The sequence below is a fragment of the Syngnathus scovelli genome, chromosome 4, assembly GCF_024217435.2.
Source record: "Syngnathus scovelli strain Florida chromosome 4, RoL_Ssco_1.2, whole genome shotgun sequence".
NCBI classification, from domain to species: domain Eukaryota; kingdom Metazoa; phylum Chordata; class Actinopteri; order Syngnathiformes; family Syngnathidae; genus Syngnathus; species Syngnathus scovelli.
In genome coordinates, this window is record NC_090850.1 from 9,760,413 (window position 1) to 9,832,501 (window position 72,089).

General features: G+C 41.9%; 1 protein-coding gene across 14 annotated transcripts; it reads left to right on the forward strand.

Moving 5' to 3' along the window:
• The first annotated feature begins 24,806 nt into the window (after window positions 1-24,806).
• On the forward strand, window positions 24,807-48,476 carry tle3b (TLE family member 3, transcriptional corepressor b). Of its 14 annotated transcripts, none has more exons than XM_049717709.2 (22): window positions 24,807-25,270; window positions 25,726-25,913; window positions 26,171-26,271; window positions 26,480-26,543; window positions 27,507-27,551; window positions 32,765-32,827; window positions 33,457-33,561; window positions 34,984-35,022; window positions 37,425-37,619; window positions 38,055-38,114; window positions 40,145-40,267; window positions 40,801-40,851; window positions 41,227-41,388; window positions 42,201-42,336; window positions 42,719-42,897; window positions 43,454-43,530; window positions 43,913-44,162; window positions 44,852-45,099; window positions 45,169-45,316; window positions 45,407-45,557; window positions 46,851-46,927; window positions 47,148-48,476. In XM_049717709.2, exons 2-22 carry the CDS (start codon window positions 25,890-25,892, stop codon window positions 47,253-47,255), a joined length of 2,406 nt encoding a protein of 801 aa, XP_049573666.1. In that variant the 5' UTR covers window positions 24,807-25,270; window positions 25,726-25,889; the 3' UTR covers window positions 47,256-48,476. The 14 variants fall into 14 exon arrangements, with proteins under 14 accessions (XP_049573666.1, XP_049573667.1, XP_049573669.1 ...); XM_049717710.2 differs by having other exon boundaries at window positions 37,428-37,619; XM_049717712.2 differs by having other exon boundaries at window positions 24,808-25,270; window positions 33,457-33,531.
• The last annotated feature ends 23,613 nt before the right edge of the window (window positions 48,477-72,089 follow it).

A 72,089-nucleotide genomic window follows, 5' to 3' on the forward strand; every position in this document is an offset into this window, starting at 1 on the left:
CGTCTGGATCTGCCAGATGTGGCACCCACAGAGCCAAAGCGGCAACCAAAAGAACAACAGTGGAGGAGGAACCTTATGAAGAGCAAATTGTGGGGGAGAAGGAGAAGCAATGTGAGAAAGAACAGATGAAGTGAGGCAGGGATGCTTTTTACAGACAGCCAATAAGAGAAGAGAAATATTAGAGAGGAAATTGTGTGGGAAGAGATAAGCAAGGTAATAATAGCGTAGAGAAGGGATGAGACAGGAGGCACAACTCCCTGTTGGATTGCCTTCACCCTCCTTCCCTCCAGTGCACATTGACTCCTTGCTCACCTTAATGTGGGATTTCATTAAGATGGGGCTCTGAGGAGCTTTACATTTTAATTTGCACATCTCTCTCCATACCAGAGGCAGTCTACACTCGACAGACTATCAGGACAATCTCGTTTGGGGCCATGATACAAAGTACATAGTTTAGTGTCAGTTGTACAAGTCAACTTGTTTTGTCATGAAAACTTCCTTTTGTTGCTGTCGCGATATTGTTTTTGTAGTTCGCATATCTGACTTTCATGTAGCTCACGTGAGCGTAGTTCATTGGGATCCTTTTTCTACTGCCTTCGACCTACATGACTGAACGCAACTCTACTGATGTTGACACAGAAGCAGATATTAGAAGTGACATTCACTAGGTTTGGTTGCTGCATTGGTCAAGCACATTTCTCTTTCTGTTTTTGCTGCTCTTAGTTTTCTCTTTAAAGGCAAGTCACAGCTCACCTGTTTTCTTGGTCAGCTGACAAATTGCTGACCTCTTAGAATTAGAGTTTCGTATGTTATTGAGTTACTTGGTTTGAATGTAATGCAGTGCTGACATCTTGCACTCAACAAGGCCAAAGTGTGTGGATGTTTCTCAGACGTTTTGGTTACCTTAGCAGATGTGCGCTAAAATTAGTTCAACTTGTTAATATGTCCCTTTTGTACTGTGTATTACTTTAGCTGAAACGTAGGGGGAAAGTCAAGTTAATGCATGACTTTTTAGTTGACAATTCTGTAAGATTTCGTTATGGCTTGGCCCTGTATGTCCCCTCTCCATCCTCTGCAATTCTTATCCCTCATCTCAATGTAGGTCGTTTGCCCATTTTTCAATCTGTATAATTTAACTGCTTACTTACATTTTCAACTTCTTTCATCACATCAATGCAGTTGTCACAGGCTGCAAAACCAGACAGGCAGACTATTTAAAGGTGACTTTTTTTCTCTCTTTCTCTCTATGTGTCACTGTCTGACACCCGAGTGGTGGCTCACACAACCTAAATATGTTGCTGACAAGGAAACTGAACCGTTACATCTCATGCGAAAGCCCACAAACCTCCAAACCACAAGCGGAACCCAGCACTCTCCCCCTTTGTGCACTAAAACTGTTAAAGCTTTGAACACGGACCCAAAAGAATAATAAGTCTGCACTTTGCACCATCTTCTTAACATTTTATTGCAGCTTTGATGAAGGTGTTAAATCAAGTGTTTTATCTACGTTTTTTTTTTTTCTGCGTTAAGGAGAGTTTAGTTCCGGATGTCTGACGCAACAACTCTCAACACCACGCTTATGTGCTTGTGGGTTATTGTACACTCCATTGGCTCACAACAAGACAGGATGTCGCGGCTGAGCTGCTCGACAGTGCTGTTGTGGTGAAATGCGTCCATTGTTTCCATGCATTTAGGTAGTGTATGCTTGTGTGAATGTGTCTCTGTGAGAGTGTAAACAAGATTTGGTTTTGGCCTCAAATTGTGGCCAAGATGTCGTGAGCGTAATAGGAGCACACACTTTCCCGCAGGTTACTAGGTTAAGTGGTGTTCTCATGGTAACTCTACTCTCTTTTCCTGTTTATTCACAAAAGATGAAGAAGCACAAATCAAATCTGCATAAAAAATGAACATGTTATTTTGTGGCCCTGTATCCCCAAAGTGTAGTGAAAAACTGTTTCAATAATAATAATAGTACTCTTTTGTGGTGTAAAGTGTAATGAAAAACGGTTTCAACAATACTCTTATTTTTTTTGTTAAATGTAGTTAATAAAAAAAAAAAAACTCACCCTTTGTGTGGTCATAACCAAAGCTGTCAGCAAGGCAGGCATTTTGATGACAATGTCACTAAAACAGACATTAGTTGCTGGCAGAAATTTGTAAATCACATTGCCTGAAATGGGCGGCTCGGTGGCGCACTGGGTAGCACGTCCGCCTCACAGTTAGGAGGGTGCGGGTTCGATTCCACCTCCGGCCCTCCTTGTGCCGAGTTTGCATGTTCTCCCCGAGCCCGCGTGGGTTTTCTCCGGGCACTCCGGTTTCCTCCCACATCCCAAAAACATGCTTGGTAGGCCGATTGATCACTCCAAATTGTCCCTAGGTGTGAGTGCGAGTGCGAGTGTGAATGGTTGTTTGTCTCTGTGTGCCCTGCGATTGGCTGGCAACCGGTTCAGGGTGTCCCCCGCCTACTGCCCGATGACGGCTGGGATAGGCTCCAGCACGCCCGCGACCCCCGTGGGGACTAAGCGGTTCAGAAAATGGATGGATGGATGGACATTGCCTGAAATAGTGAGTCTTAAGTTTTTTTCCATGTTGACTTCACTGCTTAGCAAAAAGGCTGCCTATCTTAAACAATCTTGACATTGGATGTCCATGGATTTCTTTCACGTATGCTTTATTGGTGCACATGTGCTTGTGTCAGTGTCGAAGCGAGTGAGCAAATTGAGCATTAAATGTAAACATCAGAAGACAAAATTGCAAATTGCAGTGCAGACAAGACCACCCGTGAACATTTTGGCTGACTGTAAGTGAACTGAATTAGATGCTGTCTCAAAAACTTTACCACAGATTTCCGAGACGCTACACAAGAAACAGATATGAACATCATGTGGCCTTGTGATTTGATCAAGGTCTTACCACTTGCGGAAGGATGTTCTGTTCCACTTCAGATTTCAGGAAAAACATTACTGAAATGAAAGGGCATGAATTGAATTGTACTGTATCGTAAGTTTGATTATATGTGTGACACATGGGAATAGATTCTGAGGTGGAAAATTGTGATTGGCACTTGGAGACAGTTATGGGCTTGCACTGCCAAACTGAGCCTGTTTCTTCTGGAAAGTGAGCTGCCAAAAATTTAAAACTCACAAGAGAAAAAATAAAGACTTGTCTCTTGTTTCTAGGACATTTTTCTTTTAACCTCAGAAGAAAAATTATCTCGATAAGCATTTTGCATCAGAAAACAAATCTTATTATAAGCATAAATGTAAAAGGTTTTCTGAGTAAGATTTTACAGTTAATATTAAATTGGAGTAGTAACCGGTTACAAGCTAAAATATATTTGAATAGTTACATGAGGTCCCAGCCAAATAACAAGACCCCCCCCCCCATTTTAAAAGCAAATTAATTGCATTACTTCTCAATTCAATTAATATTTGCAACCACATTTTTTATTGACAAGGAAGGAAATCTAATCCACGCAACAACAACAAAAGATTTCAACAATACTTACTGGTACGAGGCAAAAAAGCCTTGCTAATTCCCATAATGCTTTTGAAGATGCTTTTGAATGGGTTTTGATTTTAGGTTGCATGACAAATAAAGTCGTATTTAAAATGACGAATTTCCATAGGCACTGTACGACAATTTTATTAAATGTTTAACACGCGAGAAAATGATTATGGACCGATTGTTCTTCACTTGTTTGTAAGGAATAGGCTACACACATAACGAAATGTGAAGGCTCATTCTTTTCTTGTAGCGTGTGTTTCACATGATTCTTAAATCCGATTTCCATGAATAGACTGAAAGAGAAGGCTACAAAACTACAGGGCTCTGAATTGTGGGCAAGCAGCAGGAGCGAGGCTCGTGACACCATTATTGGTTTTAATGGATGTGGTCAGTGCAATTGTTGTCCTGCTTGGACTATTTTTATGAGTGGCCATAAAGTAACAGTGGCCTGGATGATTTCCATGTATTGCAATCAGAATTTACAGTACGCATTGCCCCATTACCCAGCTTTCCACTGGTTACTCTTGCAACATTAGCAATTATTTTCACATGGGTTGCCTTCATAAAACCAATAATCTAGTGATTTAAAGCCTTGGCGAGGCTGTAGGAGAGAGGCTTTCCCCTTTTTTAGATTTTAGGCTGCGATTAGATTATCTTTCCAAGAACAAATTACATCTGGGTTTGGCCAAAGAAAACAATGGCGGGGCTATCCCAGCAGCTGAAGCAATTGAAACTGCAGAAGCATGCGTCTCGCGTAGAAACAGTTTTATGTAGCTATTTGTGTGTTTTGTGTAGATGGTGTAAATGGTGGGAGTAGAGTTCAGGAAGATGCAGTTGTCAACCTATTATTGCTGCAACATGCCTAGGAGAATAAATGGGCAGAAAAAGCATAAAATTGCAACAACTGATGTGATCAGTTGGAGGAAATTGTAAAAAAAATGGACTCTCACCGAAGGACAACAGAGAGGGTATCAGGTATGAGCAAGAATGTGAGAAAATGGCTGAAATAGGACACTATAGATTTGGCTTACCATTTTCCTATACTGACGGGTGATCTTTTGTTGTTGTTTTTTTGTCTCTCAAACGGTTGAAGTCCAGTGACGCTCGTTGAACTACAAAAAAGGGCCACTCACTCGCACAGTCCTCAAGACAGTTGAGTCTTTTTCTGGTTCATAAAAGACATGGGTCAGTGCTCGTGTTTGACTTCTATTTTCGAAACCTGGGGTCCATCTGAAAGAGTCTGGCTGTGTTTTAGTTGTGGGGACCTTTTTTTTTCGTCGTAATTTGGCTTTTAATGTGGTGAGCTTGCCGAAACCAAAACACACATATGTTCACATTAAACATATAATCTGAGGGAACAGATGCACGCAGAGAAATTAAGACTCACCCAAGCAACTACGAGTACACTAACTCACAGACAAAAATGGCTGACGCACACAGTGTGGTCCAACATTTGGCTCTCAAGTCTGTCATGAAGCTTTAGTGAAGGTCTACCGAGGAGGCCTGAGCAGTCAGCCAAGACGGCCTGCGGTCTCATTCAGACAACCACCTATCCTAAGTGGCTTGGCCGCTTCAGTGCTCATTCAGTGGGTGGGATTCTCCGGTGAGCTAATCTGGCACAGCAGAGGGTGGAGGTTTGAAAAAGTCCTGGTCAGATGTGGTGCTTGTGGGACACCATGAAGGCCCGTCATTTATTTGCCGCCACTAAAGGGCAAAGGCGGCTTCTTGAGTCTTCTAGCCTCATCTTCACCTTCCGGCTTGATGAGCGCTCAAAGCCCACATCAATGAGAAACACATCATAAAGTCATCTGTCCTGTGTTTATACACCTCTTCCACAATAACAAACACACAGGCGCTATTTCAGAATGAAACTCAAGGCTATGAAAAGATCGCACTTTCCACTGGCACACCACAAAGACTAACACGTACACAAAGACATAGATTCACTGAACTACAACATGGAAGCTTCCTTCATAAATACAATATGAATGCCTCCAAGACCAGGTCAGTCAGCTTCGGCTGCTCTCTATAATGATGTAGGATGTGTGCAGGCTACTAAGTGATTTGACGACTTCCGACATCGTATCAGAGACCGAACGTGGCCAGCTGCGATCAGAGAGTAAACTGGCCTTTCACACCCGAACTTCATGCTGCTTTATGTTGCCGTTGCTTTTTTTCACCCCACATGTCCAACTCTGTTAATAAAGCAACATACATCGATTCTGTGAACTGGGGTTATTATAGCTTTTGATTTTTCCTTATTCCATTCCAATTGGAATTTTTTTAAATTCAGTTTGAGCGGTTTTGTTAATGTTATTTTTTTGCCTCGCTTTAATTTTTATTATTTTTTGTATATCTGTCAAGTGCAAGATTAAGTTCACTGAATCTTGTGCAATGACTTAAATTACAATTTCCTACTGGGTGTTTGATCATACTTCTTCTTTACAGCCACACAACTTTTGCAAATGCAGACAATCATGATTGGTCCATCACTTATTGGTTGTGGGGAACAAGGAAGGTTGCAATTAACGTACTTGAGATGAGCCCTAAGAATGTCAAAGTACTGCATTGATAATTGGATGTTCTTCAGCAGCATATATTTTCTCGTCCTCATTAGGGTCACAGGAGCCCAGATGACATTTGGTGACAAGCGGGGTACACATTGACTGGTTGAGCAGCATTTACAAAATGTACCTCCTATGTGCATTATGTGATTTATCGTTTCAAGTTGCCCGTGTAACTGGCATGTCTGTGCCTGACTTCCCACTCAATTGCTCCACCGTACCAGACGAGATGACATTTTGGTCCAGCTCGCATTGGCAATTACGCCCGTCACACAGTAAATGGTTACCAAGGCAATTTCCTCTCGCCATTTCTCACTTTCCTGAAATGGCTTTGTCTGTTTTTTGATGCTGATGCTTTTCTGCCCTCCTTTTGTCCTCTTCTGTTCTTGCTGATGGCTAAAATGGTACGGCTGTCGTTTTTATGAGACAGTAATTGTATAGTTCAAAATGACTTGAAGCAGACACAGACAAAGATGAAGAGCAAGGATAAGGGGGAGAGCAGATGAGGGAGGAGGTCGTGTCCCCAGAGTTGCCTGTGTGTTTCCAGTGGAATTGATGACAACCTCAAGTGAAGTCTGAAACCTTGGAGCGCTTGTCAACATTTCATGCAAGTTGGACAGCATGAGCTCACTTCTATTGGAATTATATTTTCCTGTTCTGTGGTCTTGAGGCACGTCTGTTTTGCCCATGTAGTCATCTGCAGGAGGCTAATTTAAAGACGCCATTTCCCATCGTCAACACCGCATTTGCAACCCACGTTTGCTGTCTTACTGATCTCAGTGCCAGTCAACATAAATACTATTCACCGCTTGCGCAAGAAGATTTCTTAAGAAAGAAGATTGTCAACCAGTGGTCCACGGCCCTTGAGTGGTCTGTAACGGTATTGCAGGTGGTCCACGAAATTGCAAATGGAAAATAATTGTAACATTTTAAAAATAAAATTGATTCATTATTTAGACTTGATTTATTTTTCATTTAATTTTTTTAACAATCAACTGACTTTTTCTGTGTCTTCCTGGGGATGTTTTCACCAAGTGTAGCATATTTGAACAGGCTCGCCCTCCCCAAGCAAAGTTAGTAAGTGATAGACTTCAACCTTGAAGGTGACGGATTCAATCCTCAAGTCAATTTAGACTAGATTTATTTTCCAGCTAATTTTGTGAATCATTTACCCATCCAAATGATGTGAAATATAGCTGAGCTTCCCAAGTTAGACGTACAATTGCAAATAAATAGCCTGTATAGGTCTATCCTTCTTTGGTGCAAAATAAAATAATATTCCGCCAAAGTTGCGTCTTGGTTATAATGGTGGTCCCTTGGACCCAACCAGTTGAAAACCCCTGCTTTAGAAAGCAGCAGGTACTTGTGAATTAAAGCATCCAAGAATGAAACAACAAATGATGCCTGTTATGGAAGAACGGTTAGGGAAAGAAAAAAAGTTTTGTTGGAGCGACTGCTGTCTAATTCACTCTCTGGAGTCTGGCAAGAGTAGCACCATGTTAAGTGGCTCCGTGAGTTTATCCAGTGAGGTCAGAGAGAAAATAAAAACATCACGCAAGGCCTACAATTACAGCCCTCGAACATGACAACCGTCTGTTTTTGTGCTTTTGACTGAGGGCCCGCTTTTAATGGTCGGTTCAGCTGCAAGACAAACAAACAGTCATCGGGTTAGCGTAACCTCTGTCTAGGCCCTGCCAGTGAAGACAGCCAGGGAAGCTTTGCTCTGCTGCAGAAGTAGCTGTGGTTTTGGTGGAAGGCTAAATTACAGCACACAGCAAAGTTGTGGTTAGTGTGCAACCTACTCACACACTCACTCTAGTGTCTTTTCTCAAACACACAGTCAAGCGCCTGTAGACAGAACTGCTTTGTGAGAATTTGGGAAAACATGTTAACATTCTACCGATAACATTTGATGTACAGAACAGTCAAGAATATTACAGTAATCTTATAAAATGAGAAGTCAATGACATGGAAGAGACAACAACTGTTAGCTTGTCTCCAAATGTGGCCTGATACTTGCAGTTTTTGGGTTACAGCTTAAGAGGTAACTGACTATAGAAATGGTATCAAATAAAGTTTCAAACAAAACAATTTGCCTTGCATCTTTTTGTAGTCTGTGCACTTGAGTGTCAAATATGTGATAGTCAAAAAAATGTAGAGGTATTATTTCTCCTGATTTAACATCAGTTTGCACTTTTGTATTTGAGTATGTGGTAGTCTGCCTTTACAATTAAATGATTCCGGCTCCATCCAGTTCTCAAACTAAATGCCTTGCTGTGGGTGCGCATCAAGGGCAACAATGACCGACCACGGCAACACCACAAACCTGCCGGGACGGTCTTCTTCAGGACTATTTGTATTTTAAGACCAGTTCTAAACCAAATGGGAACTTGTAAACTTTTGGGCTCTCATTACAGTAAAACCTCAACTTCCAATCGCCTATATTTGCGAACATTTCGAGATAAGAACTGGAGCCTCACTTATGAACCAAATTCGACATGAGCGACTCTGTCAAAGCATGTCAGGTGACGATATGACGTGTGTGTGTGTGTGTGTGTGTGTGTGTGTGTGTGTGTGTGTGTGTGTGTGTGTGTGTGTGTGTGTGTGTGTGTGTGTGTGTGTGTGTGTCTCTACCCTCTGCTTGGCCACGTCCTGTGTTCGTACCGTTAGCATCATATCGACAAGTTCATTCATAGTTTGTCTTCAGTTTTTGTAGTTAGTCATGTCTCCCAAGAAAGCTAGTGCAGAAAACAGTAAGGTTACTCAGAAGAGGGCGTAGCAAATGTAGAAATTAAGCACGGTACATGATTCTCCCACCCCCTGTCTCTCAAGCGCTTGTTGCATCAGTTTGTGTTTCCTAGCATTCAGGCCCGAGGGACTAATCAGATTATCCTAGACAAATTTCCATTCAGAGACGCCTTGTTTGCAACTACCTGCTGGATGATCGGTTAAAGTCGTTTTAGCTCACGGTGTTCGTTGATACTTTAAATGGCTACAGAGTGAAATGAGCTACAGTGTGTCTGCTTCTATGTGCCGAGTGATTAGACATTGTGGAATTTTGGTGCTATTGAACCCAAGTTTTTCCCATGTCAGACTGCTTTTGTTCTGTCGAAATACGCACGACACAGAATATCCAATTACAGACTGGAAGAAACACACGGATACGACACACCTGCTGCTCATCGTTCACCACAGCCACAGCGTTAATGGATGGGAGTCTAATTACCACTCTCACACAGACGACTTTCTCCACACTTGTCTCACAGGACACGAGCGTATGTGTGTGCCTGCCAATGGTGGGGTTAGCTACTGTCAACTCCAACACACTTCTCATTAGACCAACTCTCCTGTCATTCGTACACAGACAAGTTAGAACGCCGTTGAACAGAGCGCAGTATTCAACTCAAAAGGCATAGCAGGAGCGTCTCTGCAAGGTTCGTTTTTTTTGTTGAGACAATCTTTACGTCCGAGATATATTTTTCATGTTGCAAAAAAGCCCCGATTGGAAGCCAGAGAATGTTGAATGAAATATAAAACTGCATGACACGTCCTTTAAGTGTAAAAATAGCAATGCGAGAAAGCTTCTTGTATTGAAATTTTCGTACACCCCACTGTTCGTGAATGACCTTTTATGTTTTGACTCTGTTGATCGGGACAGACTCTTCTGTAAAAAAACAAAAATGACCTCAAGCAAGACTTCCCGTGTGTACTGTCTCTATACCAACAAAGAGCAGCAGGCAGGTCTACAGAGGAAAAGTAGCTCAACAAAGCAAAACAAAAGGCCACCTGGCTTCAAGCGGCATGACGGACACCGACGCTCCTTGGTGACTGTCCAGGTCTTTGCCAAAAACAAAGTCCTTACCCTTGAGGCCTAATTAGCCTTTCAGCGAATGTGTTGCTAATCGTTTATAAATGTGCCTACTCTAATTTATCTGACCCACGGTGTCACTATGTTTTAATACAGGGGGGAGTAGTGATCCATTTACTTGTCCCAACTAATGTTGCATTAAAACAGCGTTAATGATGAGCTTTTAATGATGCAATCATTACAAGCTCTCCTCGTAATGAGTTACAATCAATGACTATATTTAAATCTTTTTATCATGATGGACTCATTATACATAGCCGGTGACCAGGTTTTCAAAATGACAATTTCTATAATTGCGTGTCAAAGGGACAGTCGTTTTGTGCTATCGGGGAAAATAATATGAATTTAGCTTTAGCGGGTTTCAATAGATATCACTGTGAAAAGTAAACACAAAGACATTTTTTAGAATGATCTTTTGTATTTCCCTATCTATCCGTGTCTATTACTGCTTTTCGGATTTTGTCAGCGGCTGCAGTGACTCCCAACTGCCTGGATGATTGTGAAGAGGCCATTCAGTGTGACCTGATCATTTGACGTATACCACGAGACTAATGTGTGTATAGCATCACAAGATAAATATCTTGTGTGGGTTCATTAAAATGTTTCATTAATAATCACTTCAAATGTTGTATCATGGGACAATGTGTCCGCACTTGCGGTTTGCCTTCATTGTTTTGTAGGTGACATGTTGTCGAGTCTGTTTTTTGAGTCAGGGTGGAAAAACCGGCGTGTCATTAACTCATCTTTCTTGTTTGCGAAGAGATCATCGCTTCAGTGTCTTGTTTCCGATTTCAAATGATTGAAATAAGAAGCATGGTTGTGTTAAAAAAAAAAAAAAAAAAAAACTGCACCTGTTTAATGTTGTGAAGTCATAATGCTTGCCTGAGCTTGTTTCCAGCTGAAACACGGTGTCAGACTGAGCAACCTTTGGCTGACAGACTTAACGGTTCACTGGACCGTGTGTGCATGTGGAGCAGAGTCTTTGACTGCATGGTCTTGCTTTTGTGCAATAGCGTGTGTCAATATGGGTGGATGCCTGCATGTGTGACTCCATACGCATGTCCTTTGTGTGTCTGTGTGTGTTTGTTTGCAAATCTCCCAGGGTTGCGATTCATCCTGACAGTCTGTGTAGCCCCATCACGTCACTGCCACTCCGCCGTTTCACTCGGACGAGCGATGGAAGGAGTCCGGGGGGCAGATGACAAAGAGACTGACGGATCACATCGGACTCAACAGGAAAAAGTGCTGTGACGCACACTCAATAATAGCTGAGCGTGCCATTCAAGGAGGAACAAAATAAACAGGAATCAACTCCCCACGCATCTCTGATGGAAAACTTCCACTCTGTGCTTTGATTGGCAATGTCAAAAGGGTATTATCCAAAAAGAGAAGTGATGAAGATATTTTTCTACTATTTTAAAAAGCTACACTACATATGACTTATTTAGTGGGTAACTTTAAAGTGTTCTGGTAATGAGTGAGCACAAAGTATGAACGACATACTGGTGCTGTTGGCCAAACTCCAGCTCCTGGGGAATTGGCCCACACTGCGCACATCGCTATGCCGTTTGGGGAATGGAACACACATTGTTAAAAAAAAAAAAAAAAAAAACACAGAACCACAGCTTCCTCCATTGAGCTTTCATTTTCCTTAAAAAGAAAAATTGTTTTAGAAACCACAGACTGTGTTGTTATTGGGTATAAGATTCAGAATGCCGTGGCTCCTGTCTGCGACAAGATTTTCCTCGATTTGTTTTTATTTAGTTTTATTTATTTATTTATTTAATTTTTGGTTATAATGGCAAGAGAAATAAAAAACAAGAGAAGATTCATAATATTGCAAGTGAATTTGTATTTCAGTAAGCATAGACATTTATCGTGACAACTAAGACTGGGCAAAAAAAAAACTTCATTTCCCTTCTGATTGGAAGACGATGTTTTAAGTCATTTAAAAAAAAATTCCAAGGAAAATTTCAACACCTGATTCAAATGTTTCGGCTTCAAAATGTTAAGTTTAAAACTGCTTTGGCTGTTTAGATACACAACCAAAGCAGTTTTAAACTACATTTTCGTGTGTGCGTGCGTGTGTGTTTCCCTGTAACTCTAAGATCTCATTAAGTCAATTCAAATTTACATAAGATGTTCTATTTGCAGCTGCAGTTCACACAAAAAGCAGTACTCCTTCATAAAGTCAAATATTGGTGCTGGAATTACAGTTCCCTGCATTGTCTTTTATGTTTGTGCCTCTCAAACAAATCCCTTCAAACGTGTCCAGTTGGGACAATGTTCACTCAGCTTCGGTTCCTTTTGGAGGAAGCCAAAGTAAATCGTCAATGTTTTCTTGAATCAGCAGTTCTTTCTTGTCTCAAAAATTCTTCTGACGTTTTTTCTCTTCATCGATTGTGCTTGGCTGTCAATTTGACTAAAAATCCAGGAAATGTCATCATTGTTGTTTTGAAAAGCAGGGCTGTAAGAATCCTGGACTGGAGAGAGGTTTGACTTGCTTGAAGATGCTGCCTCTAACCAAATAATCTTCTGATTATGGCCCAAATATCAGCAGAACCGCATCCAATGATTTTGTTTTGGTTTCTTCAGATGTACAAAACCTCTTTCACACTCAAATATTTCAAACTGTGCTCAAAATGTGGCGTAAAGATGTCAAAGTTGTCTCTGCACCCGATGGGAAAGTCCCTTTTTCAGAACAATGATGATGGTCAAGGTAAGAGATGACAATAAATAACAGCAAAACTAATTTAGGTTTTAAACTTGCTAATTAAACAAACTCTAAATCGACCAATGTAAACTCAGTTGAAAGCAACAGTAAATAAAAACAGACGGGAGAGCTTGGATCTACAAGTGAGTTCCATTCCTACGACACATTTTGTGTAAATCAAATGAATCCAAGCTTGTGTCATAAACCGACTATAACACACTCGCAAAAACTGAATTACAGAATGTATTATATGGTATACTGTAAAACACGGTCAAACAGATATTGCGTTGTAACTATAAAACATTGTAGGTCAAGAGTTAAGACGTACTGCACGGAAACATACGATTTAAACATATGGCTGGTAACAGCCGTGTGGCTCTGAGCTTGGCTTAAGAGGTTCTTCTCAGGAATTGTCCTGCATGGCTGCTTGTCATTTATTTTCCAACGGCGACACATGAAAAAGTATTTTTAACATGCTAAACTCAACTTTGACTGTATAGTTTTAAATGTATTTAGAAACATGTTGACTGTGCACTAATATATATTGTCTTACTCTACAGTGGTGTAAAAACTGCCCTGTATCTTACTTATGCTGTTATTTTGCTTTTATTTGGCTCCACCCACACACTTCCTATAATTACAAATAAACTATTACAAAGATCTCTCAGTATACTTCAAGTAGCAACCCAAATTCAGCTAAATGTAATATCTCAATAATAGTGTCAACTACTTCAGCGATCACTACTTTAGTATTACGTAAGAACGTACACTGGTATTCTTACAATCTAGCCGTTTTAATCCTAGTTACAAGCGCCTGGGCCAGAGAGTCACTAACAATTAAAAATGTGCTAAAGCGCATCATCTGCTTCAAAGCCATTAGATGTGCTCCTAAAGAAAATGAGATTTGAAAACAGTGATCAGCATCAGAGTCAAAGAGTGAGCAGATAATGCAAAACACGCCATACCGGCTTTGACCAATAGAAGATGCTTTTTATTCAGTGACAGCTCCAAATGGAAGAGTAGAATACAACTGTACCCTTGGGAATATTTGTTGCCCTTAATTTTCAAACCAGCACTGGCACCATCATCCCTTCCATCGCCGCCGAAGCCATCTGTGCTGCAGCCCCAAACAACCAATCCTGACCATTCTCCATCCACCCATTATTTTACCCATTTGAATTGTGAGTGTAAGTGTGAATGTAAGCTTTGGTTCAGAATTTGTAAGAGCGCTGCACACACTCAGTGCTCATCTTGTGAACGCTAGAATAGCCTCTGTCTATTATAAAGACATCAAATGTCAGGGCCACTTAAAAACAGTGACGCACGGCGACGAGGTGGTGTTCTTTGTGGATGGATCATTGAAGGAGTGGGCTGTCGTTGAAGAGCCACTTGAGTCGGCTCCTAAAATACATTTGTGAGTGCTGCTACAAAGAGCAGGAGACAGAAGCACACGGCGCTTCAGGTGTTCGAAAGCTCACGTCGTGACCCCTGAGAGGATGTTGAACACGTTTCGCAGCAATCTCATCTTCACGGGCCAAGAAGATGGAACGTCTCAAGGAGTCGCTCTATCATTCACTAAGCACCACTTGAACCTCCAACCGAGGAAACCCAGGTACTCCCCGAATCCCAATTAATAAGGAAAATGTTTCAAGTGGCTGCTCTTGACTCTGGTCGTGACGGTTTAATTGTAATTTTGGCAAGGCCCCTCTAGCGCCAATCTCCTCTACTTGAAGGTCCTGCGACCCTGAAAGGCCTCTTTTGCATACACATGCATTTTCAGCAATGGCGTCCGCTGATAGGTGACATGCTGCACCTGCTGTCGTGTATTTGATGGTAAGGAACAATGTTTCGTCCTCGTGTCGTAGGAGAACTATAACTGCTTTTTTTAGCACTAATTTGCTGAGCAGAAGATTCAACAGAACATGATTGCGCAAATACGTACGTCGAGAGCACTTTTGTTCATTAGTTAATGATTTATTTAAATAACCTCACCTTCTAATGAATAATACATTGATAAATCCACTATTGCAAATCATTTTTAAAGAGCAAAATAAGAGCATATGCCAATCATAGTTTATATTCAGACTTTATAGTACGTGACCTTTACATCCACTTGCAAGAATAATGAGGTGAACTCTTCAGAAATAGCTGCATTGGTGCATAAAGTGGTCTGCTTTAAGCCACGGCAATCCACCTTTTTCCTGAGGACTATGAAGAACTGAACAATTATGGGCGCAAATTTCCCATGAGACAAAGGAAGTTGCAGTGACCAATTTATTACTGCGGCTCTCATTTCCCGAAGCAGTTTATTTCAAAGTTTTTTGTTTCCTTCTCTAAACGATCATCAACCCTGATGGCATTTCAAAATTGTGGTGGAATAACAAATTAAATAATTGAATAAGTTGAATCTGTGGCTTTAAGTAAAATGTTTGAAGATGTACCAAAGAGAGCAGTCTCTGTTACTATGTACCAGCTTTTACTTCTATTGAGGTACAAACATAGCGATGCAGTAGCTAAAAGATGGTGTCAAAGATATGGACGGCAGTGTCCATTATCAATCGACAGAAATGTCACTCCAATGCGAGAATTCAATCAGAAGAATAAAAACTAAGGTGTGTTTTTTTTTCTTTCAGATCTTGACTTTTCAGATGAAAATGATGTCCGTAACTTTCACTATTATTAAGGTTATCCTATAACATCCGATATCTATTTCTGTTCTCGTTTTTTTTTTCTGAATTGCATACAATTGTCAAATTATCTACACAAAAAAAGTACATAGGAATGTATTAAAAGATGGGATAATTCACAGTGGCTTTATTGTCTGTAGTGCTACAGCTAACACTCTGCTAACGTTTATTAACTTATTGTCCTCATTACATTTCTTCCATTGCCATGGCCATAGCATGTCTTAGCATTCATAAGAAATTACTGAGGGAATTCTTATACTACTAGTTTTTAATAATGTCCTTAATGTCTGGCGAAACTATTGCCACAGAATGTATAGAGGCGACGGTGGTGCTATACAATCTTTTGAATGTGAGAAACCATGTATTATTCTTTAACATCTGGCACAACACCTTCTTCCTATTAGCATAACATTAACTTTGAAAAGACGGGCCCTAAATGCAGTTTTCGACATGAATAATGTAAAGAAGGAGGCTTTTTTTTTTTTTTATTCCTCCTGTAACAATTGAGTAGCACATACTGTCTAATGCAGAAGTTCCTAAAAGCCTTCCCTGTCTGTGATGGACAACAAAGCCCAACTCGAGGTGAGTGTTTCAATGATGCATGGAGGTTGTCAGATTAAAGCAACTCATTACACTTTGGTGGCACTTTGTTGAACGGTGAAACACAATCAGTCCTGAAGGATGGCTCCCTGGGGTAATGTTTAAAGAGCTAACAGCTCTCTGTTGATGACAAAATGAATAACATTAGATTTCCCCAAAGACCAAAACCTCATTAATACTTAAGTGTGTTTCAAGTTTTACGGTCGTTTTATAGTATTTCTATTCTGTTGGATATAATAGTTCACAACTTCAGACAACAAAGATGGAAAATGGAATGTACAGTCTTTCACCTGACACGGTATGTTGTAAATGCAATAAAAACATGAACATGTGTCCTGCAAGTGTTAAAGTTTATGGAACCGTAACATTTTGAAAAGTGTATTGAGATGATTGTAGTTCTTGTGACATATCAGCTGTGTGGCCAGAGCTTGAGAGGATGCTGCAACATACATGCCCAACATATTTAAACTCGTGTTAATACACGTGCTAACAAGCAAACAATATGGTGACATTTGGCATAGTTCATTCAAGTGAGACATACAAACAGGCTGTCCAAAGATATCAAATGTGCTAGATATAGAAAGTCCCGGTACTAAAATTGACAAGTGCCATTATTCACTCTGTCACTTGTTTAAATGGTGATTTTTCCAGGATATACCCGAGCTCTTAACCTAGTGCCCCCTTTTCACTCAACAGTAGCTACCACAGTTTATAGACTATGGTTAGTGAAAACCACTGTATGTTGTGTACAAATCTGTCATCACCTCATAACCTTAACATCAGACACACACTGCAAGGAATGCCAGAATTAAACATACATGCTAACGTTAGCTTAGCAATGCTTTGCTATACGCTGTAGAAGAATTTGAAGTGCAGTCAACATGTATAAACAATGTTCTTATTATCGTCAGGAAAATACAACACACACAAGACAACTGCAACTTTGTGTGGTGTTCCACAAAAGGAATTCCTTGAAAACATAATATGATAGCCTCTGTATTTACAGCTATGGGAGGAGCAGGGTAATTGGAGTTATTGATCAGGTTAAACGATAGCCTTTTCCAATCGCTGAAGGGTCGTTTTCCCAGCCGTGACAGGCTCTATCAGATGACCCATAAAATCCATGACCCGGCTGCAATCTCCCAGGTGACTTATCTCATTCCATTTTGTTGGCAGGGTGTGTGGGTCAGCCTTGAGACTAAAAACAGCGCACACACAAAGCCACCGGGCGCACGCACACGCACGCATCCATAATGTACAATCCTCAGTGCAAGTATACAAGTTCAAACACCTCATCTAGACTGCCTTCTGAAGGGACTACATGGAGGGCCTTGTTCCCTTGGAAACCATATTTTTTCTCTTCTACCAAAATGAACTCCATTTTCAGGTCTCCCGCTGAGTGGCTGATGAAAAAAGATCATTACACAGAGAAGACATTGCAAGTATTGCAAAGTTGCGAGGCTGTTCATTGAAGCTTAAAGTACATTTTTCTTCGTTGTAGCTAGCGTGAGCTAAATTCCCAATTTGCTAATAGAGAATTTTAGTAATGTAATGACATTAATGGGTGGGGTGCAGGTTTTTTTATTTTTAAATTCCTGTATGTTATTTTTATAATTCAATGTCAAATACAGCCCAGCGCAACCATGAAAATGTAACAAAATCTTTTCAGGGATGCTTGAAAAGGCTCTAAGATTGAACAACATCTTTTCAGAAATGCTTGACAATGCTCTTAATAAGTTCCAGAGTCAACAATGGTTTTAACACTCTGTGTCTCACATGCCATCCCACGAGAGAATGGCTGAATAACAAACTTTGCGACAGTCCCAGTTGATTATCTATTTTTCCTCCTGTGCACGACAGCATTCAGTGTGTAGCAACAAAGTGGGCATCACTATCAACTATGTGTTGTTCAAGCTGAAGGACAGGATAAGGTCATTTTGTTGACCTAGTTTTTATAACAGCCACTTGGACTGAAAACACAGAAAATGACACCGGGCTCTCGAAAGAGCCTTTCACTGTGCGAGCCAGTAGACCCGCTCACAGTGAGTGTCGGATGAGCTTATTAATCATGCGCTGCGCCAGAGGCGCTCTCAATTCAATACCTGACTAAAGCAGTTGGATGAGGAGTGAACTCATTTCAAATTGAAACATTACATACTCAAAATACTTAAATTGTATGAATGCTTCATTGTACGCAAAGTTTTTTCCTCAGTATATTTATTCCTAGAGAAAATCCACAATCTCTACTTCATCATGATTTTGACCTTTGAACATAATTGGATTGTCTGTGTTCTCCCACACGTCCTGTAAAATTTAAAACTGCAGCCAAGCAACACACTACGACACATTTTATAAGGCCATGTTTATAATTAAGCGGTGGTGTTACGCACATTTTATTCATTCATGTCTCTATTCGACACGGACAGTAGAAAATCATGGGACAAACCGGATCCACTGCTTTAAGTGACACGAGTGCTAATCCTCAATGATTTCTGAGAAGGTAGATAAAATATAAGAGGGTAGAAAAACATCTGCAACGCACTCAGGAGGTTTGGGATGTGAAATTTATCTCAAGGCCTACTGTGTGGAATAGAAATCTTCTTCTGGATTTTCAAGGGTGGTCATGCTCATGTCTACGAGTTAGAATAATCGGAGACCCTACATTGCTGTGTATGGGAATTGTCTATCCCGTATGGTCCCTGAGATTGACTGGCGACCAGCGGCAGCTGAGTCTCGACACACAATATATTCAAGTGTCGACAACGTTGTATGTCGATTGTACTATTGTGATTGACAATAATTGTGCGGGGGTGTTTATATCGCTTTTCTAGACGACAGACGGGATGGGGCGGGATCAAGTAAACTGTGCAAACCTCTCACAGCAGGTGGGCTTCTAGCAGACGCGTGTAGCCCCGTTGGCCTTAAGCATCTACCAGGGAGGGGGCATCCGCAGAGCCCCACCCCCAATTCCCCCGCTCGATACAGATAAATGTATGCGCTCGATGTTCGGCTGATCAATAACAGATTGGTGAGCATGTTGGATGGACATCCCACTGGGATAGAGGGGGGTATACTTCTTACAGCTCTGTTACGTTCCCATCCCAAGAAACAGAAATCAAGGGTAAAAAAGAGAATGGATCGGTCACTGCAATGTTAGCCTCATCTTTTAGAATACTGTGAAACAACTGTGTTACTTTGCACGACCTCTCATTTTCACACTGTAGGTGAGTGAACACGGTCCCCCTTTTTCGGAAACTATCAGGCAGACAGCCGGACCTGCAACCACTCCCTGGTCAGTATAGAAGCTGCCGCCTGAGCAATGAGAACATATTTGTGCTGAGAAGCCGATATCGTAAGCAAAAGAAATGAGATTGGAGTCTTTAGTGGCCATTGAAAATATACCTCCAATGTATTTATTTTAGGGTGAGTTGGTGTGAGGGAAGCTCACGGGATGAAGGAATCCAGTTCTTGCAGAGATGGGAATAAAATGAGCCAATCATTGCTCTGCAAAGGATTAAAACCACCTCTGCAAATAGCTCCAATATTTGTGTAGTACCTCTGAGTAGAAGTTTCACAGCGTCTGGGTTTCCTGTGCAAATAAACAGTGGAGCGGTCCACAAGTGTTAAATGCCCCCCCCCCCCCCCTCACTACTTGTCCCTGAGGTGAAGCCCACTTTGTTGTTGTTGCTTAATCAGGTTCACTTTCGACTGAGAGCTGATCAGATAAAGCTTTGTGATAATGTCTTTCTATATGGGACTCTTGAATCAGCATCTCAGACTGCCACAGTATTTGCCAGCTTTAAGTTAATCCACTTCCTTGACCCCCCCCCCCCCCACACACACACACACACACACACACACATGCCCCCACACACAAATGCACACTAAGAAATCCGAAGAGCGTTTTGGCACCGAGAGACCTGCCAGATATTGACATGAGTGTCCAATATTTCTGTTCTGAGGACAGGAGAAAGTTGATTGGGTACTGATGTCAGAGTTGTAGTGGTATGATATGAAAGATCTGAAGATGTGAAACAATTTTTAGACTTTACCCAATCCAAATCAGACTGTCGTGTGGGCTGTTAAGACACCCTTTTCCTTTAAGGATATGAAGCTTGCTTGTTTTGTCAGTTCACTGCACACCATTGATTTGGTGCCAAAGCAGGTTTAAAAGCAGACGTTTATGTCACGGAATGAGTGGAGCTGGGCGACCAAATGCAGCTTGGACCAGGGTTTATTGAGGGAAGAGGTAGTTGGAAGGGAGGATGAGGGGAAAACCAACAGAACCGGCAAACTAACATAACTTAACGGAGGCAGAGTGACAAGGGTAACCGACAGACGGACAGACCAACTTGGAGAGAAACTAACTGAACAGAAAGACGAGACAAAACATCGCCCAACAAGACGACAGACGAGAACAATCCGACAGGGGAGTGAGAGGCAGACAGGACTTAAATACAAGACAGCTAACGAGAGGCAGGTAAGGGTGATCACACTGATCATGCGCAGACGCAGGAGGGGAGGGGCGAGTACACAGATGCAAACTGAAACTATGGCAACATATACACATAATAAAACGACCGGGGACGAGTCGTGACAGTTAATCAGAGTGTCGATTCCGTGGAGTACAACGCGGAGAACAAAGCGTAATTCCAACCGCTTGAAAGTTGATTTTGCAAGGGAATTAAATGGGCTGCTATTTTATTTATGATTATACATCCATCCATCCATCCATTTTCTGAACCGCTTAGTCCCCACGGGGGTCGCGGGCGTGCTGGAGCCTATCCCAGCCGTCATCGGGCAGTAGGCGGGGGACACCCTGAACCGGTTGCCAGCCAATCGCAAGGCACACAGAGACAAACAACCATTCACACTCGCACTCACACCTAGGGACAATTTGGAGTGATCAATCGGCCTACCAAGCATGTTTTTGGGATGTGGGAGGAAACCGGAGTGCCCGGAGAAAACCCACGCGGGCTCGGGGAGAACATACAAACTCCGCACAGGGAGGGCCGGAGGTGGAATCGAACCCGCACCCTCCTAACTGTGAGGCGGACGTGCTACCCACTGCGCCACCGAGCCGCCTTATGATTATACATGTATACGAAATTTCGGTTTCTTTGTGTGTCTTTGGCATGTGGAGAAATTGAGAATAAAGCTGACTTTGACTTTGATCTGTGACACAATGTCAATCAAAAATCGTATTTAATACGGCTATTTTTCTAGTCTGGAAGTAAGATGGCTGGTTCACTAAAACATGTATTTCATTTATTTATTTGATGTACCGAAATCAGAACAGCCATAGTATGTCAACTCAAGTTGTAGTGACAGCTGCTCTGACGAAATGAGCGTGTGTTGAGTCTGCTGGGCCAGTGCTGTGATGTCACAAAGTGAGAAACCGGTCATTATCTTGGATTGGGCCGGGCTACTGCTGAGAGAAGAGGAATGAGCAGGAATGCTGCAGGATGAGGAAGTGGTGGAAAACACCACTTCAGGGGTGTGGAAATAGTATTTGAATGTGGCTAAAAGCTAAAAAAAAAAAACTCAATTATGCATGATATGGCTTCTTTATTCATTCATCATCTTATCCTCCCTCTCGAGGGTTGTGGGCGTGATGGAGCCTACCCAAGCAGTCCTTGGGCGAGAGGCGGGGTACACCCTGAACCCGTCCTTTAGGAACTTATTTGCAAAAGCTAAACACTATGAAACATTGTCATGGGCCGTGATTGGTTATTACTCAAGCCCTGAGCAACTGTAACAAACTTCCCCTATTTAGCGTTATCTAAACATGCAGAAGACAATGTAACTCACTCTTGTACAACTACACCGTCATGTTAGTTCAAATAATATTCTAACTTGGTCACACTCAAGTGTTGAAGCACCAAAACAAACTACAACATACTGCATGAATGAATCACTCAAGTCACAAGACTCTTCCAAAGATTACATTGTTGTCTTAGTTGTCTCATTGTTGTGCAAATATTTTGTAATGAATAATTGTTTTTCTTCACATGCAAAGGAGAGTCTGCTTAAAAGACACCCAAAGCTTGTTCTCCAATGTTTTATCACGCCCTATTCAATTAGACACAACTGAAAAAGTAGAGTTGCATTTTTGTGCCTCACCAAAAAAAAAAAAAAAAGAGGCAAACATATTTCAGTCAAGGAAATTTAATATGAATTAAGGATACTATATAATATACACCATGGGCAAATGTACAGGATTACACACGTGTGATTGTTGCAGAGCCTGAGGACTGTATCGGGGATTATGTTATGCTCTTTTCACCCCCGGGTGTCGGTCAGAACACAGGAGGGAGACGTGGTTCAGTTTTGGGTCCATTACTGAATTATTGGCAAGTGACAGGCACTGTGGCTCATATGGGCATACAGGCGAACGGGCAAAAGGTATAGGCACACGTTTGGTCGTAAGGATGTCAGAGCAGGTGTGTGTAATGTACATGTTTGGGTGTGTGAATGTGATTGTGTATGTATATGTGGGGTGTGTGTGATTCTTGTGAAAGGTGTGTGTGTGTGTGTGATTCTTGTGAAAGGTGTGTGTGGTTCTGCAACAGACAGAAATACAGCGCGTAAGTCAACGCTCAACTTCTGAAATCACACAACACTAATAGACGGCACACATTACATAACTAACTGCGAGTAACGATTCCGCTATACTAAACATCTATAAATGAAATACTCTAGCCAACACATCATACATAAGTCATCGAGACAAGAAAACACACTTGCTGGCGACCGTTAGGCGCACGATCACAGCAACACGCTCAGCCGATACCAGCCATTTTAACTCAAGTCGTCTGTAACCTACTACTACAACAATCGCGATAAGCCGATATAACTCATGCGAGACTTAAGGCGTGGTGACGTAAGATTCCAAGTTGTCTGTTTAACCCAAAAATATACATTGATTTTCACCATCAACATAGGAACCTTTCTAACAGTGAAATTTTACCCAACATATGTGATTATTCATACTGTACAACACTTACTTTAACCGTAGGCTACATAGTATTGTAGCGTAATTCATGTTAATTTAATTCCGTGTCATTTGTCGGGAAGAAGCTTGTCCGGTAATCTCCGTATATACACTATGTATGATGTCATGAATTCATTTATACTGTGAATTGTGTAGGCCGCCTACATTTTATTTAAAACAAAAAATGCACCATTTAGAAATTGTTAACTTACGTAGCTTGTTTGTGTCCTTTGAAAATATTTCTGTAATCCTCGCTGTGCAAATCATTTGTACACCTAAATGCAGTTGTCAAAATTTGCACTGATTTTCCCGCCTCCCCCCAGTGCATATCAATGCATCTCCAGGAGGGATACATTTGTTGCTTAGCAACAGCTCCAGTTTGCACCATGCTACATTGTGTTCAAATTGTGATACACTTCATGACTTTTAGTGAAGTCAAAGCCGCCCCCACCCAACCAGTTGTAGTCGAAAATAGCATTACTATTATGAGTTGTTGTCTTTAATCTTCACTATAAGGTGTAGAAAAGCAACACATTTCAAATACAATTGTGAAGGCCCACCTTGGGGCAATATAGAAGCCAAGGGTACAAATGATCGAATGTATATTTGTTTCAACAGCGTCAGATCAAACCAAACATTCAAATCCAAATAGCAAAATACTTTGTCGTGTTACTTAGACATTTGAACATGACAGCTGTCTGTTTTGCTGTTTTTTTATACTCTAGTTATGATTGACTCCAACTTAGACAACAATTTATACATGTGGTACAATCAGTCTGACATATTCAGGGCTAAACTCCCCCCTCACAACAGTTTGAATGATTCACATATTTAATTGATTTAACTCGTCCTCCTGTCAAACGTCTTCATTCCCATCATGACACATTGCGGTTTTGCACATAAATATACCACCCAGATAAAGAAATTGAACATTTTTGGAAGAGAGTGAGGACGCAATTGCGCAAGAAGCCAATGTTTGAGCGAGGTAAAAGCTTTGTTTTACAGAAAACGTTTTCATGGGGGAGGAAGAGAAGTGGAATCATACTGATATTTAGCCCCTACTGGCTTTTTCCCCCCCTGCTTTTGTTTTATGCAAAGCTCTTTTTACCACATGGTACTGACAGATTGTTTGAGCTGAAAGGAAAAGCCATTCGAAGCTAATTAAGCAGCCATTCCAGCCTCTATTCGCAGGCAGGAGGGAGAGGAACGCCGGCATTTGTCAGCGCCGAATCCAACGTGGGTTTAATTGACAGCGCTACGTGTTTGACTGACAGCTTCTACTACACTGGACCAATTACAAGCAGTACAAGAAGACAGCTGGAAGCTTATTGGATAAAATGCCTTGCTTGGGGGCGGGTCGACCCACGTGGGCTTGTGCATTGAAGGCAACACGTCATAGGCTGATGCCCTCAAGAACAGACGCGTTGTCGCGCGCTGACTTGCTGATAAAGAGAAAGCTTGGAGATGCTTGAGGTCTCATTTGAAATTGCTCGATCAATTTGAGCCTGTTAATGGAAACGCTGCTGCGAAATAAGCACTTTTCACATCGTGGGCATTTAAAGTTATTTACGTGTAATGTTTAATAGCAGAATAGCCATGAGGGGAAATTATCATGTGTGCTCCTATTGAGTATGTTTGCACTGTTGCACACAGTCTCTCGCTGTTTTTGTGTATCAATGACCAGAGTGCACTGATATTTAAATGATTTTTGTTTTGAACAAGTTGTCGGACACACCGATAGCTGTCTGACTTCAGATCCAAAATGGCGAATTCGTGAGCTCACATGTCACCCGACCAATCGGAACAACGGGTGATTTCTTCACCCCACGTGGGATTTGCTGGTTTTGATTGGCTAAAGTACCCAATTGGTTAGCGAGTGGTCCTCTCACGTCAGTCGCGTCCTCGTGTCAGTACTCAGTCTGTGTGTGGTACAACGCGCGACGGAGGAAGCGGGTGTATGCTACCCTGTGCTTTATTTCATAACTACGGACATTTTTTTTTTAAATTCTAGCTGTGCAATTACCCGACAACCATCCACGGGACACCTTGGAAGCTACTTTGACTACTACTGGATTTAATATAACCTCTATTTGAAGGTGTCTTCTCCCACAATATCGAAGGGGGTTCCATAGTCCAGCTGGACAGACGGAGGACGGGACCAGGGAGATCTGAAACAGCACTGTGGAGGAGCGAAAAACGACGTAAAGCAAAAGGGAGCGGATATTTCTTGCTTCTCTGTAGTGACTTGTGCGAAGGAAGGATATGCAACGACCTGTTTGTGGATATTAACATTTAACCTGTGCAAGAGGGGAGGCGAGGGAGTCACTGGAGACAAAGGTAAAAAGCGTGCGACATTACATATCCGCTAGAGAAAACGTGCGCGCGGCGGTGCGCGTGCACTGACTTTGTTCCCTGTGTGTAGGCATAGCCCACTAGAATAAGCCCACTGAGAGCGAGAGATCGCGTGTGCATGAGCGCGTACGTGTTCGCTGAACGCCTCTCAACTCGTTAGATACGAGAAAACAAGCCCAAAGTGTTTCACCAAGGGTGTGATCCAAACTATCAGTGTATACACTGGAGCGTTGTTCTCACTTCTGACTTATTCTAAGAGCTGGAATTAAGTCCACGATATGTGAAAAAAGAAGGTGAGATCCACTTCCACACTGCTGTGTGTGTGTGTGTGTGTGTGTGTGTGTGTGTGTGTGTGTGTGTGTGTGTGTGTGTGTGTGTGTGTGTGTGTGTGTGTGTGTGTGTGTGTGTGCGTGTGCGTGTGTGCGTGTGTGTCTGTGTAGGAGAAGTGAGAGCTTCGATGACTGAGCGCCTCGCAGCCGCGAACGGTACTTTGTCCGCCGCCATCCCGCACCACCCTGGGAGGGGGTGGTGGTGAGCTACTGCACTCGGGTTACTTGAAGAAAAACACAGGAAAACAACCGGTTCCCTCGCGTGAAGGACAGATATGTATCCACAAGGCCGGCATCCGGTAAGTAGCTGTGTTTGATTTGGAAATTGACAAGCCCTTTCAGGTAGCCTCCTCAGTGTGGAGCTACAACACACCTTGCTACTACTCAAGGAGGATTGGCGAGACTCGAGCCTCATTTGCTATTTCAACATGCCTTTTTAATTCAGATGCATTCCTGCATCGGCGTATTGAGCATTTGTGCACATTGCTTCTGTTTGATCAAGTCTGTAAAGAGGAACTTGGAGGTCGTTGACCAAAGTGTTGTTTTGGTTTTACAGGCACCTCACCAGCCAGGGCAGCCTGGCTTCAAATTCACCGTGGCAGAGTCGTGTGACAGAATCAAAGACGAATTTCAGTTCTTGCAGGCTCAGTATCACAGGTAACGGTGAACCTACTTGTGTAAACATCACTGGCTTTCAGCTGGAAAGTAGAGAAAGCTTGCAATGTTTTCTTTTTTTCGTATAGCTTTAAGTACAGCTCCGCTAATTAAAGATGGCTAATTTATGAATGAGACAACACCAGCTAAACGGTGATTGCCATTGCCACAAATGGAGTATGTAATCAAATATTTATCCTTCCCTCTCAAGTCTCAAAGTGGAATACGACAAACTGGCCAACGAAAAGACGGAGATGCAGCGCCACTATGTCATGGTAAGCAGAATTATTGTCAAGATGTCGGTTTGAGTGAGCGTCCACCCGATCCTCCCTTTAGCCCCAGGTAAGCGGTCACAGGTGGTGTCGAGTCGTGTTGTTTTGCAGACGCCGTGTTAGCGCTTGTGCCTGCTGCCGAGTTGTTGACTCACCACGTTTGTGTATTCATTGGATTAGCTGGGGCAGGGCGAGAAGCAGTTGAAACTCGAGCAGGGGTCAAATGCCCGTCTATTGATTGTGGGGTGTGACGACCCCCTCCCCCCAGGGTCCTGTTTATGACCCGACGCGACCCTTCCCAACACACCAAGCGTGACCTGCGGTGGGTTAATGGTCGCTCTGCAGGCTTTGAGCACGAATCAAAGAGGTTTTTGTATCCCCCCCCCCCCCCCCCCCTTAACTATCCCAACGTGACACTCCTGACACCCAGGGGGTCCCGAGATATGAGGGGCACTTGGTGTGTTTTTCATCAGCCCCTGAGATAATAGAGGTCATGTGTCTATTTTAAGAGATATTTTAAATAATCAACTTAGAGCCCAATCCAACCAAGATCCACGTGTTAAGGTTGATGTCAAGCACTGTTTATCATTAGACAATTGGCCATTTGAAATAAATGTATTTTTAATTCAACCAGTTCCAACCAAAGCAATCACGTTGATTGTAATTTACAGGCTTTGGGCTTTGTTCTTTATATGTACAAGTCAGTACACTTTGAATTCACACTATGTTAAGTATAGTAAGCAGTAAAAACATCCCACTGATGTGTTTTGACCGCAATACGCAAAAAAAAAAGTTCATCAGGTGTGAATAACCCTTGTGTCAGTCCGAATGCACATTGTTCTAATGAGGCAAGATAATATGGTGCAGTTTTAGAATTTAGCCTCTAGTAGTATGTCTTGATGTTGGCGCACGCGCAGCGGTTAGCATTAGCACGTCCTAATGCTTTGTCTTCTCTTTGGCCTGCAGTACTACGAGATGTCCTACGGGCTCAATATTGAGATGCACAAACAGGTATGTAGCCATATCCCCCCAGTCTGTGTTTAGCCAAAACAATCTTGTTGTCCCTCCGGTCTTTGTGGAGTGCACGCACGCATCTGACCTTAGTTCCTACCCTCATCTTGCAATGCCTTCAGGAGGCACACACTGGCTTTCTGTAGTGAAAATGCTGACAGGCTAAACAACAACATGAAGGCCACGCTGCCTGATGGGGATGGTTTGATAAGATTAAAGTGAAGTATTTGGCAGACTGTCTGAGAGGATGTGTTTTAGCGTCCCGTCTGAATGCTCTCTTGTGTGTATGTGCACGGCGCCGTGCACGTCTCTGCGTTGTAATCTTGCTCCCTCGCCTTGTTCCAGATGCACAAAAAGCTCATTAGTTTAGCTGCCATCCTGCACCGGGCGGGCGGGCATGGTGCTGTAGGCTACGGCTGAAGATGAAAAGGAGAACGTGATTAGTACTTCCGTACAATGGCCGTGCTTCGCAAAAGAGGAGATGAGAATCCGATATGTCAAAGTCCTTAGATAGTGCCCGCATTTCAGACTTCAGGGTTGGTTTGTGTCATTTTTTTTCAATTCATACCAGCTTATAAAATCTATCTGTTATACATCTTGACTGGGCATTTCACCGTTTTTTGATTGGAGCTTGACTTTGAATCTGAACCAAAACCGTCTCCTTTGAATAAGGAATGTCACCTTGGTTACATGGAAGGCTGTAACTCGCGCTTATGTGAATAATTTTAATTTGTCGATTATTTTGTCGTTTAATCGATGAATATGATGATGTAAATGCAAATGTTTTGTTTTTATTCAACATCAATATCATTATTCTACTTTCATGGAGGGTGACAGATATTGGAGAATATTAACTGCTGAACTAAAATTCAAGGGTTTTGGACAATTTTAAATAAAAAAACAATTTCTTAACGCTCATGATCAAAATCATAATGTATTAATTTGGTTATCGATTTATTGTCGATTCATCGTTTCACCTCTGGGTTAAGGTTTGGTATGATGAGTGAGGAGACTTTGTTGATAGCAATTCATGCTAAATTAAAAATCTAGCCAGATGATATTTAAACAGCATTTCCTCCGTTCGTATCGGCTTTTAACTCTCAAGCCCTCATCACTGTGTTGTCTCATCAGGCGTCATTTCATATTCATTCATTTCCAGTCCCTCTCATTGTTGCATTGTGTTTCCTGCCATCATTTCCACTTCCTCCCTGTACCCTTTCATTGCTTTCCCGGCTAACCCCGGCACCCCATTGATGTGACGTGAACAATGGCCCTGCTGTCGTTAGCGCTTCAATATGATGTATGATAGTCGGAGGAAGCAAGAGGGGAGCTATGGAGACGAATCTAGAAGGTTAATGGCATCAGTGGAAAAGCCAGCTGGAACGGCAGCCTACCACACCATTTATCAGCCATTGCCATTTTTGTGGTCATGCGCTGTATGTTTTGGGGGAGCAGGTTCCGCTCCCTCCCATCTTGAGTGTTGTTGCGGGTCGGCCACTGCGGGTGGCTGCCTTTGCATGGTGGTGGCGGTGTACAAAACAACAGGGTTAAAGTGGCCAAAGAGACAGGAAAGGAGCGAGACGCTTCAGGGTAAATGAGTTAATCGACTGCTCCTCTCCCGTGTGTGTGTGTGTGTGTGTGTGTGTGTGTGTGTGTGTGTGTGTGTGTGTGTGTGTGTGTGTGTGTGTGTGTGTGTGTGTCCTTTTATTTTATCAATAAAGCCTGCCGGTGTCAACGGAGCCCCCTGAATAATGCATGATTCCCGCCACCCCCCTTATCTATCCCAAGCTTGATGAGCGAGTGTTTGTGATGACATCAGCGAGAGGTAAATGGACAGCCCCTTGGCCTTGGATTAGTGGATGCAGGCAGCCATATTACTTTGCCGCCCTGGAAGATTTATTGCAGTGTGGAACAAAAAGACATCAACTGGCTTTGTTGTTATCAGTAACAAAGCAGATTTGAGAAGCGCAGTAAGGAGCTCACACCCTTGTGCATATAAATAAATACTCTTATCGCTGACATGGTAATGCCGGCGATATGTTGACCAAAGTACACGTCCGTCCGCAGAGCTGAGGAGAGCTCAGTGGCTGCCAGGGGCTAATTTGTTTTGACAGTGTCTGCTATGATGGCAAAGACTTCACGCTGGAGGTAATCACCCTCGCTTGCTGTCAATAAGTGATTTTAATTAGTGCAGCTCATTAGACTGCCGACTTTGCGGCAGCGCTCGCGCTCCCTTTCCACTACCGTTGTTTTCGCTTGTAGTACCTATTTAGATGTCACTTGTCAATTCCATAAGAAGATGGAGAGAAAACACATTTGCTGGAAGAGTCTGTGCTTTTGTTCTGTGTACATATCATGTCCCGACTCAGTTTTGGAAGCGTTCCATCAAGAGGCATATTGGCTTCCTAAATGGAGAAAAAAGAGAGTGTGAGGAAGAGCGAAGAGCAGCAGAAAGCAAGCTTGTGCAAATGAATAATTTATAGCAGATTCCTGGAATTGTTTGCCAAGGTGATGATGGCCGACCTGTCTCTAAGCCAAAACAAACTAAGTCGGTGAACACACACACTGCCTCTCAAGGGAGGTTGATGAGGTTACTGGGGGTCTGTGCTTTATTTTGGTAGCCTTGCAAAGGGGAGTGGTCAGGTTGGAGGGTGTGCCTTTGGGCTTTTGTACTCCCAACCACTGGATCATCATGATTGTTGGAGTAGAGAGGAAGCGACGCTTTGTCCGAGTCTATGAAAGGCTCAGGACAGAGAGAGCATTAGAACAACATTGGCTTACTGTATTTGATGATTCCAGCCAGTGGCACCACAAAAAATGTTGGACAAAAATATATAAGCTCTTCATTTGAGTTTTGCACGTATGCGCTCACAATTAAATGACACGCATGCAAAAAGCGTTTTTAATGAACAAGACACCTCTACACTTAGTGGTTCTTCCCGTGCTCTAGCTGAGAACACTATTCCCAAACAACTTCCCACATCACATGCCACTTATTTTCCTCTGCAATTGAATTCTCATCTCTGCTCTCCACTTGGGGACTAATGCCTGCCGCGACAAACAGCCAAATGGCTTTCAACGCACCATTGACAGAGGGACACGGTGGAGGGAGAGCGAGAGAGCGAGCGAGGGAACTCTCCATGCTGTGTTGCTGCTAAACAACCCTGAGTACCTGTAATTGTGGAGCTGCAGCGAAAAGCCCCCGTCACCCTCCAAGGCTTCTGTTTTCAACGATTTCAAGTGACAATAAACGGTTTCCAGTGCCTATCCCCGCCGCTAAAAGCCCAGCGATAAGTCGTCGCTTTTAAGTGGCAGTGAGAAGAATATAGGCACCTGTCAGTCAGTCATGTAGGCCTACAAGCTGTTTGTTTTCTTCGTCAAAGTAGCTATAGAAGTAAGCAAGTGGCCACTTAGCGAGTCCATTTGAAAGGTTTCGTGTTGTCTAATTGTTGACTTGAGTTCCATTTAGCGCTGCGAACTCTTCATATTTTTGACAAATTTGTTGCAGTGTTGCCAAGATTGGGAGGCAAATGTGGTCACGAGGGAAGTTGGCTCCACGCTCAAATGGATGTTTGGATCTGGGATTCCTTTTCCTATGAGAGTAGTGGTTTTGAAAAAGCCGCTATGACAAACACCTGGCGCACCAGATCTGCCGGTGCATTTGACGACATGGCCAATAGATTCTGGGATGGCTCCGTGTAGTGTCTTTGTCGGGGCTGTTTACTGTGAACAAATGGATGTTCTTTATGAGTGGCTTCATTGTCGCTTTGGTTTGTTGTGGCTTTAATAGCCGAGCGTATCGGCACGCCGCTGTTTTCTCTTCACTCCTTTTTGCTCCCCTTGTAGCCGTTTCCAGACAAGTGGCGTGATGGTGAAACACTCTAATCCTACTGTGTGTCATTGCATCCACCCCCCCGCTAATGATGACTGTTAATGAGTTGCCTCTTTTGTCGTCCTTTTTTGTCAGGCCCCTCCTCACTTAGCCGCTCGCTCCCCAGTTATCCCTCATTAATTTCCTGTGCCGATCACATCGACAGGCTGAAAATTCAATTTAATGACCTTCCTCTGCGCGGCACCTAATATGATTTTACGGGCTGTTCTGGTCAGGACCCCGGTCTCATTTACATAATGATCATTTCTGCCAGATAGTGTTGCCCCAGCAACAGATGTTGGATGGGGGTGGGGGGAATGTCACGTGAGCAAGTGGAGGAAGGGTGTAGTGGAGACTCCCTAACAAGGAGGGACGTGAGGAGGCGTTGGTAGGATGAAAGAGGCCAGATGAAGAGAGACAACACTGTGAGACAGGTCAGACAGAACACCGAGGTAATTCCATGCTCTTATTTTTCGTCCTGCTCGCCCCACCCCCACCCACCGCCTCTGCTGCAAAATGAACAGTGATACAAAGGGTTGTGGGAAAAGGCCAATGGCAGCTGCTGTCTCTTCCGATCCACTTTGACCGTCAAACAAGTCTAAGGTTGAAAAGGAGTGGAATGCGGCACACACACACACACCTGCTGGGCCTCCACCGCGAATCTCTCAGAATCAATTAGTTCACATCCCCTGCTTTAGTCAAACCACATCAGCTCGCCGTCAAATCAAAGCATTTCACGTCACCAATCTTGGCTACCCCTCTTTAAGCTTTTCTGCTTGTCTTCATCCCCTCTTCATTCTCTGCATAGTACAGATTTAAAAAGGTTTAAAAGGTACATTAGCTTTTAAGGAATATGTTGGGACATCTAAGTGCCATGGGCAGGCAGCGCAACCTCCATTCATCCAAATACAACACTGAAAAGTACTCTATGTGCCTTATGATGGCCTTCCTCTCTCAGCTAATAATCTGGTCGATACCAAATGTGCCTGTGATAGATAGCGTCCGAGATTTAAGATGACTGCTTCAGCCTGCCCCAAGCTCTCTATGGGCAGTAATTATGAAGTATGGGCCTCATTAGTTTCGTTCCAGCCAGATGGCATTAGCATATTTCAGCCTCCTAATTATATAAGGGCTGAGTCTAATGGTGGCAGTCGAGAGTGTGACGTACATTTCTTTCTCTCCAATTTAGTTAAGGCCATCCTTGATCCAACTGAACCTTGAAGAAATTTGTACAAAATGAATGCCACGTTTTGTTGTATTGTCTGTTTGACTGCTTCGTTCAAATCTATTCTGTAAACACATAGACTGCCCAAGTAAGATTTTTGTCTCCTTTCTCTTGTAGACTGAAATTGCCAAACGCCTCAATGCAATCCTGGCTCAGATAATGCCGTTCTTGTCACAAGAGGTAGGTGCAGCGCCAAGCGACTCATTTTCACAAGAACAGTGGAACCTCCAAAGTCAAACACGATGCAATTGGGATGTCCTACCTCAGAGGGTCCCTACAACTTTGACTGTTATTGTTACCACACCTTGATACCGTATTTTCCGGACTATAAGGCGCACCTTCAATGAATGGCCCATTTTAAAACTTTGTCCTTATATAAGGCGTACCATTAATGCATCATGTCAGATTTTTAATCCAAATCAAATCATTCTCCATTTTATCTTTTTTTTTTCAACTTCAGACACAACAAATTACTTTATAATCACAAAATAATGATCCATAGTCTTTTTGATTCATGATTCATAGTCTTCAGCGGGCCACTTATGATTGATTTCATGACACAATGCTTCGCGCCAGTTTAAATTTAGGAATTTGGTCCATATATAAGGCGCAGCAGACTATAAGGTGCACTGTCGGCTTTTGAGAAAATTTTAGGTTTTTAGTTGCCCCTCATAATCCGGAAAATACGGTAATTGGGAACAACCAAGCTTGAAACTCAAAACCTTAACATGTATTGGATAATTGTAGGCCTCATTTTGTTTCCAATGCATAATAAATAATGCTTTTTCTTCCTGGTGTGTTTCTTGCAGCACCAACAGCAGGTTGCTCAAGCTGTTGAGCGAGCTAAACAGGTGACAATGACTGAGCTGAATGCTATCATCGGGGTACGTGGACTTCCCAATCTGCCTCTCACCGTGTGTATACCCACTCTTCTTTCTTTATTCCACCTGAGAACAAAGACAAGCCCGCATGTGGAGAGGAGTGTTGGCACCCTTAACCAAGACAAATAGTACTGTTGATATTCAAGCGTGCCGCATGAAGCTTTCAATTGGCCCAACTTTTGCTTTCAGCGTACGCTTAAGACAAATGGGGAAAGGGCAACAGATTGGGGAAGACAAAAATGGCTTTGTTAGTTTAAATTTGGTTTTATCATCTAACCAGGCAGTAGACATTCAGACTGAATACAAATCACAACTTCCTCTTTACAATTGCAGACTTGTCTCTGATTTCAGTGTGGTAGCATGTTGATTGTTATGATGTTTACTATGATTTACAATGTTTACAAAATATCTCGCATATTCCCTCCACGGCTGAATCAACATACATTACATCAGATTTACTATCATCCAGCACTGATTTGATATTGTTTGTCATGGCTGCTCCTCAATTAGCTTTAAGGTTCCAGCGGACAGACTTGCCTCGCCTCCCCAGTAAGCTAATGGTCTTTTTTACGACGAGTGAGATCAGAGCTAATGCTATTTATGAGCCAAAAGTTTTGCTTGCTTTGACCGTGTTTGAGGCCTCACTTAAACTTTGTATTTTCCTCTTTTTGATTCAGGGCAGCAATCTAATTGCACTTTAAAAACCAGTAATTGGCCTTTTAATAGTTACAAGGCAACATTGCTCTCCAGCCAACGAAACCTTTTACTTATTTGGTCCTCCATCTGCTTTTATTTAAGCTCAAGACGCTTCCTAATAGCCATCTTGGACCCAGATGTTAGAGTGACCCTTTTGATTAGTCCCTTTCTGTAGCAGAGGTTAGTCAGTGGTTAGCTTGTCCCAGTGGCAGGGGGTCAAGTCTAATGAGAGGTGGATAGTGAAATTCGATTAAACAAAATGAGCCCTGAGCACAGCCCCCAGTTTTAGAGATAATTACTTCCTATTTCCCCTTGAAAGAGGTCAGTCTGTCAGCAACGGGAATGACCTTTCTTTAATTACAGATGGGCAGGAACAGACAGAACGCAGGCAGAGGAAAGAAAAGCTTTATTATTTGCTAGCAGACGTGGCAGGTAATCAATCTCCCTGCCGACTTGACATTCCAAAACTGGCTCACCAAAATCTAATCAAACGAGAGACATTTTTGTGTTCTCACCATGTTCAAAGCATAGCTGGATATTTTTCATTGCAGTGACCAGCACCAACTGTGTGCATGAGGACGTCACTTATCGTTGTCTTAATTATCCATCCTGAAACTATACGTTAGCATTCAAATCATGCTAGGCGACGTTGCGTCTCGGTTCACAGAGGTGTACTTAAGTTGGCAATGCTACATTCTATACATGATGTTTCTCCTCATTTGTCTGAATCTGTTCCTCCTGTCCCCTTTTGTCCTTCAGAAGCAGCAGCCGCCTCACTGTATCTATCCAACCTTCATGGTCAGAAATGATTCAAAGCACTACGTATCTGTTTAATCCAGCTTGCCCGCAAAATAACATGCATCGCTTTTCACAGGAAGATGTTGAGGATGATGCTTGATTTGTGTGTGTGCGTGTGTGTGTGTTGGCGTCTCGTCAGTCGTCCGTGTTGGGCGGGTATCGCAGGTTTGCAGGCGACGAGATGATTACTTGGGAGTAAAAAGCAGCGAGAGCCGCGTAGACATTTTGCTGCTGATTAATTTGTGTAATCAGCCAGGTGTGTTTTTAGGTAGCTAATGTGCTGATCAATGATCATTGTCCCACTTGTTAAGCTTGTGTGCCAGCTGCTTTGTGCTGGTGCTGGTGTTGACGCTGCTCGCTCCGCCTGACGCCTGTTGTGTTCTGCGGGGAGTCGGTTTCGCCTAGTTAACTTTAATTGCCTGTTTCCTGTGGAAGTTGCCTGGGCTGCAATGGCGTTTACGCATAATGAAAAAAGATAAGAGTGAAAGGGAACCAGCTCTTTAGCCATGAATATTGAATTGGAAGCAATTTATTTCACTTCCTCCCTCCCCCGCTCCCCCCCATTCCCTTTCTCGCCCTTTTCCTCACTCGTCTGCCCAACCACATTTTACTAATGAGGCTTCTTGATAACGATCCCTGCGCACTTTTCCTAATTAGGCGCACTGAATAGGGATGCCCATGCCCCAATCCCATGCTCACTCTTCCACCCTCTTGTTAGCGGCTGATTCTGTCTCACCACACTTTTGTCTCTTTTGTTTACATTTTGTCACCTCTGTAGGAAACGATGTGCACATTTAGCAATAAGCAATGCTGTCTCTCAGTTGCCTTCATTTACAAAATGCTCCCATGTTTAGTTTGAAAAACAGAACTAGTGGTCATTTTATCAGGCTTTTTTTTTTTAAAAAATACTCTGTTTTAGTCCAATGTCAAGTGTGCTTATTGTTTTTTTGCAACCTCATCCTGACTTTATCGAGTCAGGTTTTACTCAACTATGTCGAGCATTTTAGTCGCTTTGTTTTTGTTTTTACTTCAAGAAAACAACATTTTGTTCATTTAGGTTTAACCAAGAAAAAGTGTCAGCATTTTTATCTAGTGTTAGTTGGGAGAATAAACAGGTTCATGTTCATACAGTTAGTTTGGTTAGCCAGCATTAGTTTACAGTTAGTTTAATGTTATTGTGGGAACATTTTTGTCTCGTCTTCATTAATCCACAAGAAATGCATACTAATTTCGTCCCAATCGTTGTTTATTAATGAAGGTCTCACTCCCGTCTAGTTTTCGTGCGATGAAAAATGTGTGTTGACAAAAATATTTGTCTAATTTTTTATAGTGAAATTAACACTCCAGAGAACCAACTAATATATAACCAACTATAAGTTCCATCTTTTTAATAAGCCTCTGTGAAATAACTCCAATGCTAGTCTATTTCCTGCATTGCATGTATGGATGAGGTCATGGGGATCCCATCTACGATAAGAATAGCAGTCATGATTTTTGTGAGCTGTTGATGGATGCGCTTAGTGTTATTTAACCTTGTAGCTTGCACTTGGTTCCCTTTTGCCTGAGTGGCTGATTAACTCGACTCTGTGACTAAAGTGACTGTCGACTCACTTTACCCCGACTGCCTTTTACATAGAGACAGACATCTGAGGCCTCTTGGGGGTTGTGGGTCCGCATGCGTATGACTGTGCTCCAAAGGGTTTTAGTTAAGCTGATTCTGCTCTCATTGTTTTTTAATGACTGTGCTGACCAAAGTGTTTAAACATACCTCTCCATTAAAAGCATTGATTCATTGTGACTTGATTTAGAGCACTCCAATCTGGACATCTGAAGACTTTGGAAAAGTCTTTGCTTTAAATGCTTCTGATACATCATCACTGTGTCCTTGACAACAAGGCAAGGTCCATAATGGAAAGGTTTAATAAGATTGGTGGGGAGGAACTGCACTTTTCCATCATAGTCTTGACTTCGCTCCAACATCTTAGACCACTCACCCCAGGAATGTGGAAGATGGGGTCAAAGCTAATCTTCCTGTAATAACTACTTAATAGCTTTAGTTGTTGATGTTATTTTGTTGCGAACAAAACTGCCAAGCTGGGCATGTCATGAACCAGCTGTCATTCTCCTTTACGGGTTGAATTGTGGAAAAAATGATATGCAAGGAAAGGCCACATTATATTTGCCCACAATAGTGAAGCGAATTGCTTTCCTTTCAGTGAATGAGCTGGATCAGCTTGTTGGCGATCACCGTCATCTTGCTATTATGATCCATAAATGGTTTGGCCTGGAAATAAATGTTGGTGTAAGCATGCATAGATAGAGTGCAGCCATTCAAGGACTCACTTCCCAGCCAACCCACGTGTCCTCTTGTCTTCCCTCCTGCCTCCCTCTATTTGTTGCAGCAGCAGCAGCTACAGGCCCAGCACCTCTCCCACGCAGCCCACGGGCCACCTGTGCAACTGCCCCCACACCCTTCGGGTTTACAGCCACCCGGCATCCCCCCTGTGACGGGTGCTGGTTCTGGCCTGCTTGCGCTCGGAAGCCAGGCGCACCTGCCTGTCAAGGATGAGAAGAACCATCACGACCTGGAGCACAGAGGTGAGGCGCACACTCTCACTCACTCGCTCACTCGCTCGCCAGAACGAGGAGGTTTCAAATGTAAATTGGTTGAGTAGATTAAACGGGGCGGGTGGGGAGCATGTTTAATTGGTTTACGGGTTACGGTGCAGTTAATTGACCGTAGTGCAATTTGCATTCACAACCCTGAACTGGAGACATTTTAAAATACCAATTTGTCACTGGCCTATTGAGCATTAACAAACATTTATTAATCAGTAATGAAGGTATTAAATATAGCCTATAAAATGGTTCTAATGATACCTTATCAGACACGGGTATTAAAATGAATTATGCAGTTGATCACATCAGCAATGAGATTAATCTTTGATCTGAATAATGTATTACTTTTGTCTGATGAAAGCACAGAGACCTGTGACACCCATACTAATTTGCTTTTTGCTTTTCTCTCTCCTGGCCCCTCATCTTTTCATTCGCCTCTGGCTATTCCTCTGAAAGAACGGGAGTCGAGCACGGTACGTTTACTCCCCACTCTTTTTTTGTACCTGTCTTTGCTGGTGATTAGGTGTGCCTAACGGAGACTCAAGATCCTCCGAAATCCATGTTCTCCATGTAAGAACACACATTTTGCGTATACGAGTGCACTAGCACGAAGTTATTCGCTGACTGAAGTCAAATATTGAAGTCTAACCAAATAAAGTCTAAAGCCATCTAATCCTGGAGGAAAATGACTCTGATCGGACAGCGCGGATTAGTAGGCAGCTCTAGCTCCTTTAATTTCATCTCAACTTGGACTGTCCTTCTATTCTCAAACAGTTGGCTGGCCAATAACTGACTCCCTTTCAACAGCTTTTATTCCAATACTCTTTGTGTGCTTTCATTTTTTTTTTGGGTGTACTCCTCTTGAACAATGTTCACCAGTCACCCCACTCGCGCCATTTTATCACTCTGCCCTCTCATGTTAAAGTCCCCGTTTATTGGAGTGCCTCGTAGCGTTCCGATAACTGGAGCGTAATGCTTCGTTGGATGGGATGGGACAGATTACGTTCCCATTGACTGGCCTTTGTGAATGGGCCCACTCATGTCTGAAGGGAAGCCAAACTATGCCTCCGCCTTGTGTCATGACAAGCGCCCACCAGTGCCGGCACACCTGATCTCGCCACACCTCTTTCCACTCGGGCTTCAAGGTAATCCAACACCAGACAAGGTGGAAAGTCGACGGTTACTGAGTGCAAGCGCAGCCCTTTAAAGGTCACCCACCGGCTTGCATACAAAGACGAGCTGTATTCCATCAATCAATGCGTCGCTTTCCCCGTGCCTCTAATGAGCACTTACTGCACAAATTTTCATATATTGAGCAAGATGTAGGAAATTGGAAATGATTGAATCGTGCTTAGCTGGATGAAGGAAGTCTGACTCTTTATGTGCTGGCCTGTGCCAAAGCATTTTCCAAAGGGCTTGTGGTGTTATTGGCTGCGTGTATCATTAAGAGCCAGGAGAGGCAACTTCCCTTCCTTTTCTAAGTCATCACTTAGCCTTCGTCTGACTTCTTTCCCCGACCGCTTTTTCTGCTCATTCCTCTTTTCCGATGAAGGCGCGTGTTTCGGTGTGGGCTGCCCTCAGAGTTCTCTCTCCTCACCCAATGTTGTTGCCTGTCAGCGTGTTTGACCGCAGCACCGGAGGCCCGACTACAAAGATCCCTTTTGCAGTTACTTGGAAAGTGCCAGTTCATGAGGGCATTCCCACTATGTGGGCAGAAGCTCATTGCCTGCCACACAGCTCTGCTTATAAGTTATTTTCATTTGACTCTTTCCTTTCCTCGACCTATTTTCCCCATACCCTCTTTGTGTTGTCACATTAATTTAGTGGCACCTTTTTAGCCAGGAGTTGATTTTCGATCAACTTTGCTGTCAGTTGTTGATAGTAAATGATAGTGTCATACTGCCAACATTTAGATGTTCCTGCAGTAAATGTCTTTACTTCTTATTTGCAAGCGTGTGCATGTTGCTAAGCTACAATTATTTCAGTGTATAATAAAGCACCTTTGCTCATTTCCTTGTTTGATTTAAATGACTAAATTGCTTCAGGCATGTTTCTGAATGTGTTTAAGAGGATTAAGTGTGGATGTGTGTTTGTTATGGTTCAAGAATAATGATGGGTATTTCCATGGGCCATCCCGCCAATCTTTCTTTACCCTTGAATGACAAATCTATCCAGAGCCACTGTGCACTTGCTTTTATTCAACATTGCCACAGCTTTGAAGAATAGAAGCCAGAGTCATGTCTCCAGTGTTGGCTAGAAGTTGACGAAGCAGTGGTTTCTTGGTCCCTTGCATCTGGCGCTTTTCTTGACTAAACGGTCAATTTATGTGTTTACTTGCTTACAATCAGTGCCATGATAGAGGAAGATGACAGACTCCAGGCTGAACTAGCTTCCGTCAGTGTTTTTTTTTACCCTCCAATATTTCTTTGATGTAAATAATGAAAGATCTTCCATCTTTTGGAGCATTTAATTTACACTGACACATCTTTGTATTTGTTGGCAGAATAATTCTGTGTCGCCATCAGACAGCCTGCGGGCAGCAAGTGAAAAGCACCGCGGCTCCTCAGATTATGGACTTGACCCTAAGAAACGTAAAGTGGACGACAAGGACAACATGAACAGATATGTGAGTCTTTTTGCTTCAAATGAAAAAGCTCCTCCACAGGGCCCAATGGCAGAAGTAAAGTGCACCAATAATGGAGAAAAGTAAAAGGACACACGGCCATGAAACTATCATAAAAATTGGATGAGTTCAAAATTGAAAGCATTTTGTTGTCCTCAATGTCTTGGTACAAGTACTAATTAGGCTTTAGCAGAATGGAAAAAAATATATATATATATCCTCAACCCACAAGTGTGTGGTACTATTTTGTCATCTACTAATTCATTGCTAGACTAATCCAGACAGTGAGCAGCGATTTCCATCTCGCTCATTGTTTGTTTGTTTTTTTCTTTCAGATAATGCATGAGAAACGTCATTTTTGAAAATGTAATTATAAATAAAGCAAAACTTTTTGATGTGAATTTTCAGGTGGATTAAATGAACCAGTCTGCTGATCAGACTAAAACGCAAACTTGTCTATTTAGGTTAATATTGTCCTATGATTTTGAGAGGTTATTTACTTAGCGTATTCTGCCTCCGGCATGCCTTCGTTTCAGGATAGCGATGGAGACAAGAGCGATGACTTGGTGGTGGACGTTTCTAACGAGGTAAGACGGCGTCGGCACAATGCTGCCCGGCCGCATTCCACAGTGTTAGCATTGCTAACGACAACTGTCTGTGAAGGAATCAATGCCTCCCACCCACACTGTTGCCAAAATGTCTGTCCTCGTGTTGATTGTATTTCGTTGTTATCATTCTTTTGGCGCCCATGCGTAAAATAAGACCAGGATAAAAGGGAGCGGCAGGTGAATGAGAAGTGTTTGTGTATGAGAGCGTTAGAGCACACATGAGTATACTATATATTATCTGTGTTTGCACATGAGGCCCCAGTTTGTTTGACCTACGTGTACATGCCAGTCACTTTCCTCCGGTCTGTTTGCTCAGTCTCTCTCCTCGTCTGTCTCGTTTCGTTCCCTCCGTAGGATCCGACCACCCCGCGTGGGAGCCCCGCTCACTCTCCTCCGGAGAACGGGCTGGATAAATCACGGGTTCTGAAGAAAGACGCCGCCCCTAACAGCCCTGCTTCGGTGGCGTCCTCAGGAAGCACGCCGTCCACCAAAGCAAAGGACCACACCCATATGACGGTGAGTGACATTTCGAAATAAATAAAGACTGGATGAAGTAAAAAGATGCTCTCCTAACAGGCTTGAAGTGACGGACTAAAACGTATTTGTACAATGGAATGGGTAGTTTTGAAGGAGTAGTATTGAGAAGGCTTAGCAGGAGGCTACAATGAGTGGCTTGAGGGGGCAGTGGGTCGATGCTCAGTGGAAAGCAAACCTCCTTTCAATCGCATTTCTGGCTTAGCCAATAAGTGGCCATTCCTTCTTTACTGAGACTATAAATACGTAAGTCTGAGACATGCTCCATTTTCCTTGTTATTTTCTCCTTCCATCGTTTCCCTTTTCGCTAATGTCGTAACCTCGCCTGGTTTGACATTAACCGTTCCAGTAAAGAATGACACTCCGCAGCCCTTTGCTAGACACTCAGCTTCCTTCTCTCCATCCCTCCTTAATGTGTTTGACCAGGCTGAGAAGCCCAGCTCTTTTCTCTTGATTGCGGATGGAAGAAAGAGCTTCATTATGACAAAGTGTTGGGGCCATCATCTCGCTTGTCTGGCTATGTTTAATGAGCTTGACCTCTTAGCAAAGGTTTATGCTTTGACTCCCACTCAAACCATAACTGTAATGAAGTGCCAGTGTGGGATTGGTTTACCCTGAGCTATCCGCTCAGATTGTCACTCTGGATTTCCTGGGACTATTTTTAGCTCCTTTTTTTAATTTTATTTTTATTTTATTTTTTTTATGTAACTGGCTGGTTTCATTCGGCGGGTACACTGAACATTTTCCGGACAAAATAAACGCACCAAACAAGTAAAAGATGTTTGTTGTTTTAGAATGACAAGTCATCTACACCGAGCCTGAAGTCCAACACGCCCACACCCAGAAATGAGGCACCCACACCAGGAACAAGCACCACTCCAGGGCTGAGGCCTCTGACTATGGGTAAACCGCCTGGCATGGAGGCGTTAGGTATTAAGCATACTCATGCCCCAGACCTGCTGCAAACTTATTTTGGATACCTGAATGGAAATAATGAACCTGACTTTATGTTCTATCGTCGGGGTCACCAACTTTTTTTGAAACTGAGAGCTACTTCTTGGGCAACCACTTTCATACTCCCTTCTGAAATAAGATATTTGTTTCAAATATTTTGGGATAAATCTTGTCAGCACAAATGTAAATGTTTCAGTACTATACAACACTGTACGGTTGTTTTCGAATTAAAACAATGCAAGCTTATTCAAACAAATAGCAACAAACAACTTAAATCCAGCTCAGATCTAAGTGGAACTATTTATTAAACCCGCACTTAGTTTTTGTAGTCCCCTAACATGATGTTTGTCCTCTGTAGCTGCCCCTGCCCTTCGCACACCCCTTTCCATTGCGGGTTCCTACGCCACCCCCTTTGCCATGATGGGTCATCACGAGATGAACGGATCCCTCACCAGCCCGGGGGTCTATCCTGGTCTGATTTCACCTCAGATGAGTGCCGCGGCAGCCGCCGCAGCTGCTTATGGACGCTCACCCATTGTAAATATCTTTTCGTCAATCTTGAGTTTCCCACATTTTGCATACTTCAGCCTCATCATTGTGGCACTAGCGTTGACGTGAATTAATCATCTCAGCTTGTGCAATGTGTATGCAAAATGACTCGTGGAAAGTTAAGTATTCAGTCTATATTTCCATAATTCTGCGAATATCGCTGCTCCCCTGGCTATTGCTTTGTGTACGTAATGAAAAAGAACAAAGACTGCCAAGATCCCATTACTTTGATGTTCAGTCGTTAGCATTCTAAAGGCTTGAAAAAGGCGCTTCCCTAAAATGAATCTCATGTTTGAAAATCTCCCAGGTTTTCATTAGTATTACCAAGTGGGATGTTGTGTTATCTTGTGTAAAGCTTCTCTGTTCGCAGTTGAGTCGAAACTCTGGTTTTCAGGGAATTTGCCTTCAAACGATTGTATGGGGCCTCCGTGTGCTTTCAATAGATGAAAGAAGGCGTAATTTCCCATTTGAGTCTTTTAATAGTCCAACTTATATCAGCAGGTTATCATTTGGTTTATATGCTTTACACAACTTGTTTATGCAGGCAGGATTTGACCCGCATCCCCACATGAGAGCTCCAGGCCTGCCAACCAGCCTCCCTTCCATTTCAGGAGGAAAACCGTGAGTATTTGAAGCTCTCGTGTTGCTTGCAGTGCATACATCATCTGACTGAGCTAAAGAGTTTGAGATGTAAAATAAATATCGGTTACCACCGATTCAATTTGTGGCAAAGTTAGGCTATAACGCTCACTTTTTGTATTTCTGACCCATTTTCGGTGTGATGACGCATTCTCGGTGGAGTTCACTCTCCCAGTTGAACTTGGCTAAATTTCGTACAGATCATTGGTTTGATAATAGCATAGCATATCAGCTTGTTATGAATTCTTTCTGTTAGTGCTCTATGTTTCACCCCCTGTGTCAAAATGACAAAGCTACTCTGACAAGAGACATACATTTCTCAAGTTGATCTCCTCTCCTCGCCCCTTCTGGCTTTTTTTTGCAGGGCGTATTCTTTTCACGTGAGTGCAGACGGTCAGATGCAGCCTGTGCCCTTCCCCCCAGACGCACTGATAGGCCCGGGCATCCCGCGGCACGCTCGTCAGATCAACACACTGAGCCACGGGGAAGTCGTGTGCGCTGTCACCATCAGCAACCCCACTCGTCACGTCTACACAGGCGGCAAGGGCTGCGTCAAGATCTGGGACATCAGCCAGCCAGGCAGCAAGAGCCCTGTGTCCCAACTTGACTGTCTGGTAATTAGTTGTCATTGTTTCTTACACAGTCATGGCACAATGCCTTTTTTATAGGCCTCCAAGCAGCCGGGATATATTTATATACTCTCGCTATAACGGCTCATTGCTTGAGTCCGGTTCCCCATCCCCACTGTAGCTTAACCCCACATCCCTGTGGGAGTGAAATGTGAGTAATTTGGCGGTGCCGCGCTATGCTGAAATAATCCTTTGGTGCGGAGGGGGGAAAAAAATCCTGCTGAGTAAAGATGTTCTGATTGGCTGACCTTGTCTGCCATTACCGAGCTCGTTGCTCCCTTCCAATTGCCTTCCATTTCGCATTTTGATACTGCGGCTTCATCCCCTTTACATGGCTGCAAACATCCTCAAGGTGCATTGGGAGTGCAATTGGCTCTTATAAAGCCGTCAAGGTGCTGTTTTAATTCGGTTGAGAGCATCCACGCTCCTGACTCTTGCCCTGACTGCTTCCCTATAACTCTTGTTAAAGCTGACACCTTTGTCTTCACTTTATCACGAGAGACAAAAAGGTTTTTCCAAAACTGCTCTCGTCCATTGAAGTGTTGAACTCCGTCCTGATCGTTGTTACCCTACATACTTGCAATTGGAGGTCTTTTTCTTAGTGTAGCTGGGAAAAAAGTATCAAGATGTTCCCCATTTATCCGGACAATGCTCACCTCTTGTTTGTGCTTCAGAACAGGGACAATTACATCCGCTCGTGCAAGCTGTTGCCTGATGGCCGCACCCTAATTGTGGGCGGCGAGGCCAGCACACTGACCATCTGGGACTTGGCATCGCAGACACCACGAATTAAGGCGGAGCTTACTTCCTCCGCCCCAGCCTGCTACGCGCTGGCCATAAGCCCCGATGCAAAGGTCTGCTTCTCCTGCTGCTCGGATGGCAACATCGCCGTGTGGGACCTCCATAATCAGACTCTTGTCAGGTAAGTACACTGACATGGTAATAGAAATGTACAAGCGGATTCATGGAGCCTCCTCCTGTCTTGTTCCAGGCAGTTCCAGGGCCACACGGATGGAGCCAGCTGTATCGACATTTCGCATGATGGAACCAAACTCTGGACCGGAGGCCTGGACAACACAGTCCGCTCTTGGGATTTGAGAGAAGGGCGGCAGCTCCAGCAGCATGACTTTACCTCACAGGTGAAGAACAGGCACATTCAGGCTGCCAAGAGTGAATATTTTGATTCCTGCAAGTGTCATAGTCAGTTCTTTGGTTGGTCCTCGTTGCAGATCTTCTCCTTAGGCTACTGTCCCACTGGAGAATGGCTGGCTGTGGGCATGGAGAGCAGCAATGTGGAGGTGTTGCACCACACTAAGCCTGACAAGTACCAGCTACATCTGCACGAAAGTTGTGTCCTCTCACTCAAGTTTGCCTACTGTGGTAAGAAATTTAAAGCATATGTACACATGAGAGATTTCACCGGACTTAGTCATGCCGTTTTGAAGACTGTCTTGAAGGGAAAGATTGCAATGAGAACAGCCAATTATAAGAAAAACTGAAGACAAACGGTTTTGTTGTTGTTGCTGCTGAGCACGGGAGCACTCTGAGAAGTCTTGAATACACAGAGAAAGTTGGAGTTCTCAAGAAATCACACATCATTACTCAGCTCGACATGTTGAGTAGTAAGCAAAGTATCTGCTAGATGAGGGAGACAACCGGGTCACAAATCCTGTTCACATTCTGAAGAACCCTTAATGTTCTGAACTGTTAATGAGTTATTGACTGTGCTAGTTGTATTTTTTTCCTTGTGGAATTCTTGATGCAGCCCAGGCAGTTTGAGAATCCTGTCTTAAGTAGCACAGGTAATGCGCATACTGTGTGTCTACTCACCTCAGTATTACAACTTTGCCGTTATTTGAGTTCGAGTTGCTTGGATATTTGTTTTTCATGGCCAAGTGTAATTTAGACAATCGTTATAAATATTAACTTTAACCTGAGGAAAAGAATGCACTTCTATGTCAGAGTGACTCTCTGTTGTACACGTTATATAAGGTAAAATAACATTACTTTGGAACAAACAAAGTCAGGAAACAATCCTGCACAGTAAACTACTCCAAGTGGGTTGTTGAATGTTGGCACGCGTTCGCCCATGTCGCCGATTGTCGAGTTTATTTATTTATTGTTTTGGTCAGGGTTTGTTCAAAGTCACGAACGGTCCTAAAGACAGTTTTAATAGTCACAAACAGCTTTGTAAGAAAAAGTGCTTGCAACCTTTTGAAGCTGTTTGCAACCTTTAAGGAACCCTGATGAAAAACAACACCATTCGGCATGTGTACAAACACTTGCAGCTGAGTGAGATAGCGGCTTAATCCCTCCTACGGCACTCTGTCGTATTTCAGCCACTCCAGAGCCGGTTCACTCAAATGGTGCTTCTTCCGGGCTCTTGCCGCCATTAATTACACCATTAGCCGACTAGTCATTTGGGTAATTAGTCAGAAGCTGATTTAAATAATTATCTGAGCGGAAATAGAGCGGGACGCCATTATGAGATTTTTTTCAGATCGTTTATGTTGTGCTATTTTCCCCAATTAGCTTTTATGGCCATTGATGGACAAATTCAGTCATTATGCATTTGCCTCCTGGCTACAGTTACGGCGTCAGGACATAAATGTCACCAAATGCTCAGACCAGATTCCAGATCATTTTCTGAAGGCAATTATTCTGTGTTTGCAGGTAAATGGTTTGTAAGCACGGGGAAGGACAATCTGCTGAATGCATGGAGGACTCCCTATGGTGCCAGCATATTCCAGGTATTAACATCAGACAATGCACATTGAACAAGCAGAACATGCTACATAACGGCAATTCTCCAACATAGATGTTGTCTGGACTAAGTTGAGATCCTGCTTTTTTTTTTTTTTCTCCTTGGTCTAGATTTAGGATTTGTAAACGTAACCATCAAATCTATGTTACGAGTGTAGGCCTGTATGCAATAGAAGTGCTAAACATGACCTTGTTTTATTTGCACAGTCCAAGGAGTCGTCTTCGGTCCTAAGCTGTGACATCTCGGCAGATGACAAATACATTGTGACGGGTTCTGGTGACAAGAAAGCCACAGTCTATGAGGTCATCTACTAGAGACACTCTCACTCTGCTTTAGCACTTCTACTGAGACTACTCTTCGCCCTGACTCTGCCATCTATCTGCAAAGTGGAACACAAGACTTTTATCCACCCCTGAATACATCTGCCACAGGGAAGCTGATTTTTATGTGCAGCCTTTTGTCGGGGGAGAGGGGCGGTTCACATTTTTGTGTCTTATTGTCTTTTGTATTTTCTTTTTTTTGGAGTATTTGAGCCTAACCCAATGAAGCAGTGCTTCAGCCCTGAGAACCATGGTCCATAGATGTCTTGTGAAAAGTGTACATATTGGATTAAATAAAATTACCTTTTATATATATTATAAAATATATATATATATTTTCATGTCCTGGGTGTACTTGTGATAAGTTTTGGCCCTCACCGTCTTACTGAAAATGTGAGCGCAAATCATAGATTAGAACTTTTGAACTGTAACTCACTTTTGTTGTTTCCTTGAAGCACATTCTTCGGGCTGACCTTTACAGCGAGATGCAGTGAAACGGGACATTGTAAACTAGAACGTTGTGGAACATCTAAATGGCCTTTCAGCTCAGTGCTCTTGCGAGATAATGTGGTCTGATCTGCATTGCGTGATTCTTTTGTGCCACAGTGGGACCCAGTGAGACTGATCGAAAAGAAGAGATTGAGTGAGTTTAATGTTTAGCGAAACCCTTGGACCTCAGTTGGCAGCGGAAGCACTGCAGGAGCCATGAACTTAACGACAATGTGCTTTTAGCTAACTTTACATAACAAGGGTTGTAGAATTGCACCATCGATTTCTTAACTTGAGGCTACTGTTAAAAAGTCCATCCCAAGCCATTGGAGTCAATCTGCCTCCTCTGTTTTTTCATTTTAGCATTTTATTCATTGAATGTGTTTGGTCGCTCATGACTGGAAGGCAGGTAGGCGTCATCGATGTCGTTGACTCCACCTTTCAGTCCTTTAGGAAATGATCAGTGCCTGTTCTTGATGAAGCCGTGGGAGACAAAAAAAATACGCACGACTGAATCAAGTTGCTCATGTTGACATGAGCACTGAATTGGACTGGTTTTTTTACACTGTGCTCCCAATGTCAGTCTTTCCTACAGAAAACAATAGGGGAGGTGTTGTGGGGAGGATTGCACTTCCCACTGTATCACACCAAAGTATGTAGCAAATGCTGTCAGCACTGGGAAGAAATGTATAGTTGTTAATAGATCAATAAACCTTTTTGTAGAAATTGTCTTGTTCTCTCTGATAGATACTGAAGGGGCATCAGTTGGGTCCATTCGTGCCGGGTAGCAATGGCGCTTTGCATGCCACTGTACTCATGTCACGATTAAGGAGTGTTAGGACCACAGTTTAAAGAAAAAAACAACATTATCCTAACAAATTGAACCTCCAATTTCTAAGATCAACATAAAAGCAGCAGTTTGTAATCACTGTCTTCTGAATTGCATGTTATGAATGCTGAGAAAGTAGCAAATATGCTTTGTCATCGCATTTGAGCACCTAAATCAAAGTAACAGATTGAAGTTATCTTTAATCTGCTCACAATGATTAAGAGACATGCATAATTTGTCTGCTGGGTATCTGGAGATTGCAATTTTAAGATTTGACAACACTATCAAGTGTTGAGTCACTTCTTGCGTACTGATTAATGCAAAATGTTTAATAGGCACTTGTGAAATTGCCTTCATAATCGTTTGAGCTACTGTTATGTATTTGAAGACACTAATCATATTTAGGATTTCTTACAATTACAGCAAACCAACTCTATATTTCTATACAGCCCATTTACATATGATCACTTTGATGACATTCCCAGGAAGTCACAATGGCCCATTACTGCTGAGTTATTTTTAGAACAGGTCTGCAAGCGACTCCTGTGGCCGGGTCCTTGGTGACCCATGCGTTATGGTAATCACTTTGGCATGTCAGCTCAGCAAACGTTCATTTCTATATTTGTTTTTTCGTTTAACATTTGGAAAAACATTTTGCATTACAGTCACCAAAATATCCATCTTATGGTCTTTTTTTTTCTTTTCTCAAGCTTAATATTTATTGGAGCAAGATGAAAAGCTATGATGGATCACACTGCTTCTCTTCTCTTCACACGGACGCACACTAACATTTCACACACACCCACTCTTACTCTTCGAACAATGACAAACCACTTTGGAAATTTGCCGCGTGGCGCTCACCTATCATGTGTGATGCTTGAGTTTGTGAGTGAGTGATTATGACTACACTGCTACATTGTGTTTCAATAAGCAGTCCTTGCATATCATATGCTCATAAGGATCTTTGCATCCTGTCCTACTTACTAGCCAAGCGATTCATTTTCTCTTTGTTTGCCACCTTTCCTTCCTCTCTCACATCCTTTCCCACTCGCTTTATCTGCTTCCACCGCAGGAGGTGTAAGCGTTCATTTTCACTTTTGTGGGAGAGCTAGGTGTGAGGCTGTGATTTCTGACTGTGTGTGAGAGAGTGGGAGACAGTGTGGTTCGGCATGCAATATGGGACCATTTGCTTGCCATGCATCGCCTCACGGAGTGGGCTCATATGGCCCGTGTTGCCTGCTCTAAGTATCTTTCCTTAATCTTTCTGCAATTACCATTTTCTATATCCCCTGAAAATAATTAAATCAATTTACAATTCAAAATGTAATAAATACAAGTCATTTTTTTTTCCCAATTTCATTTTCAGTTTTGTGGGAATAGGCAAACAATGGATAGTATTTAAAAAAAAAAAAAATAATTACATCAAAAAGTAAAATTTTGTATGTTGTGTTGAGATGTGGGATTGGCGCTTTTGCTGCCATAAGTACAACTATTACTAGAAATATCCATCCATCCATCCATTTTCTATAGTGCTTATCCCCACGGGGGTCGTGGGCGTGCTGGAGCCTATCCCAGCCGTCATCGGGCCGTCACCGAGGGACACCCTGAACCGGTTGCCAGCCAATAGCAGGGCACACAGAAACGAACAACCATCCGCAATCGCGCTCACATCTAGGAGGAATTTGGAGTGCTCAATCGGCCTACCAAGCATGTTTTTGCAAAGTGGGAGGAAACCGGAGTTCCCGGAGAAGACCCACACGGGCATGGGGAGAACATGCAAACTCCACGCAGGGAGGGCTGGAGGTGGAATCGAACCCCTCCTAACTGTGAGGCGGACGGGCTGACCAGTGCACCACCGGACCGTCCTACTAGGAATATGAATATCCGAATAGATTGTTCCGGAAGTGATTTTTTTTCATTGGCATCTATCCGCAGACTCCATATGCAGTCATAGACCATTACGGCGGTTTACTTGACTTGCTTTCCCATGGTATAAATTGCCACGTGTCACTCTCCCAATGAAAGCGACCCTTTAAGAAAGCAGCCTACTGTGCCAAAAGCTCAAGTGAAGGCCTCTTAGCCTTTGACAGGCTCAGCCGATATAATACTGACTCAGAATGCTTTTGTTCTCTTGACAGTCAACAGCTTTTTCAGCAAAGGAAAAATGATGTACGTCATTTTACCTGCCTCATCGTTCCATTACAGGAAGCAGGTAAAGCTTCTATTTTTTCACATGACAGCGCTTTCATTTAATCTTTTATAGCACGGCGAGACAAGACGGAGAGCAAAACTGATGAGCCTTTTCCATCTTTCTTTTCTCATCTCGACAGCCTTTTTCATTTTCATCATACACCTCTCACTTTTCCCCCCACATCCATTCCGCCGTGATAGTCCAATGGCTTTGTACCATGTCTTTGTTTTCGACGTAGATCCACTCCTGCTGGGACCAACTAATAAAAACGTGATTGACGCTGCAGTAATTCCTTAAAAAACAGAATAGATTAAAAATGTATTTCTTTCAACGCTTGTAGCTCAGAGTTCGCAGAGGAAGATTAAAGGAGGCCTACGCGTGTACAGCCAAGGAATGCTGGTGTTCCATCTCCTTGGAGTAATATATACCTTTGATACCGTTCCTTCTTCCTCTCGTATGCTGACCATCCTTTAGATGTGAAGCTTTCATCAGGACATGCAAACGCACTCAAATCATCACTGATATTGTGTTGAATGGTGACATTGTCATGGTACCTTTCCTTCTTTGATCATGTCAATTACTGGGATCAATGTTTAAAATTCTTTTCAGAAAGATTTTTTTTTCAAAGCTTGAAATTAATATGAATGGGTTGTTGCAGCGCACAGCACTAATACTGGAGGTAGTTAATTGATTCAGGTTCCGTTGAAGTCATTGCTTGGAGGCATCCAAGCTGACAACATTCCAGTTGAGTTGGAAAAGTAAGATGGATGCCTTTTGGAAACAGTTAACCCCAGTCTTTAATTTTGACCTGCAAAGTCCACAACTAATTATTGTTCTGGTCGCCATTATGGTCAACATGGTCTTTGTCAAACAGTACCTGGACAAACCACAGTCCAGCTGGAAAATTTGCACAGATGTAAACAAGACTGGAGTTTTTGAGGTCAAGTGATGTGTTGTGGGACTTAAAATGTACCTCTTCATCCTTGATCGCATCGTACATATTAGCCATCATCAGATGGAAGGATAACCAATTGATTTTTTTTTTTTTTTTTAACAAAGCAACAATAAAAACACGACAAAACTTAGTGTAAAATAAGAAACTGGAAAACGCTGCTGACGCAAAGAGAAAATTGTCTTTGTACAAGAATAAAAGACCAAAGCACAAAAATTAAAAATATCCAGCAAAAGATATGTGTCCAGAACGGGAGTGAGATGATCTGTAGCACAGCAGGCGGAAGACAAAGAAATGATCTGGCATCCTCCAAGTGTGGCCACAGACTTGAGGTAGAATGTAACAATGTCTGGAATGTGTGATTGATAGCTGTGTATCTACAGTAGTTTAGTGCATCGCTGTGTCTGTGTCATGATACGATTCCATGACAGTACATTTTAAAGGTGACCATTTTGCCTCGCTTCAAAACGAACCTTCTAATAAAATGTATTTATTTGCTGTTCATGCGTAATGTCACTCTTGGACGGCAGAAGACCATCTTCATTCAAAATGGCGTGCAGCAACGACATGATAGTTGGTTAACATCATTCAACATGAAATCAATTTTAAATAACAAAAAACACAGCATCATTAAAACCCCAGCACTGAAAGTATTTATTTGACTTTCTTCGACATTATGTTCGCGCTTTGCTGATTAGTTCATCTTGCTGTTGACACTTAGCCTACTTCGGAAATGCGCTTGATCAGACAACTCACCAGACTCGGTTGCCATAAATCTTCTCTTACTTGGAGCTAACATCATAATATTTTATTTGGGCTATCATGTAGGCCTTAAATATTCATTTCAAATACATTTGACAAGATGTATTTTGATATATTCAACTGATTATAATTATCGTTTGCTAAGGACAAAGAATTTATACAGAATTTAAGCTACAAAAAGTACTTAAACAAAGCAGTGCATTGAGTTGCCTACATATTTGATCTTAATTCAAATATTCACTTTTATGTCACAAGCTTCTGACAGGAGTATTCAAGCCGCATTAATGTGGACATAATGGGACAATTTCACACTTTGCATAAAAGCCCATTGAAATTGCTGTCATCTGCTTGTCACGTTACCTTGGCATTTCACCTCTCGCAGCCGTGACCCTTCCCCGAAACAAATGACCCTTTCATCCAGTGCAATGACTGCCTGTCAACCTTCAACTAACTTTTCCTTGCCCACAGTAACCTCATCTAACCCTCTTTCCTCTTCTTTTGGTATTCATCTGCGTCTTTGTGTTCTCTTTCAATGTGCTGCTGAATAAAGTGCAACACACCTCGCACACCTAAAGTATGGGCTTTATTAACATTGCTACTGATAATATGTAGCTTGTTGGTGCATTGGCTGATCATCATTACCTACTATTAATATATGTACAAGATTTACAATGAAAACGGTAAGTGGTATATATGGATCTAACCTCATATAGAGACTATTTACAGATATTGTTTTTGTTGCCTAATACAATTCAATGTAGCCCTTCCAAACAAGACTCACAAAGGATTTGATAATTTATTATTATTTAATAATAGTAATAATAATAATAATAATAATAATAATAATAATATAAAAATAATGATAATAATAATAATAATAATAATAATAATAATAATAATAATAATAATAATAATAATAATAATAATAAAAATGATAATAATAAAAAAAGTAATAATAATAATTAAGACTAAGATTTAAAAACAGACACACACCCATTTGTGTCCATTAAGGGACCTGTCTTGGTTTAAAAAAAAAAAAATCTGTACATTTCCATCAGTTGTTGTACACACAGATGCAGCCTATTCTCTTTCCCTGTCCCTCGACCTGTCTCACACACCATTACCTCTGTGAGGGGAAGAGACAACCCTGGGCCGGTGGCAAGGAAGGGGAGCACCGTGGGTAATGTCAGTAGACACACGTCAAAAGCACAGCCTGTGTCCTGAAAAAGCTGTGCACGCTGTGACAGCAGTCCGCCTAGCTCCCTTCAAGCAGTACCTCCCCCAACTGTGTCCAGTACAGACACAAAAGCTTAGTGTGTTCTTCCCCAGGGAGGTGAAACCAGCAGGGAGCGTCATCAGCCACACTCCACTGGGATAAATGCTTTTCCTCTCCTAGTTTCACCTCAATGCACAGCTATTGTCATCTGAAAAAGTGCACATGGCCTGTCTGTGTGTGTCTGTGTCCAAAGCAACAGCGTGAAGTGTTTGTGAGTGCGCGTATGTGTGTGTTAAAAATGTGTCGAGGGTTTTGTAAGAAGTAAAGGATTTACCATTTCATGGCAAAATCACTTGAAAATGTCACAACTAAAAATGATCACAGGGAAAATCTCTGTAATGTAATCTGATGTGCAGATAACGTCATCGTGATTCACGCAGTGGCGACATTTTGTTGAACTGGAATATTTTTAGACAGCAAAAACAAAACAAAATTAATGAAAACTATTTTATTGGTTTTCCCTCTTTCACATTTTATGTAACCAACGGTGCTTTTGTTGAAATGTTCAGTGTTCACAGTTGTTGAAATTTAATAAGAAATGTATATTCATACATTCAAGTAGTTGTTTAGAGTGCCTTGTGTGCCTGTTACAATACACATATATACGTATACCGTAATTTCCGGACTATAAGCCGCACCGGACTATAAACCGCACCAGCTAAAATTCGGGGATATTTTAGTTTTTTTCTTACATAAGCCGCACCGGACTACAAGCCGCACGTGCACACGAGTTTTTTTTTTAAAAAGAAAGAGAGTACACAGAAAGCCTTTTTAAAGTTTTAATAACATACTTTAACATGTCTTTCTAAACATTGCCTGTGACGCAGCAGTAGTACCGCAGCAACACGGAAGTTTGCACTGCTTTGTGTAATCTCTGAGTCACATGGCAGAGTAAGAGAAAGGGTTTAGAGCCCTTTGACGCAGGTCACCTAGCGTGCATTCCTACTAAAGCTCATAATAGTCACAAGCAACACAGCCAGAATAAGCAGCAGCCATAGTAGTGTTTCAAAATAGTATTTTTGTTGTTGTTTTTTTTTCTTCAAAATACCGCACAACAGTGGTCCACAGCCTTTTTACGAGTGTATAAAAGTGATCAAGTCATCACAAAACTCACAAAAAAAATCTTATATAAGCCGCACCTGACTATAAGCCGCAGGGTTCAAAATTTTGGAAAAAAGTCGCGGCTTATAGTCCGGACATTACGGTATATATACTATATATTACAAAATTCAATAAAAGAAAAAAAAAGGAACTCTATCAATGTCTCGGTCTTTTACCACATTGTTGTATCATTTTGAGCTAAAAGATAACCATTTAATAAAAAACATTCTCTCTAACACATCTCACATAACAATCATAATTTGAGTCTTTGTTGTCCAACCACATGATTTTAAGTGAGATTGCACAGACATGAGGTGATGAGTTCAGGCTTGCTATTTGGCTCTTGTTGAGGTCGAGGATCGGCTTGCTCCAATAGCCAAGTGGGAAAATCAGCTCCTTATGTTTGAGTTTGGGACTAATTCCTGGCTCTTTTCACGATCCAAGGCCTCTGGCATTATCTGGGGGGAGGAGCTTCAGGTCAAAGCTTTTGACCAGGAATAAGTGGACAGCTGGAGAAAGATTCAAGTGTAATTTGGACTCAGGCTTACTTCCATTCATGAGTTTTGGCAAATTTAACAAACTATATTGACTGTAATGAGATCATATGTTATCTTAAAATGAAGTTCTTTTGTGATGAAAAATATAACACAATTAAATGCACTATGTGAACATATTCATGGTCTTTTTTGTTGAGTTTACATGAGTGCCCAATGAAGTAGCATTCTATTCTGGTCTGATTCAGGTTTTATTATTATTACTATTATCCATACCACTTGTCCCCACGGGACATTATTATTATTTTTATTATTATTATTATTATTATTATTATTATCATTATGAGAGCAAACTCATTTTTATGTCTAATTGAAGAAATTTAAGATATTCCAAAGTGGTGACATTTATATGAGGCACATTGAGTGTTCTAAATGTTTACTAGTTAGTTGGTTGCAGCGCTTTATTGGGTCCAAGGACCTCTTACAGCACTACCATGCATGTAGAATGTGAGCAGCAGAGATTCATCGTTCATCGTTGGAAACGTCTGACCTGAGGTATTAAACTCAACTCAACCCAGGATAAGATGAAGAAAATCAATGAGTGTATGAATTCCTACATTTTCAACCCCTGACTCCAATGACAAGGTTAACATTAACATAATGATGACAATACAAAGACAAAGAAGCCTGGAAAAGCGCATTACATGTTCAAATCCTCAGGTCAATTTTCGGCTCACCTTCAATCGGTGACCCTAATCTTGCCAAGGAAAGAGTTTCATATTTAGACAAAGTAACCAATGCACTTCAGTAACCCTTTGTCTGTTGCAGTATTTCCTGAGTTAGATAAAGACAGCAGCAGTGAGCATTGTAAGAGGCATAGGTAATTGCCCTCATTTGTGGAATTGACAAAAGCCAATGTTCCTGCTGCACTTAAGTAATCTGGAGTGTGTCACTCAAGCATTCTTCAAGGCTGCTGGAAATTGGATGTCTCTTTTTTTCCACTTTTACAACCGAACAGAGGCTATTATGAGACTCAGTGAGGCGTTCTTGCTACATTTCACTTTTAGCTGGTTCTAACTCGGCATTAGTGGCTGCACTCCGGTGGGATGGAAAGGTGTTGGGATTTGTGTGCCGCAGTGCATGACAATGACATATCATATTTAACATTTCTGATGATGCAGCCATAACTCTCTTCAAAGACTCTATGGTGATGTCCTATCAGATTTAGTTGCAACACGAGTGGAATATGGAAAATTCATTAATTTATAAGCATTTTGGCTAACCACACTATGTATAGAGCATAGTGTGTCTATGACCATTCATTCATTCATTGGTTTATTTGAATATTGTCAACACAATGGAAGAAACAGATGAATTGTTTTAGCGCAAGTGCAAATTCTCAACGCTTTAAATACGACACAGGGAATACAAGGTGTAAAATACAAGAAGGTGGATAGAATACAAGAATTAAGATCAAATCAGATGCTTTTTTTAATTAAATCCAGCTAATCCTTATTTAAAATCAGTGTCGTAGTACGAATAGGAGGGTACAATCACTTGTTGCATGTGCGCTGGAATAAACCGACTCATTTTGAGAAAGGTTTTAGTGTCTATGATTTAATATTGAACGTGTTGCTAAGCCACACAGCCTTAAACATATATTCTACATAAATGGATTCGTATCCATCCATGCATGAATCGCCACACTTGCATTACTGAGTGGGGGAGGTTAAGCACTTTACAAAAACGCAGACCTTGGAGGTATTTATGGCATGTTGCTTTGCGTATTCGTGCCTCTAAACACAAACAAATTGAATATGCATTTTAAAATTTCTGGATATATAACCATCCATTTTCCGAACCGCTTAGTCCCCACGGGGGTCGCGGGCGTGCTGGAGCCCATCCCAGCCGGCATCGGGCAGTAGGCGGGGGACACCCTGAACCGGTTGCCAGCCAATCGCAGGGCACATAGAGACAAACAACCATTCGCACTCGCACTCACACCTAGGGACAATTTGGAGTCTTCAATCGGCCTACCAAGCATGTTTTTGGAATGTGGGAGGAAACCGGAGTGCCCGGAGAAAACCCACGCGGGCCCGGGGAGAACATGCAAACTCCACACAGGGAGGGCCGGAGGTGGAATCGAACCCGCACCCTCCTAGCTGTGAGGCGGACGTGCTACCCAGTGCGCCACCGAGCCGCCTCTGGATATATATGTTACTAGATATTCAAAACATTCAGTTAAAGGCAACTACTGTGTAGTGTTTTTACCTCCCTCAATTTTCTTGCCTAGTTTATCTTTTTGCCTCTTTTACATTTCATTGCTAACTCTTGCACTGTGTGTATTTCTGCATCTTCTGTATATCTTTATCTCTTGTGTTTTTTCTTGTGTATTTTGCATTTTACTGCTACTGGACACAGAATTTCCCTGAAGGAGTAATCCCAAGGGATTAATAAAGTTGAGTCTAAGTCTAAGTCTAAGTGTAAGTCTAAGTCTAATATCTTTTGTTGAGCTGTAATAAGCATTATTATTATTATTACTCATTATTCTCAGGCCAAAGCCATCTATTTGAATTCCGAAACTGTTGTTAATGGGAAAGCAGCCGGTGTGAACCTCTGAAAAGTATAACCTTTCCAGCTAAGAATCCAAAATGGACAATCAACGCTCACTGAATATGATTGCACAACTCACCCTCAAAATCATACAAAATCTGCCAATCAGAATCCATCTGCCTAGGATTGTTTTCAGGCTCACAATGTGCCATCAGAGAGGCAGCTTGAGCGCTGACTTCAAGGGACATTTAGCCATCTATTCAGCCATTAACAAAAGACGGCCATTCAAACGCAAGCAAGGAGGTTGCGCTTGCTGAGCTGCCACAAAGCTCAATTGTTCCTTTCTGTTTACTTAAGCGCTTTGCTCGCTTTTCTCTCTCCAACCTCCAGGGACTTCAAGCTTGGATGGCTGACTGATTGGGAGTCCGCCTTCCATCATTTCATCCCGGTGGGAGTGATAAAAAGCAATTCAAAAGGTAGTCAGGAGAATGCTTTCGTGTACATGCATCTTAACAGTTCATCTTTTTATATTTAGCACCATTTTTAGGAATGTGTGCATTATGTGTGTATAAAAACCTTTTATTTTCCACACATTGATGTGTCTCTGCACTGTTTTTGTGTCTTTACTCTCTGAGAATCTCTAGATGTACTGTCGCTGAGCGGCTTCTATCTCATTCCTGCCATCATCCACCAACATTGCGCACTTTGAAGAAAAGTGCCTGGGAAAGAGGTATTGTATCACAGGTATTGAAAAGTATTTTAGATCGGAACATTGTAGATGAGGGCAAGCTGGCAGTTGTGTAATAGTGAGGGCAGTGGTGCTAACTTCAGTCATGGCCAATCAAAGTGGTCATTTCATATCCTGTTAATGCAGCATGCTAATCCTGCAATAGTCTCAATGCATTTCTGCGCCATTAAGTGGGACCTTGGAGATCTTTGCTTCCCCACTCTTAACATATTTATGATTGAAATATATAGATGCATCTTCTACAGAGGACAAAAACTGATCGCTGGGTCTCAGGAGGATAGTTTACCTTTTTGGCAGACGGCACTGGGCCATGCTGCATATTCCAGCAGACCAAGGGCATTTTCTTTTAGAGACCCAAGCACACTGACAATTTAGTGACAGAAAGTAGACAAGACGTTCTACCAACCCAAAGCAGGTCAAAATTGTGGGTCTGTGTAATGCTATTTTGCACCCGATCATTCGTATCCATCCATGCATGAATCGCCACACTTGCATTACTGAGTGGGGGAGGTTAAGCACTTTACAAAAACGCAGACCTTGGAGGTATTTATGGCATGTTGCTTTGCGTATTCGTGCCTCTGAACACAAACAAATTGAATATGCATTTTAAAATTTCTGGATATATATGTTACTAGATATTCAAAACATTCAGTTAAAGGCATCAGCACACCAGCGACTCTCGTGGTTGGGAAGATGAATGAATGAATGAATGAATGGATGTTTCCAGGTTTTAATTGTGCGCGTGTGTTTTTGTGTGTCTTTATCCACTCAGCAGGGAGTAATCTGGGGGTTAAAGGGCTCACGACTGTTTTGACATAAACAAAGACTTTTGGACAAACCGCAGGGAGTGAAAGAGTGCCAAATCCTGGAGTCTGGCTGAGGGCCACTGCTCTATGCAGATTACACCTCAGGCAGCCAGTGGACATCACACTGGTCATGGTAATTAAGCGGGCAGCTTGATTAAAGCGGCTTGGAACTGCTGTTGCACAATATGCTATGTTAAATCTGATGATTGACCCTGGTATGTAATTCTCAGATTGACAGTCGCTAAAGATGTTTAGCTGATTGGCTTAAACAGTGACTCACATGACCTATTTTTTCTACTACCAGTCAGTTCCATGATATCAATATGTAAATACAAATACTTTACATATCTCATCAAATGTGAAATAAAGGTCTCCTTTCAAGTAGTTGCCTCCTTCATACTTTCTGCAATTGAGCGAATAAAGTGCTCCGGGCACAACTCTCTTTTTTTGACTGCTCTGTTGTTGTAGTTGGTTCAGAAGGGACTTTTTGAACTTCCAGTAAGTTGTTTTCACCGCAAGGCTGCTGATCACAGAAGTGTGCCTGTTTGAATTTTTTTGTACGTACACACACACACACACACATGCACGCACACACGCACGCACGCATGCACACACACACGAGAGCCATGCATACAGTACACAAACCCAAAAAAAACCTTCTTTTAATTAAAAAAAAAAAAAAAAAAAAAAAAGGGCAGAGTGAGCCCACCATGGCGCCTCCAGTGGATTATAATCAAATTGTTCTGCTCCTAACAGCCATGTTTCTGGACGCCTCTCCAACAGAAGACATTTTGCGCTGATTGAGTGGCTGCTTTGGGAGTCATGCAAATTGACTGGAACGGTTGATTGAATGTTAGTAGGGTTACCCAGAAAGTGTGCATGCACGGTGAGAAACGAAGTACTTCACAAATTGCCAAAAATAAGCCAGAATGTGGTGGATAAAAGCATGTGTAAATTGCTACAATGATATCCATCTGGTCTAAAACCAACTATAAAATTTGCTTGCTGCTTATCTGACAATCCAAGGGCATCTGCTGTCTATGCAAATAGACAGCCAGCTGCAACTTTTTAAAAAAATTGCACACTGTTGAATTTGGCAGCGTGCAGCCGTACAAGATGTGATAAGTGAACAGCCATAACTCTTAAACGTGTGCTCATTTTTACTCGTCCTTGATAAGACAAACGACACTTGCCTTTTATTACAGTACAGGTGTACTGACTGTTATAACTGCCGGCAAGTATAAAAGTAAACAATGCAAATTATTTGTGTACAAGTCAATATGCCCTGCAGCTATGCACATTAGTTATTGTTCTCTCACATTGTGTTCCAAAACAGAAGACAAGCTTGGACCAAAGATCTTTATTACCCTTATTTACAGCATGCTCCTACCAGCAGGAACTTCTTTAGTTGATATAAGGAGGCTTGATATGGGCTATACTTTCATTCTTTAATTTTTCAAAGCGCTTCATCTTCATGAGGGTTAGGCGTGCTGGAGCCTATCCCACCAGTCTTGGGGCGGTAGCAAAGTATACTTTGAACTGGTCACCAGCCAATCGCAGGGCACACATAGACAAACAACCATTCATACTCACACGTAATTTGGAGTGCTCATTGGCCTACCAAGTATATTTTGGTAAAGTGGGAGGAAACCGGAGTGCCCTGATGAAAACCATGCAGTGTTGATTTGTTTTTTCACATTCACCTTTTTTAAATTGGCATAGAGCAGTCAAAAAGCATTTCAGTCTCATCCCTAAAACCACCTTCTCCCATCAACCCTTGCACAGAAGAATTTCACGTTCAATTTAACTTCCATTTATCAAGCTGTATTACACCTGTCTTGGGTCAAAAATCACACTTTTCCTCTCATTTCCTTTTTTGCCATGCTCCGCAATACCCTCTACTTGTTTCCACACTGATCTGGTAAAATTGAATATGATGGCTCTGTGTGAGCACCAAGCTCTTTGTAAAAAGCACAAGAATTGAACTGTCACTCACGTTCACCTTTTTTACAGCAGAGAGCTTTTGTGTTTGGTTCACATGTGGATTATTTCGGTGCACTCAAAGGTGTGCAAGCTCTTCTGCCGTGATTGCAGACCAAACCAACATAGCTGGAACACACCAAGTAATGACCTGTTGACCTTCCCTCCTCCAAATAAAGATGAGATTTGAAGCTGTGCATACAGGAGAGATGCTGCAATTATTCTTTCCTGTGGCTAATTAGACAATGAAGCTACTGACAAGAGGTGTTTTGGAAGAAAGACTTCAGGATCGTCGATAAGTTACAAATTGGCATGTTCTCAGGCAGGCAGAATTGGAGTCTTTTTATTTCAAATTATTTGGTGAAATAAAAAAAGCCTTCCAAACGATTACTTATATTTATTTTGTTTCTTTTGAAAAGAGGCAGGATGACTCATCCAGTGAGATTGGGTACCCCAAACCGTTTTTGCGTCTGCTCTTTTGTAATTGTCATTCTTCACACATTCATTCTTCTTTTAGCTCACATTCAAAGGAATAAAAACAATACCATGCAACAAAGAACATAGCTTTAAAACCGCTCCTAATTGCCTGCCTGCTAGTGAGGGTCCTGGTCCTATAATGGGCGCCACAATGCAACTTTTATGTCAGCGTTTATTTCAATCATCATCACTTTGTCAGGCGGAAACCTGGAGCTGTCAAAATGTTTTTTTTACAGGAACTTAAAAAAAACATGTCAGCTCGTCTTAAAAAAAAAAAAAAAAAAAAAATGACCTCACAAGCGGAGACAATATTTAGGAAGAGTAACTACTTACTAGAAGTACATATTTCATTGCTCTTTATGCAAGACGTCAGAAGATTTGTCTGGCGTGAATCCTTAATCCGCGGGCTAAAATAATCTGCTTCAGAATGTAATAATTCACACGGTACAGTATGTCTTTTGATTTGGATTAGTTGCATACAATCCTCTTAGTTCGATAGCTCAGTCGAGGTTCTCAGTGACAAGTTCACAAGTCCACATAGCTTGTGTACACTCTCTCCGTAGACCATTAACTCAAATCTTACTCAGAAACGTCATAAATCTGTGATATCAGCTTGTACGTATATCAAATGACATCGTAAACAGCCTGTGATAGCTTTATTTGTGACTGTTTTTTTTTTTTTTTTTTTATGGAGGGATGAAAAATAGTTTCAAAATCAAACTTGATTGTAAGAAAGAATGGCGTCTCAGTTATTGCCATGGTGCCCACAATTATTTTGGATTTTAATCACAATCACTTTCAATAGTTTATTCTTTTCACTGTATAAAACCTTTTTAAAAAACTGTCACTTTTATTAAAAAACAATACAATTTGAAAAATATAGTGTATTTATTTATTTGTATTCAATTATTCTACTCTCTTTAAATAGACATATATAGGAATAGGATTTTATTTACATAGCATGTTCACAACGTCTTTCGTAGTATAACTAATTTTAATATAGAAGCTGGTGTAACGCCTAACAGATTTTTGTTGGTGGTGTGCCTTGAGATTTTTTCCAATGAAAAGGTGTGCCTTGGATGAAAAAAGGTTGGGAAACACTGGACTAATTGATATTGAACAAACTCAACATATTTTGTGTTTAGTGTTAAAAACTAGTTAGTCTGCCATTCACATGGGATCCATTGCTATCAAATAGCTCACCCTAAAACATGAGGGGAAAAAATAACCCTGAATCTTTCAAATCCTCCACTCAGTATTCTTTATCTTTATCCTTTAAGGTTCTTTATAATTCAATAAACAGGATTAAAGTCATTGGGTAGAACAGAGCTCCGAGAAGCTCGTTCCACATTTTCTGTTTTAGCCTGCACTTCGCATACTGAGTCTTATTAAGCCCTCGCAAGATTACAGGCCTTTAATCTCCGGGAACACATGTTGTGGAGAATAAAAGCAATTTTATTTGGGAAACCAGTGTCCAAGTTTAGCAGGAAATGAGCTTTCGCCATAATCTCATTTTTTTGCCTGAATAAATGAAAAGTCGCCTGTTACAGAGCCGAGTGCTCTCTGAGTATTGACTAATTAGCTTTGTATTGCGTGCACATTCAGTGTGTGAATTCGGTCTCCCTATGTCGCCCTAACCCACACAAAATGGGTCCACAAATAACCTCAGCAGTTGACCAGCTTTTACCCAGCAAGCCAGTTTTGAATTCCTCGGAATGCAAATCCACCTGTTTCTGAGCCGACGTGTTTCCAGATGCATGTTATTTATTGACGCCCCCCAGCCCCTTTCCTCTCAGTGTTCTGAGCTTCTCTCACTCCCGCCGTCATCCACCGGGCATCCTATGCAGATTGCTGGGCTATGCTTACTGCACTTTGCAGTGAAAGCCTTGTAAAGATGACGATAAGCTAAAGCTCTAAATCCCAGACTTAGCTCTCTTATCGCCAGTAGCAGGAGCGAAAGGAACGCTTTAATAAAAGATCTGTATATTGCGGTGCAATCCTGTGTGTGTGTGTGTGTGTGTGTGTGTGTGTGTGTGTGTGTGTGTGTGTGTCTATGAGAAACGGGTATTGCAAAAGCATTATGGCTTATTTTTCTTTCACAGCTTCTATGAGCACTTGCAAGGTCTCCATAAACTCAAAGGATTCTACAAACAGTTAACACAGTTAAACCAATAAATGTTGTTTATGATCACTAATCACGGTGTCAGCAAATATGAAAAGCCATCAAACACATTTAAGCCTAAGTGTTCACGTGTTCATGTGTCTAATTCACGTGTTATGCCGCTAAGATAATATCTGTTAAATGTCTTGATGAGTGATTTTCAAAGGATTTAAAATTGATTTGCAGTTTACTTTATGGCACAGGTGTCAAACTCAAGGCCCGGGGGCCAGATATGGCCCGCCAAATCATTTTATGTGGCCCGTGAAGACAAATTGTGCATCAAATTCGTGTGTCATTACTAGAATTGCAAATTGTCCTCACTTTTAATCATATCTTTTTTTTTTTATATTTGACCAGTTTTTACTCATCTGATATGAAAACGAGTTATTTGTCAGTTTGTTTTGTAGCTTTTACTGTATATAATATGCGGTGCTCATACATTTATTTGGGTTGACAGTCATAATGGCCCTCCGAAAGAAGCTATGACTACAATGGGGCCCGCGAAAAAAAATAGTTTGACACCCCTGCTTTATGGGATGGTAGCAGCTCGTTTGGATCAGTACTTAACATGTCTGCATTATAGTTCTGAGTTTCAGGATTTGGTGACCTTACAATGTGGAGTTTGAATGAGTGAAATAGTCATTTGTCAAGATGCGGCCATGCGTGTGTGTGTGTACAAAGTGCTGGTTTTGGAGATGCAAGGTTTCATTACGCACAATGTCAATGTCATCAACTTCATATTTGTATTTGGAAGTCAGCTTCCAAGGAGCTCTCTGGATTCAACTTTGAATAAAATTTACTTACTTTTTAACTGTTGATAACATCTCTTTATTCAGATGATATGTTCATCAATAACCACTGAGTTTTATTGTTGAGTTTAATAATTGTAGTATTGGTTTTGTCCTGTTTCTTACTTTGCATCTTTGCAGTTGCCAATGTTGACCCAGTTACCAACTGATCTGCGTTAGACATTTTTGAATACCATTGACATTTTCCACAGACATTTAATCGTGAATCACCTTCCCTACCACTTTTTCTATTCAGTCATGGGGAAGCTGAACCCTACAGCAAGTGAGCTGGCAAACCCTGGACTGTAGATACATGTTCTGCACATGCTCTACACATGCGCTGCTTTGCGACTGCCCCCACTTGCCCCTGCAGTTGCCTAGCCCTTGCATTCAGGTGCATGCACATAATGAACTCCAAGGTAGACTTTACCATTTCACTTGCTTCTCACAAAGACAAAATGCCAAAACAAATCTTGTCATAATTAGGCATAATCCAACTCATTACCATTTACCTAATTATCCTATTAATAACACTTCCTGGGAGAGATTGTTTGCATCAACAGCAGCAGCTGCAGTCGTGCGCTAAGGCAAATATTTGTTCCTAAATAAGCAAACACAAAGAAGACAACAGCATTGTTTAAACACTGGAGCTGTTATAATGGGAAAAGCTGGGCCAGGATTAATAGCGCAGGTTTTTGTTTCCCGTTGAGGCTCTACTTCATAATTAGTAATCTGTCATAGGTGACAGGAACTGCATCTTGATTTGAATTTGGAAAAAAAACAATAGTACAGTACTGACTTAACTATTGTACCAGTTGCTACAAGATGATCACTAACGTTATTGCAAAAATGTACAATCCATTTCTTTTCTAGTCATGGCCTGAGGCAGATCGCTCAATGCACAACCAGTCAACTGACTGAGGCAAGTGCAGTCAAACATGCATTTCTAAAGAGAGACAACTTTGTAGGGACTAAGCACCGCTGTCATCTGCATACAGCTGCTCGGTACTATTTGGTCGAAGGGAGCTAGAAATAAAAAATAAATTGTGAAATAAAACATGACTATATAGTTCATAAATAATGGCAGCCAGCCTAATCCAGAATTTTCTCCTAATTCTAAAGGTCAACTAACTAATCTCTGCAGTTCCAACGTGGAAAGGTACAAGCCTCACCATTAAAGGACTCAAAGGACATTGACCTCGAAACGATTTTGAACCAGCATGGTGTTCATCTATCAGGCAGATGAATACCGAGCAGAGGGAGTTCGAGCTGTCGGTGGAAGACACACACCAATGAATTTGTCTGCCAACCAGCGCTGGCAGCCCAGACCACATTGCTCTGGCAAGGATTGACGAGTGAATGTTCACGCTAAATGCCATCTATGTACACAATGAATGCAGGCTGGCTGTTAACATGCAATACTGCGCACACAACTCTTTTATTAATGTGTTGTGCTTTTGTCACCAAACTAGACTGATAAGTCTTGCTGGTTTTACTTACAGTTTTGACTTTGACAGACTGTGACTATCAAAGATCCACAGTTGAAAGAGAATAAGATATTATTGCAATTATATAAATCATTCATATAATCATTTTCTGCGGGAAAAAAACTGCAAAGGGCTTGAACTCCTCATATGTAGCTAGATAAATTATTAATTCCGCCCTCCTTTTTTGGACCAATTCATATCTCCTTTTTTTTTTTTTTTTTTGCTGCGGCATTGGTTGTGTTTACGAGGAGGTTAGAGGAGTGTCAATAATTCATAGTTGCGCTTTAGAGAAGCTTGCTGTTAGCGGCTTACACTTTAAAGATGTTGCTGTTGTTTGTCACCGCTAGAAAGAGAAAGCTGATCGCAGGAGGGAGTTTGTTGACACTTTCAAAAGACAAAATATGGATATCATACGCAGGTGAGACATGAAAATAAAAAAAATCAGAGTGAGCTTGTTGGAGTTTATACATTTTAAAATTCTTGGGGACGATGTTATCTCAATTATTCAGTGGGGTAGAGATGCACCAGATGGACCTGTGTTGAAAAAAAGCTTGCTTAAAATGGGAGTCATTAACTCATTACTGACATCTACAGGATGGAGGGTGACGTTTTGTTTTACACCACCAATGTGGTGATAATAATAATAATAATAATAATAATAATAATAATAATAATAATAATAATAATAATAATCCATGCTTATCTGAAACTTTGATGTAGAGGTTGTTTATTCACCAACCAAATGCTCCTCTCACCAGCATAGGGATTGGAAATAGCTAGGACCCACAATGCACTGGGCCTGTCAGGAAGGAAGCAGATGGGCTTTCTGACCCCAGAGCATTGCAGGGGTCCAACAGTGGCGGCGGCGCTTGTTGGTTTTTGATGAGCTATGCACATATGAAAACAGAACATCTGGTCTGACCATGTGGTACCTCCATTTGTCCAAGGCCCCTTGAAGCAGCTACACACATTCCTACCAGCTGCATCCACCCAAATGTGAGCTCAATCCAATGAAAGATTTATGTTATTTACAGTGGCGGCTGGGGTTGCAGGGCCACTGTGCTGAAACAGAGCTTCCCCTCATCACTTTCTGTGACTTTGATTAGAAAACACCCCGCCCTTGAAAACCCAAACCATGAATATGCAGCAAGCTAATAAGCTCCAGGTCAATGTAAGTGATTTGTCAATTGTGAGCATTTCATCAAGATTGAGTAACACCTCAAGGGTGCTATAATCGAAATCTGTAGGACGAGCAGCGAGGAAAGAGGCTATTTACCTCTAGATTGTTGTGTTATCTTAATCATTAGGTGCTTCTGGAGCTTAATTAATGACACGACAAGAGCTGGGTAGAGAATTTGCACTTGATTGGCTGTCGGAGGACTTGGGAGAGTAAACTAAATGCTAAATCAGGGGAGGACATTTCACCAAGAGAGAATTGTGGATGATTTGCTTCCAGTGGCAGTCGTCAGGATGTTTTCATTCATCCTAATTACTGATGTAGTAATTACAGTGATAACTTTGATAGCCGGCGTTAAGTCACACATCCATAAATGTGCCGTTAAAAAAGAGAGTGGGATGAAAAATATGACAGAATGAAGGGCGGGCGGGATGTGGCAAACAAATGCACGGGAAAGAGGGGGGAGTGTGAAAAAAAATTGTGTGTATTTGAGAGCGAGAGAGAGAGAGAGAGAGAGAGAGAGAGAGAGAGAGAGAGAGAGAGAGAGAGAGAGAGAGAGAGAGAGAGAGAGCAGTTAAAAAGTAAGACAGGGTGGCGGGCAGCCACCAATTAGTTGGATGTGTTCAATTGCTGGAATTCTCTTCGTGACTCATGCTGACAGGTATTCAGGGTGAAGTATTTGTACTGGACACTCTTTTCTATCTTCTTCTATCTCTCTCAAACACACACACACACCTACACACGTATATACACGTACACACACGATACTCCCCTTCTGTTATAAATCTAGCATGTTTATCACACTGGTCTGGAGTTAGAAAATGAGATTGGACACGAGCTTCCCCCCACCCCTCTCTTTCGTCCTCTCACTCCCTTTTCCTACCCTCTGCTGACTGGCTGACGAGGTCATTTTAAAATGCCTTGTAAATTTGTCAGCCACATTAAGTGGCTATTAAAGGGCATCAAGATGGAGGAGGAAGCAGGAGAGATAGGCTCATATTGTAGTCCCCGACTGGCAGTGATTGCAGTCATCCATCCAGATTAACGGTGCCCTCCCACAGTGGCACGGGTGGAGTCATAAATATGATGGATTGTGACATGAGGGCATATGATCTATTAGCTACTGTGGGCCACAATCCTTTAAGGTAAACTTTAGCGATTTGCTTGCAAGGGAACATATTGTGAACAGTATCAGTGGTCATTTTGTGTAAAAGGATATACATATGTAATGACTTTCACTTTGGATCCTTGTTTATAATTGCAACAGTCTTGGTTGAGGCCTAATACCGTTTTACATTTTTTTTAATGCAGATATGATTTCTCCTCATCAGTTTAACTTCTGGTGATCTGCAAAGGTCATTTTTGGCATATAAAATGTTCATTGGATCACCTTTGGGATTTTGTGGACCTCTTGTATAGAATACTGTTGCTTAATTTGATGTGTTGTTTATCCCTCCTTATCTATTTCTCATTACATTTTACATCTATCCTCTTCGAGACACATTTATTAAAGTCTCATGAAACAGCCCTCTCTCTGTGCTAAGATGTGGAGGAGAGCCTTCAGAGCCATACCAGCAAAAGTCCCGCTCCCACCCACTAATGAGCTGTGCTCTCCATGCACCCGCTAATTAGTTCATCTAGAACTTTAAGCACGCAATTACCCTCCACTCGCTGAACCACATCGAGCCGAGAGAGGCGATAAGACTGACAGCTGCCTTGGCACAAGGACAACATTCTGCCATTCTAACCAAAATGCTGAAAGCAATGCTGCTGTAGCCAAATGTGATCAACCTTTTAAAGAATTTAATTTGGAAATGAAATAAAAAATTTGAAATAAATTACTCACTATGTTAAAATATTACATTTTCCAAGCAATCCCCATGAATTTTTATTGAAATAATTTCACATTGCATTAAATCCTATGAGAAAAGCAGCATAATCCATAAACCTAACCCGAACCCATATAATGCAGTGGTTCTCGACTGTTGTCACCCTGCGACCCCATTTTCCTATTGTTGAGTAGTCGCGACACACACTTTACAAAGTTAAGACTAAAGATATATATTTTTTGAATATCCAATGAAAACACATGTACATAAAGTGTATTATATATATTTTCGAATGCTGTTTCAGGTGAGGCTTTTTAGTATATGGGTGCGTGGCCTGCCAAAGGCTGAGCTGAGTACCCTGGAGAAATCCACTCAGGCACGGGGAGACCATGCAAACTCCACACAGGAAGGCTGGATCTGGAATCAAACCCTTTACTTCTGGATTGTGAACAGTGACAGCGACAGTGTGGCACCATGCCACCCTGGAATAATGAAAATTCATGCTGTATGTACACCTATTTCTCCTTTTGTTATATATATAGAAATAATGAATGAAGTTACATCAAGAGATGTTGAGATGCATCTAAAGAGTGCATTGCTTAGGAAGAAATAATTAATGAAGTTACATCAAGGGATGTTGAGATGCATCTAAAGAATGCATTCCTTGGGAAGCGTATTACCATAAGATGCAATTGCATATCTGCATTTCCTTAACAAAATCCAAAGTCTGTCAATGTGGCTTTACTGAGACTGAGTATAACGTAGAGCAACCTTTTTTCATTCACGGCACACCTTTTCATTGGAAAAAATCTCGTATGTTTAACACCAGCTTCAATATTAAAATCTGTTATATTACAACAAAAGATGTAAAGTTCTATTCCTATATATGGATGGAGAGTTGAATAATTGAATAAAAATAAATACTAAATATTCTTTAAATTGTATTTCTTTTGTAAATGAAAGTGACAGTTTTTGAAAAAAGGTTTTAGACAGTGTAAGGAATAAATTATTGAAAGTGATTGTGATCAAAATCCATAAGAATCAATATGGCTTTGTTTACTGTTTTAGACTAGCTCTATAAAGCTCGACTTTACTTTAATAGGACACTTCAATAGGTACACTACACGAGGTAAAAAAATAAATAAAATAATAATTAATAAATAAAGAGCATTTTCTCTCACGTGGTATCGAACCAAGATCTTACCGAGCAAGAGCCCAAATCACTAACCAGTCGGCTGTTTTGACATGTCAGGCTTTGATCGTATGCACTGTTTTGTACTAGTGATGTGTATCACAGGCCAATAGGGAAAAAGCTTAAGTGAAAGTGAACTTGGACACTCCATTAGGTACACTGCCAGTTTCAAGGTTACCTAATAACAGGCCACTTTATTAGGGAAATATCATGGTCAAAGGTCACAGGTGTCAAGCTCTAGTCTTCGGTGCCGCATTCCAACATGTTTTCTAAGATTCCCCCGTTAAGTGCACCTGCGTGAAAAGTTTTTGGTCATTTTCACGTTCTGCAGGAGCTAAACTTTTCACGCAGGTGCACTTAACGAGGGAATCACACGGACACTCCATTAGGTACACCACCATTTTCAAGTGTACCTAATAACAGGCCACTTTATTAGGGAAATATCATAGTCAAAAGTCACAGGTGTCAAGCTCTAGTCCTCGGGACCGCATTCCAACATATTTTCCAAGATTCCCTCGTTAAGTCCACCTGCGTGAAAAGTTTTTGGTCATTTTCACGTTCTGCAGGAGCTAAAACGTTTCACGCAGGTGCACTTAACAAGGGAATCACACGGATTCTCTGCCCTATGGAACCCTCACTCATATTGCATTGAATATATATGGTTTTATGGAGCAGCTCACAAGCAAATAGTTATAATGGTTATATGGGGTAGCACACGAGCAACTGTGTTGCAAATTTTTCTATGATAAAATGTTTTATATTTCACTGAGATTTGAACAGAGGTCGCTGGGGTAAGAGTCCAGAGCACTGACTACTACACTATGCAACCCTCGCTCACACTGTATGGATTATATATGATTTTATGGAGCAGCTCACAAGCAAATAGTTATAATGGTTATATGGGGCAGCAAACGAGCAACTGTGTTGCAAATTTTTCTATGATAAAATATTTTAGGTCTCACTGGGATTTGAACCCAGCGCACTAACCACTACACTATGGAACCCTCGCTCACATATATATGGTTTTATGGACCCTAGCTCTAACTCTAACCCTAACCTTAGCTCTAACCCTAACCCTAGCTCTAACCCTAACTCCAGCGCTAACTCTAGCACAACACTAGCTCTAACCCTAACCCTAGCTCTAACTGTAACCCTAGCACTAACCCTAGCACTAACCCTAACCCTAGCTCTAACCCTAACCCTAGCTCTAACTCTAGCTCTAACCCTAACCCTAGCTCTAACCCTAACCCTAGCTCAAACCCTAACCTTAGCTCAAACCCTAACCCTAGCCCTAGCCCTAACCCTAGCACTAACCCTAGCACTAACCCTAACCCTAGCTCTAACCCTAACCCTAGCTCTAACTCTAGCTCTAACCCTAACCCTAGCTCAAACCCTAACCCTAGCTCAAACCCTAACCCTAGCCCTAACCTTAACCCTAACCCTAACTCCAGCCCTAGCCCTAAGCTTTAGGGAGGTGTATGGTTATATGGGGCAGCACACGAGCAACTGTGTTGCAAGTCCTCTATGATAAAACAT

What these genes read in the sequence shown, in the direction of transcription:
- tle3b (XM_049717709.2), top strand. Translation starts at nt 25,890, where the DNA reads ATGTATCCACAAGGCCGGCATCCG. An exon ending in TTCCCAATCTGCCTCTCACC is followed by an intron (nt 33,562 to 34,983) that starts GTGTGTATACCC and finishes TTTGTCCTTCAG; the next exon opens with AAGCAGCAGCCGCCTCACTG. An exon ending in CTTATGGACGCTCACCCATT is followed by an intron (nt 42,898 to 43,453) that starts GTAAATATCTTT and finishes TTGTTTATGCAG; the next exon opens with GCAGGATTTGACCCGCATCC.